The following is a 60,948-nucleotide window of genomic DNA, read 5'->3' as shown; positions in this document are numbered from 1 at the left end:
TGTTGAAAGAAACAAGAGTCACTTCTAAGTTTTCACCAATCACTAGTGCACAGGCTAAAATAAAAACTAATTAATTCAGTTTCTTAAATTTAGTCTTGAAATGCTCCTCTAGAAAAAATCCTTCTAAGAACATGTTGCAAGAATTTTAAGTTATTCTAGCAATATAAATTATTTGAGTAATTTAATTAAAATATAACATTATTAAATACCATTTTTTGTAAGACAAAAAAATTATACCTGAACCATCATAATCTGAGAAAACATGATAGAAAGTATCTAATACTAAGATCCAGATATAATCATCCTAGGCTCTTGTCTTGGACACGTAGACATAATGATAATCCAAACATTTCAAAACCAATTGTCGCTAAACGCGTGTACTTTCAGAATCCGAGGACTTTCACTTACCTTTACCACGTTTGAAAGGTCAAACCCATCCTCAGCCCTTCATTTCCCTCAACACAGATCCAACGGCTTCCAGGTCATACATAACATCCAATACAAACTCTCCACGTGCGTCATTCTCCATCAGAACCGCCATAGACACAACATGTTAACCTGGAATCCCCGGTCACACGGTGCGTAGGTTTCCGTTCTGTTTGTCTCACCCTGATTTTGTTGGAACAATAGTAATATAGCAACATCGATTTAGGTTTTCTTCCTTCTTTCATCGATTCAAGACAACAACAGTGTTTTGTTTTTTTAGGTGGCTCGCTCTTTTGGTTTTGTTGTGGACGTGAAGGCTTCCTTCAACAGCAATTTTCGGTGCCTTATTTCCAATTTCTAATGTGCAAAATTTAGCATCATTTAATGATTCTACCACCTACTCTCTTTTTTGTGCTTTCTTAGTCTACCTGATCCCAATTATTATTTATTTATTGAAACTCACATCTGTGTTTGTTCCAAGACTTCATCTTTTACATCATCATAATTGTAATCATTGGACTTTTGGATTTATTGGATCCAATCATTCCTTGGTACTTCTTTGGGTACCTTCTATTTTCAATACCAGCAATCAGTGGCCGTGGCAGATTTACAATTCACATACCTTCAGGATCCTATCATTTCACTGTTGATTTGTTCAGACCGTATATTTGCTGGGACCCTAATAAATCTTCAGTTTCGTAATCTCCTGGGAAATACGCAACCACACATAATTTTGAAGTTGCCATTTTAGTAATTGTTGGGTTTTGTATGTATGATTTGGGAGTGGTTATGCCTGTGGGAATGGATATTCCTCCTCCTTTTAGTGTGATAGAGGACAAAGACAGTGCATTTACAATGGAAGATGATAAATCGGGAGATTTGGATAATCTAAAACCAATAGTCAAGGGTAAGCCTCCCAGGCATGTTTCGAGTTTGAGGCACAGCGTTAGCTCCACCAGATTGATGGCAGTAGCAGATTTGGTAAGTTTGACATTTTCATCTGATTTGGCTTTGTGGGTAGATTGGATTTTTCTTGCTATCTTTTGCCCCATGTTTTGTAATTTTGGCATAAAAATATTCTTAATGTCACTGTTTTTTGCTCTTTTGTTGCTAACTGCTATTTTCAGTTAGGCTTTTATCTTCTTTCTCTGTTTGCCTTAAGATTGTGAAGTTTTATGTTATGCTTTGCTCAAACTTTATGATCCATCTTGCAAAACTAAAATGAACTTACATGCTGTAAAGGTTTGTTATTCTTTCCAAATTTTTCTGGAACCTCACTTTGTTTTTAACATCAATATAATTTACTTCTCCATTTCGTAATTTGGAAAGTGTTGATTACTGATTTTTCTGTTTCTCTCCACTTTTTTAAGAGTTTGGATGTGGGGGTTACTGGAAAGTCATCTTCTGAAGAAAAGACGGAATTTCTACCAATATTTCGGTCAGGAAGTTGTGCTGAAAGAGGACCCAAACAGTATATGGAAGACGAACACGTATGCATTGATGATCTTATTCAGCATATAGGTCCCGCCTCAACTATTCCTTTACCTGGAGCTTTTTATGGGGTTCGTATGTTTTGTTTGTTTTACCTGGCTTTATAATTTACACACATGCTATTGTGATAAAGCCTGATTTTTTTGGTTAACACACTGCTTTACATGTTACTTTGATGCATTTGTTCTTCTTTATCCTCTAAGTTTATGTTTCATCAGAAAGTTGTGTTTTACAATCCAACCTTTCTCATACTGCAATATTATTATTGATGAGATGAAATATGGCTGATGTTCGATTTCCGTTACGTTTGACTAAGCTGGTAACTGGGACAAATGAATTATGTAGACCATAGGAGATTATTCTTTTCTTTACTAGCAGATACTGTTTTGTTCCATTCATTTTGTTGCTCACATGGTATGATCTAGACACTATATTGTTTTCATGTTAAGTTCAGCAATTGATTAACTTCTACTAATTGTTCAGGTGTTTGATGGCCATGGAGGTACAGACGCAGCTTTGTTCATAAGAAATAACATCCTCAAATTCATAGTTGAGGACTCCCATTTTCCAACTTGCGTGGGGCACGCAATTACAAGTGCGTTTCTGAAAGCAGATTATGCATTTGCAGATTCAAGTTCTCTTGATATCTCCTCTGGGACCACTGCTTTAACTGCTCTTGTATCCGGAAGGTAATCAATTTCGATTATGATCATATTAATTATTTAATATCAATGATTCTGTATCAGTTCACTGATGATGGCAAGCATTAGTTGCCTTCCTAGCATATCGGTTTTTAGATTCTACTGTAAATTTTATATGTGGAAGTCGGTTCATCATCACCCTAGCAGTAACCGATAACATTATAGTGGGACTTATTTAATCAACTTTTCTGGAAAATATTCCGGTATCTTACTCCTTTAAAGTTAACAATTCACTTTCAAGTATAAAGTAAGTAAATCAAAATAGTGGTTGATGAAGACATTTAACACTCAATTATTACGAACAAATACCTGGTAAATCATAAATGTATTAGAGCTTAGAATATAAAAAATTGATATCCTCATCAATGACTGAAGTTATTTACCTTATCCTTATATCCTGAATATAAAGGAATCAGATAAAAAATTCTGAAGATTGATTCTCTCGTCAATGACTGAAGTTACTTAATACTCACATAACCATTATAAAGGAACCGAATCTAAAATTCTTAGTAACTATAGAAGTGATTTGTTGTTTTGCTCTTTGGACATGGGAGGCAAAAGTTAGGGTAAGAAACTTACGAGTTTTCAACATGCATGTTATTGCCCCATGTGGAGACTGCATTGCAATGCAAATGCAGTTTTATTGGCAATCTTTCTCAAGTTGTGAAATTTCATCGTGGACAGGACCATGATAGTTGCCAATGCCGGGGACTGCAGAGCTGTACTGGGGAGGCGAGGTAGAGCAATTGAGATGTCAAAAGACCAGAAACCAGATTGCACTTCGGAAAGGCTAAGGATTGAGAAACTTGGTGGAGTGGTGTACGATGGATACCTGAATGGGCAGTTATCTGTTTCCCGTGCCTTGGGAGACTGGCACATGAAGGGTCCAAAGGGTTCTGCCTGCCCCTTGAGTTCTGAGCCAGAGCTGCAGGAAATCATCCTCACTGAGGATGACGAGTTCTTGATCATGGGCTGTGATGGCCTATGGGATGTAATGAGTAACCAATGTGCTGTGACCATGGCAAGGAAAGAACTAATGATACATAATGATCCTCAAAGGTGTTCAAGAGAGCTGGTCAGAGAGGCTCTAAAGCGTAACTCGTGTGATAATTTGACTGTTATAGTGATATGTTTCTCCCCAGATCCTCCTCCTAGGATAGAGACACCTCCTTCTCGGGTCAGGAGGAGTATATCAGCAGAAGGCCTCAATTTACTTAAGGGTGTGTTGGATTGTTAGTGTTGTTTCCTTATGGTTGTTTAGGTTTAGAAAGCATGGACATTGTTGTGTGTATAAAAAACTGCTATTGATCTTTGTTATGGAGGTTGCTGGAGGATCTTGGCTCTCCAGTGCTGCCCCATACATTTCGAGCTTATTTTTATCTGTTCACCTTCCTAACTCCCGTTAGATCTGTCTTGTTGTACATATGAGATTATGAGATCAGAAGTTTCTTCAGTTTCGGGGATTATATTCATCAGTTCCGATTACTTTGCTCTCAAGAGTGGTATAATTCGAGTGATATGAAATGCGAGATAGGTGGATTTTATTTTTTCTTTATTCTTCCCTGACATTATAAAGAATAAAGGGAGCGGTAAGGTCGGTGAAAGGTTTAACCAGTAAGCAGTGTGAGCCGGTAATAGGTATACTCCGACAACACACATCATGATCAGAGCACCATACTAACTGCTGAATCTTAGAGAATAGGCTAAAAATTTGCAGATTAATGGTCTAATGTGTTGATCTCGGATACGGATCAAACATTTTTCACTAATGTCTTGGTCAAAGTTACATGGCCGTCTCCAATTTTGATTAAAGATGTGAACTTATTATGATGACTTTTTTGGTTGTAACATAACATCATTTCTTATAAAAAAAGAACTGACTTCTTACATAAGAACTGAATTACTGTTTCAACAAGAAGAAATAAATATGTGACGTGAAGTGCAACTAATTTTAAGAGATAAGGGTCAGAGTTCTTAAATTTTATATCGTAGTGTCGGGTCCACTAAAAATAAGATAAAAGAAACTCAGTCGATTTGTCAGTTATGTATCTATTATTTAATAGTAGACGTAATATCTATCTGAATTACTTGGTATTACCAAATATCTATAAAATACAGAAAGCAAAATAAGATTTTTAGAGCGCAGAGCAGCACCCTTAAATTAATAATTAGAGTTCGGTCCACCATATTGCTGAAAGAGTCTTCCACTGTAACGAGAACAAAGACAATTCCAACAGTAACAAATTATCCCATCCATTCTGTCAATTTGTAACTGCCCCAAAAGCTGGTATTTTCAGCCACCGTAGTTCCATGGTTTTAGAGCTCTTCATCGATCTCATCGTCATCGACCTCTGCCGCATGTGATACACTGTATGAATAGAGCCATTTCTAGTCATCTTCATATGGTGTGTGTTTGATGTGAATGGATTTTGAGACTTCAGAAAATAAAATAAAAAATCCAAAGCAAGATTTAAAGCTAATAATGACAATATCAAAAGCATTATTTTATTATAATCTGAACCACTCAAAGTTAGTTGTGGGTGACCTTCAAAGTGCGAAACTATCCTACATGGGTCAAACGTCACTACCACCAATCGTCAAAGATGCATTCTAATTTGTTCCTAGAAACACTATTACTACGAAGATATGGCAGAAGGGAGGCCACCTCACTAATGCTAAAAGTTAGAATGTTCATAATCAATAAACAAATATATTATTGAACACCCAAATCCATTACAAAATATGAATTCAACAAATGTATGTCTGGGCTTATCAAGCAAACCAATGAGTAAAGATAAATCCCCAAAACTATCTTTGAAGTTACCTCGTTTGACTGCAATGTTTGCTTAAATCTTGACAAAGAACTTTGCTCACACCTCCTACTTTAACGGATCCTTTTTTGATCAATTCAGCCAACTGCAAGATAGGCATCATTTGGACAAAAAAAAAATCAGCATTGCCATATAACGCAGATGAATACATATGCGCCAAATGCTGAAAAAACAGAACATGAAAATTCACCTCATCCTCTGTGTCTTCAAGTAATCTGGTCATGGTGCAGAGATGGTTTGTGCACAAATGTAATACAAAAGTTTTTAACATCACTTGTTGCAAAGATAAAGGCAAAGCTTTGATCCATAAATGTCCCTGTTAAAAAGTAAAAGTATACAGATTGTTGCTTCTTACCTTCCACAATAAGAAGATATATCTTTTGAATATGCCCGAGCCTCTTGCTTATCTGCCAAGAGAAGAATTTAGGAAAAAGTATTGTTCAGAAAACTACCATGAAAAATGAAAAAATCTCTAGTTTTTTATTTGCTGCATTAAAAAGAAGAAGCAAATAACTAAATTGCCAACACTGGAATAGCCGTCACAATGCAACAACTGCAATAGTTCACTGGTTAGTTTGATACAGTTAGATGTGAACAATACCCATCATATAGAACATGTGATAAGTACCCAAAATCTTGGGAAGTCTCCCTAAAAGATAGCCATCAATGGAGAATGAAGCCACTTAAGAAATGATAAGTACCCCAAGCACTTGGAAACCCACTCTCAAAAGCTACTATTAAGGGAGCGAACAAAACACTCAAATACCTCGACTAGATATGGGACTCAGGCACCCCATAATGATACCAATAGGCAGATTATAGGCAGGCTTTTCTGGATTACCAAAAACTAGCTCAGATACCAACTGATAACACCCTAAAAGAACTAACGAACAAGAGGGAAAAAAAACACTTTAATATTCCACCATGCTACTTAATTCAATATGTCACTTGAACACCCCATAATATCCAAGTTAAGTTCCTATCAAGTACTCTACCAAACATCCATACTACTTGATGTGGTACTTGGGCACTCCATAATACCCAAGCCCTCATAAACACGCTACACATTGAAATAAGGATTTCAAAACAAGACATAAGTATGTATCCTAAGTGACATGTTGATAGATTATCATGCAAACATCTCAAACAAACGTAATACTGAATACTAGAATAATCCTATTAAATTGCAGTGTTCTTCTTTCCAGTAGTTCAAGAATAGCATTCAAAATGCTAATAAAATATATATTCTTGTCTTGTTTGTGTGAAGGTTTAGAATAACTTAAATTTAACAGCCCTATACATTTTGCCCCAACAAGTAAAGTAATCGTTAATCTCTTGTAATTTTTAATTGTTCAATATTTCACAGCACTGTTGGGTACATAAAGCCCCAAGTTCTAGAAAAGACAGTCACAAAATTAAAATCAAGGATGGGTGTTCTCTAAACTACAGTCCCCAGTCATTGTTTGCCATGAAAACTTGAATACTTCATCTGGAAATATATGTGCAGTAAAACAGAGTGAGAAATTCCATGTAGTGGAGTATGCTAGATCAACGGTGGATGAAATAGATTACATACTTGTGAGGTTATCCCAGCTATTCACTTTGATCCATTCATGGGTACTTGAATCTTTCTGCAAAATAGATGGAAATAGAAAGTCAATAACACACATTTTAGAGTATCTAAATATGAGCATAAGCAAAGGGAGAAAGGGAGTAGTAGTTGATTCGACAAAAAAGTATGATGCATTTATAAGTAAATTTCAATTCAGAAATGTAGACACTAACACAGCAGAAAAGCTACCGATTTAGAAACTGGAACAGTTAAGAACAAGTATATAACTAAGCACCTTGAGTGTATAATCTTCCATCTTTTCGCAAAGGCCATCAAGAAGTTCAACAACTCTTAGCTCGCTAACTCTGTATATTGTATAAAACAGTTTCAAAGTTATGCAGCCATAAGATGTTAGTAAAAGACTAGAGCAAAAACATTTATATTCGAGAGATCAACATACAGAGATGTAAATACAACTGTTTGAAGAAATCAGATGACCAAATGTTTCAGTGTCAGATGTCAGATTGAATTCTGAAAAATGAAAAGGTAGAAGATTCAGCTGCCAACAACTCTCTACCACACTATTAATTTTAACAATTCCCCAGGCTATGTTTGAATATACAACTGAAATGGAATCATGAAAGTGCACTTCAAAGAATATAATACCTTCCCAAGTCATTATCGTTAATTACAAAATTAACTTCGAGAAATATGATGTAATCAAATACATACATAAACTCTAAAATCGTTTACAATTTCAACCAATGATTTTTCAATAATCAATAATGAAAGCGCACTCCATCACCTAAACTACATTTTCCTCACTCAAGGAGCCAAACCCAAAAAGAAGATTCATCTCACACCCTCCAATTGAAAGGAACGGAACCTTGTATCTTCCCATCCCATTGCACTCCCTTTCCTCATTTTGCATCAATCCAAACATATTCCCATAATTAATAAAGGCGTCGAAATTGAAGAGGATTTAAGCACATATTTAGATATACGTACGTGTAATCGATTAGCTTTCCTTGACGCTGACCTTTGGAGTCCAAGCGATGGCGCATATCCAAGTGATTCCGTGGCCTCTCCTGCGGAAACCCAATGTCTCGATATTCGATCATGTAACCAAAAAATAAAGAACCATATAATTGAAAAAAAAAAATAACAAATAAAGACGTTACGCTGGAAAGCCCAATCTCCAGCTCCTCCTGCAAGGTGCAAACCATCGTCAGACCTAAATACCAAATGATTTACCACAGCATATCAAATGAAGAATGAGATCAAATCCACGATACGTGATTCGATAACATCATCTAATAAAAGTGATACAGAAGATAGGATTGAATGGATCTATATTATGTATGCAATGTTGAGTTTGATTGGGGAGAAAATGAGGACGGCATAGCATAGATACCGCGACGGCTTTGCAGGCGGCGCATTTGTCATGAACGGCATGAGAAGTTCTTGTTAAGATTCCGAGGAGTATGAAGAAACAGAGATGCAACATTGACATTGACATTGACCCTGCCATCTTCTTCTCTCAACCTCACTTCTTCCTTCTCCAGTTAAATATAAATTTTGTATGAAGATATTCAAAACCATGTCGATCTAATAAACAAATTTTAATATTTTCATCAAAAACAGTATTGTTTAAATCTTGATTAAATCTTTTAGTTTATACATTAAATAATAAACAACTTTCACAAAAAAATAAAATCAAAGTTACTCATTAAATATTAATACCTAATTATTTATTAAATAAGTAAAATTTTAATTAAAATCATTTCTAAGGTAATTAACACCTTTCTTAAGTTAAATAATAACTTTTTTTTTTAATTTCTCAAGCTACATCTTCAATTTTAATTGTGTTAAATTTTCCTTGAACTTTCTGATTTAACATAATTATTCGTGGCAAATGGAGATAATAATATAATAATATTCATCATACATTAAAGAATTTAGAACATATATTGAAACTGTCAAAATAAGAAAATAACGCAGCATAAACTAAAAGCACAAGATTTAGAACGTTAATTATACTGGATTTTAGATACTAATCTTATTGAATTCATAACAACTGACACATGAAAAATTTAAACAACTTTAAAACTGAACATAACTTCTAGGACGATTCAAAACTACAAGTAAACCATTACAACAACTCAAGTAGTTTGCAACAAATAATCTAACATTCATCAAACAAAATGAACTACGAATTGGAATATAGACCAGAGGACAAGACTGCAAGACACATAATTCAAGCTCAAGGATGAGTAGCTGGAAATGCTTTAGGAAATTCAGGAATCTTAAGTAACTCGGGAATTTTGGATAATTCTGGAATCTTAGATAACTCAGAAATTTTGGGTAATTCTGAAACCTTTGGTAACTCAGAAAGTTTGGTTATTTCAGGAATCTTAAATAACTCAGAAATTTTGGATAAATCTGGAACCTTAGATAACTCAGGAACTTTGGATAATTCTGAAACCTTTGGTAACTCAGTAAGTTTGGTTATTTCAGGAATCTTAAATAACTCAGAAATTTTGGATAAATCTGAAACTTTAGGTAACTCAGGAACTTTGGATAATTCTGAAACTTTTGGTAACTCAAGAGCTTTGAGTAATTCTGGAACTTTTGGTAACTCAGGAAGTTTGGTTATTTCAGGAAGTTTAGGTAACTCAGGAATTTTGGGTATTTCTAAAACCTTAGGTAACTGAGGAACATTGGGAAGTTGTGGCATTTCTGGCTTAGATAATGTTGGTTCTAGAAGATTGCGGGCTCCGACAACCGTTGTGTGGCTATTTGCAGACAATAATGTTAGAACAAGAACTGAAAAAACCACTGTTGACAAACCGAAAGTAGTCATGGTTGAAGACATGAACTTTGCAAGTGTTTAGGGATGTTTTTTGAGCGTATGCTGCAGATGTTGCATGTGGGAGTTTTATACCAAAACCGTGTCAGGTGTAAGAACTGTTAGCTCAACTTCTTAGTTACCCATAACATCCCATATACCAAACTTTAACCAGAACTGTCGTGGGTTAACTAATCTATCTGCATTCACAAAAGTCAATGTTCTCCATGAGAAAACTATCACAAAGGATTATCAATTTTTAGAGTGAAGAATTCTCAACATTTCTCAGTGTACGAAGCATGGTTTTGTCTAATATTGTTGTGCTCGTCTCTAACCAACAACAATTAACACATATATATACATACATAATCTGATGTTATCAGTGATTTGTGTAGTTGTTGTAGGGTATGATATACATACAATAGAAGTCTGTTGAATTTAGTTTCTGTATCCTTTTGTTTGGGAATTTATTGCCAGCAGTGGCATATTTTTTTTTCTGATATACTATTATCATACACTACTTCACATTTTCTTACATATCTTAATTGAGTAAAAGTTTTGTCATGTGTAAATTAATTGCACAGAATATGACATTTGACCTGAACTCTAGAACTACTACATACTATTACATTAAATGCTGAATAGTATACATGTTTTCTCCTATACACTGTAAAAAATATAGCAATCTGCACGTATAGTTTTACTATATATGCATGTTATAATATCATTTCTATCCCGAATTAGGAAGACAAAAAGGATGATGTAAATGAAAAATAGATAAATTAACAGATCTTTATGTGTAGTCTTCTGTGCTAAAAAAATGATTTTTTTAGTAATTAAAAGAAAAGCTCGAGTGAAACAAATTCGAAGAAAAGTCTGTTTGTTAAAATAAATAAATTAGTAAGCTCTTAAAAATTTAAAGAGTTTTTCTTTTTTTTCTATAAAAATAAATGCAAAAAGTAGCTCTGAGAAAGAAAGAAAAAAGACTTACTAAAGTAACTTTTAACAATAAATTTCACGTCTTCTTCACTCTTATCCCAAAATAATTGGTGTAAGACAAAACAAATGGTTTCAAAATAATTTTGAACTTAAAAAATTGCTAAATAATTTTAATTTTTAACTTTAAACGACTATAATTTACTTTTCATTATTGTCTTTATACTTCATTTCATGTAGTATTTGTATTAAATTAATTAAATAATATCTGAAGTTATATATTAATTAATCATCATTTTCTAAAGTAACACCGAAAGTTCTTGGGTTATACTAATATATTTTCAATTTAGCATTGTTACCTTTATGAATAATTTTTTTTATAACAGGTATTTATCACTTTTCTCCTCTCATTGATTAGAAACTTGAAATGAGAAAAAGAAGAAGCTTGAAATGAATTTTTATTTGAAATTAAGAAATTGGACACATGCATTTTAAATTGATCTAATATTATTATAATTTTCTTTAATAATACAACTTTATTGATTTAACGAATGATGTTTTGATTTGTCTAACATAATAGTAGTCCTATGTTTATATTGATATCACAACTTATAAAAGTGTTCAATTTCACAAATTACTATATAATATCAAAATGAATTAAATATGTTTTTTAGTTCTTTAATTTTTACTTAAAATTAAAATTATTGAAACTAATCCATCTTTAAAACTTTAGATTAATTTAATCTGTTATCTTTATAATTATATAAATATAATATTTTTAATCAAATTTTATTAAATTTATTTGAGATTTTACCTACATGTTTCAACTAACATGAAAAAAAAAATACATAAAAAAGTATAAATAACTCAAATAATATCAAAAAATATATTTAAAATATTAAATAAATTTAATAAAATTTAATTCAAAAAATTAAATTCACATATTTTTTAAATTAAGAGACTGAATTAGATCAAAATTAAAAAAAAAGTTAATTAATTTTTATTCAAAATTAAGAATTATAAATATATTTAACTCTATTAAGATTAACAGTTGTATCTTGACGAGATTAAATTTAGATTCAAAATATTGATCATACGAGAATTTTGAGTTTGGTAAAAACGTAATTAAATTTGTTTCAAAAACATTCTACAATTTGATATAAATGTTCCTGATTCATCATCTTTTTCAAAACAACCCATACCCATGTTTTTTTGTAATTTAGGGTTTGGCCTTTTTCTTCTTCAAAATTTACCAATACTTACTTTAATTCTGACCTAGAAGAGAGAGAAAGCCAGAACGTTGCAGAGAGTGAAGTGAAGGGTAACCGTTGAAGTTGAAACGTGGCTTCATTAAATCACACACATGGGGAATTGAATGCTGAGTATAGAGTTATTATTATTACATGACATTTTTTTTATTAGATGTATCATTACAAAACATGTTAGCAGCGTATGAGTGCGGAAAAAAGCAAAAAGAAAAAGAAAAGAAAAGAAAAAGTTAGGAAAAAAAGATTAGCAAATAAAAAATAATAATATAAATATTAAAAAGGAGAAATCGACGGGTCGCTTTTCTTCAGTGTTGCAGCGGCTTTACTAAATTCTCGTCCCAACCAATCAAGCCAGAACATTGTTGTTTACTGTCCAAATTTTTTGTTTGTATTTATTTAATTATTATTGTTATTATTATTATTTTTTTGTTTGATTTTTGGATGTGAGGCATAAAATGGAAAAGGTAAAGTTGGGGTAGGTATAAGAGAAGCATTTCCAATGGAGTAAGAAATTGGTGATTCATTTCATTTCTTTCCCAATTGCATTGCAATGTAAGTCTTCTTTCTTTTCCTTTTCCTTTTTCTCTTTCCGTCTTTGGAATTCTGTGAGGTTTCCGTTATGTGTTAGATTCGTCAAACCACAAAGTTATCTGTCTCTATGAAATCAATGTCTTTGCTTCTGCGAAATATATGCTACAACTCACTGTTCACACTCATCACAGGGATTTACTGTAATCACTCTCTCACAACCTTCTTCCGACATCACATACCGTTACTTTCCTATTAAACTGCCAATTTTAATCATACTTGTACGTTTTCCTTCAGGATCTGGACTCATTGATTGGCTTTGCCAGGTAAAAATCCCTTTTTTATTTTTATTTTCAGGATCACTTTCGTTTTCCCTTTTGTTTTAATTATAAAATTCTGGGGTTTAGATGTGAAGAGTTAACCGAGACATTAATGCCTAGTGGCTTTGCAAGGAGTGTGTGTATGTGTCTTCTATTCCTTGACAATGCTTAAATCTGTATTTTTTTCTTTCTTTTGATTTGATGAATCGTAGAAGGGGGGCTTGCGTGCTGCTCTATACGCAAATTTGCCAGATAGCGATGGGTGTTGTATATTTTTTTGTGAAGAATTAGTGAGCATAATGTTTTCTGGAAGATTGGGGGCAGACGAATCTTATTGTCAAGATTTACAGAATTTGAGTGTGTCAAAGCGACTTGTTAGGAGTTTCAGTCATAGGTTGAAGAAGAAGAATAACAGGAGTACCGGGGAAGAAGATGATGATGTGAATGGAGTTTCTTTAAGATGCTTAAATCTTTATGGACGAGGTGGGGGCTGCAAGGTAGGTGCTGACACCAGTGATGATTTTGGTGATTCAAACAGTAGAAGGAGATCTAGTGCCAGTGACGAGGGAAAGGGATATAAGCCAATTTGTGGCCCTGAAGAAACTGCTGTAGATTGCTTTTCATATGGGGTGAAGGACAGGTTTTGGAGGAGACACAACCGAAAGAATTCAGAGCTTGAAGAATTTTTGACAAACAATAGAATGCATATCTTTCTTCCTGATGATATTCTTGAAATGTGTTTGGTTAGGCTCCCATTGACAAGTCTCATGAATGCCCGACTTGTGTGCAAAAAATGGAGGTCCTTGACCACCACTCCTAGATTTCTCCAAATGAGAAGGGAGGGTTCCTATCAGAGTCCATGGTTATTTCTGTTTGGTGCTGTTAAAGATGGCTTTTGTTCTGGTGAGATACATGCACTGGACGTGTCTCTGAATCAGTGGCACAGGATTGATGCTCATTTTCTCCGAGGAAGGTTTTTGTTCTCTGTTACTGGTATACATGATGATATCTTCATTGTTGGAGGGTGTTCTAGCCTCACTAACTTTGGGAAAGTGGATAGAAGCTCTTACAGGACACACAAAGGGGTTCTTGTTTTTAGTCCATTGACAAAATCTTGGCGTAAAATGCCGTACATGAAATATGCTAGATCAAATCCTATATTAGGAGTCTCTGAGGTCAGTTTGGATTTTCCAACTTGCCAAAGTCATCAAAGCCGGCAGGATAGACGCTTTCCAAGATCAAGGATTGGTGGCATTTCAGATGTTTATGAAGATCCTCACAAGCTTTCACTGAGACGTCACTGCAGATCTTCCATTAATGAGACTGAAGCTTTGTCTTTGCCCAGTCGAAAGGCATACAAATTCGTTAGACAAAAAAGTGACCATTCAAGCTCAAAGGGCAGTAAAAGGTTCTTGTTGATAGCTGTAGGAGGTTTGGGATCCTGGGATGAGCCTCTGGACTCTGGAGAAATCTATGATTCTGTGTCAAATAAATGGACTGAAATCCCAAGATTGCCTTTTGATTTTGGGGTTGCTCGTTCTGGAATTGTTTGTGGCAGGATGTTTTATGTTTATTCTGAAACAGACAAGCTTGCAGCATATGACATAGAACGAGGCTTCTGGATTGGAATTCAAACCACTCCAATCCCGCCTCGTGTACACGAATACTACCCCATACTTGTATCTTCTAGTGGCCGCCTTTTCATGTTTTCCGTGTCCTGGTGTGAAGGGGATGGTCAAATTGGGCAACGAAACAAGGCTGTTAGAAAACTATGGGAGTTGGATCTCACGTATCTTACCTGGACTGAAGCCTCAGTTCATCCTGATGCCCCAATGGACTGGAGTGCTGTTTTTCTGTCGGATAAAAACCTCATTTTTGGGGTAGAGATGTTCAAAATATTTGGTCGGGTGTTAGGTTTTTTCACTGTTTGTGATGTGTCTGATATCACAAAATGGAACCATATTTCAGGGAACCATGTTACTCATGAGCTCGATGGTTCTTCCTGCTTGACCAAATCTGTGGCAGTGCTACACCTTTGAAATCCTTTGTGCATGTATGATGCTAAACAACAGAATCTTAGATCTTCCCTCCCTGTTTTGAGATGCAGCATGACCGGTAAGTCCTACTCTATATTTGCTGCATATAATTGTATATGAGCAAATCTTCCGAGCTCCGTGATTCTCTGTTTCTGTGCTTCTCATGTACCTTTTATTTAATTCATTTCTCACCAATCATAAAAGTTGAATTCCACACTGACTTTGCTCTTGTATTATTTCTCCCATCCATCGTGTTTCTGGAGTTATGGGTTTGTGTTATAACTAGTTGCACCAATGAGTCTCGTTATGACTTTGTCATATCTCTATACTCATGCAATCCAAGTTAGATGTCTTAATTTTGAAGAAGACATAATCCCGGGGCCAGGGAATTGGCTTAATGATGGAATCGAGTATATAATGTGTGATATTAGGTGCATTGTTGCAGCCTTAAATCTGTCTATGCTAATGTTTGCCGGAAAAGTTGTCGGAGATTTTCTTGTGAATCTCTGCATCGTCTACTTCTATTACTGAAATTCTCATGAAAACACATGAAAACACATGAAAGAAAGTAGTATTCTCGTATATCAGCAAATAGTTCCAAAATCTTGACAATATAAAAACCTGTTTCTGTGTTCTAACAAATCCCCCCTAATACATTTTTCTCATGAATATTTTCGGTTTGAGTGCTTAAGTTGAGCTCTTTACCCTGGTTATTATTTAAAAAGGCAAAGTTCAATTTTTTACTACTTGGTCGTAAAGGATCTGAAATGGCCAATGGGATCTGAGATGTTTGAATCACTGTTATGCGTGTGGACAACGACTAGACAAGTTCGAAATATTAATGCAGGAGCATAATAGAATACAAGCGAAAAAATCATTTTGGCAATGTGTTTATTTTATATACACATTCTTTTCAACATCTATAATAAAATAAAACCTTTTTGGGGGTCAATTTTAATAATTGCATAAAAGAAGACATTTTGGAAAAAATATCTGCTTCATGTGATATTTAAAAGGTAATTTAGCTATGTTTCCGATCATAAACTAATTATAACCACGGATAAATGTATAATATTTTCCCGAAATTGTGGTAATTGCACTTAAATTCTATTAATTTTCATAAGTTCACAACATTTAGGAGTTTCAATTGAGTTTTTATTAAAATTATTTTAGTATACAAAACTTTTATATTTTTTAATTAAAGTTATTGTGGTTAAAGTTTGTTATTAATTGAAGTGAGGAAGCTGTTACTTATGTCTCAGGATATAAAAAGAAATTGGTTAAGTTCTAAATATCTTATACGTGTTTTTATCATTTTTTAATTTTTTACCTAACGTCTTATAGACCAAATCAAATGACGATAAATAATAATAATTATTAGTTATAATTATTGAAAATTAAAAAATAATAGACTCTTAAATAAATAGTGAGACTTGTCTTTCTTTAAAATAGTGAGCATTTAAAATATATGATATACGTGTATGTTTTAAAGAAACAATTCAACACAATAATAGAAAACCACTCGGGACAATTATTTCTTATAAATAATATAGTTCAAATGTCCATAATTCTAACAAATTTATATTTCCTTGAAATAATCACGCACTGATGTCTATTTTATTTTCGATTCAGCCGTAATTTTAATTTTTCTTACGACGATCAGAAAGACATACCTTTCGGGTAACTCTACATTTCATTCTTGTATGTTTTATTGAATGTGACAGTTTATATCTGATATCTGATAGTTTTGAAAAACATTCAGTAAACGAAAAAGATAAATATTTACTTTATTAAAAAAATTACTTGCGATATTATCAAAATCATGATTCATATGCACAAAAGACAACATTGATGTAACAAAAAATGATACTTAAAATGGAAAAGATAAAAATGTTAGTTCAGAGATGGAGAAAAAAAGGAGCAACAAATGAAGAGCTCGTAAAAGAATGGGCAACGTAGGTGTATACAGGAATCCCCAACTGTAGTTGGATAAATGCATATAGTAAAAGGATAACCATAGATACAATCCAAAACTGCTAGGCACAATACAAATTACATACAAATTTTTGTGATGACGATGAAGAGAACAGTGCAAAATGAATTCATCCTAGGTTCTGAAAGATTCCTGAGAAGTTTGGTATCTTATCAACATGTTTGAGAGCACGCTCAGCGGTCTGTCTAGTTCGATAATCACCATGTTGGAATGCATCCACAAGTGCAGTGCTCAGATTCTGGTCTGCAGAAACCTCACAGGCTATATCATCCGTTCTCAACAGTCTCTCCACTGCCCAAACTGCTCTCCTTCTCAATGTCTCTGTTCTCTTCTCAAGTAGCACATCAAGTATAGGCTTCACTCCCTCTGCTTCAACCAAAATTGCCACCCCTTGTTCTATGTCTACTCCATCATCTATCAAAGTCGATAATGCAGCCAGTGCTGCCTCAACCACATTCACATTTGTGTGGTCCAGTAGCCCTACTAACTTGGGCACTGCCTGCCCTACATACAGGCAAAACGTGTCCTTCAAAGAGCATATTCCTCTGTGGAGCCTACACAATCCACTTATCACTGGCGGCTTGCTGAAGCATGAAAACACCGAAGCACAATAGCTGGGCGGCGGCACCTCCGGTAATTTGGTTAAGTTTTTTGACTCTATGGATAGATTCTCCAGAGCTGTGGCAGATACCATCTGCACGTTGTCCAGTCCATTCGACTGAAGCAGGTCAATGAAAAGTGCAGCAAGGTTGTAGTCACGGCAGAGTGCAATGGCATCAGGTTCTTCAGCCAAGACATAAGTAACCCTTGCAACAATCTTCACAAGCCCTTCAAGAAATGGTGTGATGAAGCGATTGCCTCTGATCTCTCGCTGTCTGATGGCAATCACCCTGGATATGACCATCACAAAGGCACCTTCATCTAGTAGCTGTCTTGTGAGGCCCAAGTCCCTTTCGGGTAGATCGGCTAAAAGGCCGACTGCCGCTGCCTGCTCTTCACTGATCCCTGTATTTTCTGATATGACTTTTATTAGACTTCCAAGCTGTCCAACTGAGCCACGTAGTGCATCAGTTAGTTCCTGACCCATATGAGGAGACAAATTCTGAAGAAGTTTTATGGAAGCCAGACGCAGATCTTTCTGTGGTGCTTCAATGAACTGAACTAGACTGATTGTGGCACCAGAGCTTTTGATAGCAGACACAACACTCAGAACTGTAGTTGGAGAAGTAGTAAGTCCAACAAGAACTTGTAGTAGTTTGCACTCTATGGCTGGACCAGTGTTACTTATAAGATGGAGTAGATTACGAACTATATCCTCTGAGACCAGAGTTTGGTGATCAGGTCCAAATGAAATGGAATAGAAGTCTTCTCCAGAGTTTACAACACTGGCAAGAATCGTAGCAGAGATCTCTTTCAATCGTGTGGGAAGAAGGTTAGGACCCACTGCAAAAAGGTCATTGACAAGAGGAGCAAGTATTCCGGCCTCTATTAATATCTTTGCACTTGGGTCACATGATGATATCTGATTTAGTGCCTTCAGTGCAGCTTCTCTTGATTGCATATTACCACTTTTCATTATATTGATCAGAGATGAACCCACAGTTCTAGCAACAAGAACTTTAACATCATTGTTTAAAACCAGCTCCCCAAGGAATCCCGCCATGGCGAGTTTGGTTTCTGGTGGACCTGCAAACATTTTAATGAAAACAACTTGATACCCGCATGGAATATGAAGTTCTACAAGCAAGGGACCAATCTTGATGCCAAATATTTAGGGTTTTTAATGTAAATAATTGATCAAATCTAACAGAACACGCTCACATTACCACCACAATGCAAATTTAATTTACCTTGGGCCACATTCTCTAATATTTCCATGAAATGATATCTTAATCTTTTTCGCAACGCAAAGATATTATTGAAATTGATCAAAGTACCCTCAATCACAGAAATACACAAGAAGAATAAAAAAATTACAAAAAAATGCACCATTCTGATATTAATCCAAACAAAGGAAAGGAATGTTTTCCTGCATACATCTAATTGTTCATCAAGATACCACCAAAAACAGACGGCAAGCTTCCTCAAAAATATACAATCTATTTACCAAACCATAACATTATTACCTTAATTGTTGGTAATCAGTATAGTTTCTGGTGTTTGGAGTGGACAGTATTTTCCAGATGACATTGCTCTATTATTTAAGAGGTGAAAGTGAAACTGTTCATTTAGAGGCCCAAAAAAAAAAATATAAGACGATGTATCACTTTCAACAAAAGTTCTGAACCGAAAATATTCTCACGGAAGCTGTTTTCCTCAAAGAAGATATTCCGAATCAGCCATAGAAGAAAAATAAAAAGTACATAAAATCATAAGTGATATCAGTATTTGTTTGAAGTGTCTGAAAATTTTTCAAAATAAACAACACTTGTGCAGCTTGTTGAATTGCAAGTCAAATGATAAAACATGCTGGTTTTTCAATCATGAAAAGTTAGCTGGATCAAATCATAAGATTCGAAGACACAATGAAAAGCAGGTAAAATTATCGTATAAATGTTGTAAGTGTTCAATGCAATGTTTTAAATCCAGGATAGCAGCTAACTCCAAAAGCGCTATAGTAAGATATTGTATATATAGTAAGATAATGTATAGTCACTACTTTAAACATTTTGTATAGTTCTGTATAGCGCACACATAAATTCTAAAAAAAAAATCAAAATTAATAGCATTCATAATTAAAAATAGCAAGTCTTAGGTTTATTAAATAAAACATGTAAGTAAAGAGTCAAATACAAGTTTCTCAGATAGGAATTATCAATCATCATCTTCTAAATCCAAGTCTCTATCATTTTCACAATTATTTCATAGATTTCAATATTGGAAATTAAAACCCCAAGAAAAAGCCCTACGTCTCTATTTAGGATTTTTGGATTCATCACGTAGCTCCGCTATAACAGCCGCTATTTGGTTCGCTACGGCTGACTCAGGCACAATGAAACAACCAAACACATTCATGGCCCCTATTTCAGAAGACTAAAAACATAACAATGGAAAACCAAATTCATGCATGCATAGAACAGGTGAGTGATGCGGTGAAACCTTATTTCAGAAGAGACTTCACCGAACATCCGATACTACTCAATATGAGACTTAGACACCCGATAATACCTAAGTCCCTATCACAATCTATGGCAAGTCAGACTGTTTTCAAAAGCTCCAAATGTTCATTTCATGAGATTCTTGAAATATACATACAAGAAATATAATTTTTGCATTTGCCCTCCAAATAATTCCAAAACATCAGATGAAAGAAAACCCATGCACATCATTTTTACAAGAAAATGTGTAATACGCTAGTCTAGCGAATTATGCTCTTTCGAAAATTAACATGAAATGGTGAGCAACTTAGCCACACAACATGCGTATGGTAGTACAGAATAATAGTACCTTCAAGAAGTTGGCTAAGAAGAGGCTGCAATCTACCACATTCAGCCATCTGTCGAACATTAGCCTCATACCTCTCCAGATTCGACAATGTTTCCTCAGCCTTCCCAACAGTGAGAAGATCTTCTGAATTGCTGCTTGTCATCCCTACTAATATTAGAATGGCTCCGTTGATTGAACCAATCTTCCCACAGAGGGTAGCAGACTTCGAGAGTTCGTAAAGCAAGGAGACAGCCTCCTCTCTTTCTTTAGAAAGCTCGTTGGAAAGGAATTTCACTATAGTACGCACAGTATCCCCTTCAGCCAACAATTCCTTTGGAGCAAATAGAATATGTCAACATGGATTTGCCAACAGTACATTTATGATACCAAAAACAAGTAATGACATGAAATGAAATGAAATGATAACCATCAAACTATGACAAACCTTGTTCTCATCATCTTCTTCTACCACGACTCTAAGGGTTTCCAGAGCTCTACATCGAACCTTACGGCTTCCACTCTTCAGCATGTCAACAATCATTGGTATAAGCCCTGCATTGCGGACAGTGTGTTTGTTTGATCGACTTCTTCGGCAGATGTACTGCACATACTTTAAGGCCTGAAGAGTTTCATTTTCTGGACTCGCCATATTCAACGACCTGCGAGCTATGTCCAGCTGTGCAGCTTCATTCCTGGTAGTCCACTCTTCAATGGTGTTACGCAAAGCCATGCTTGGATTCAGTTCTGCGCTTCTTAACTCCTGAAGAGTCAAAGGGCAAACCAGTCTCCTTCCACTCTCCCTACACTCCTTGAACCATTTTTCAATTGCTTCACGTTCAAAAGTCTGTCCATTTTCTAAAGTAACAGGATCACGCATCACTTGCTTCGTCAATGGACATACAAAAGCATCATACAGAGGCTCAATGTGCAACCTCTCAAAATGAAAACTATCATCTGACTGGCTGCCAGGGTCATTACTTCCATCCCAGCTCGCAGCCATGGTAGATCCACTGATCTGTTGTCACAAACAACACAAGGTTAAGGTAACGCCAACAAGCTTGCAATATATGCAAGATCAAACAAATTTGATGTAAATGTGTGGCATTCATATAGAATTATACTTTACTACCCTGAATGATTTGACTGTAAGGCAACTCTGTTAATAATGATAATAATGATAATTTGTAATTGATTGACACTAAGTGACTATGCATGAAAATTGAAGAAGTGTGTATATTTTATAACATGTTCAACCAATGGAAGAAAAGCACGAGCTACTCGAACAGAAACAGAAACTAATAATTGTGTCGGAGGTTAATTACAATAATGCCCCAATACCAACAACCAAGAAACATAACAAACAGATCTCCCAGAATTGCGTATTCCCATGATTTAAAACAGGGTGATGGAAATTACTTCAATCTAACCTTCCTTTAAACAGAAACTGATGGTGTTTTAAGTAATCATCATCACTCAATCAAAAACAGAAACTCTTGACAGAGTAGAGAGTAAGTGCCGTTGGGCGACAACGAACGACCACAGACAAACAAAACGAACGGATAGTAACGATTTCAAAAACACATCGCAAATCGCAAACGACGGCAATCTAATAAACAGCAAGAAGGGCACCCGTGTTCAAGCTGAGAGAAGCAGCAACCCAGAAGAAAAAAAACCTACTTTTAGTATTTAATTTGAGAATTAAAGAGAAACCCTTGAAAGAGAGTTGACGGGTAAGCGTAATTGGAGTTGGGGCATGGCTAAAGAGTTGGAATTGCAGGAGCAGAAGAGGGGCAGAGGTTGAGGGAGTAGAAGAAGAGAAACACCAAAAATAAGAAAGCAGAAATTGAAAAAACTTGGGAAAAGAAAACATAAAGATATAAAAGAAAAGGAAAAAAAAAATATGTTCTTAGAAAAAATAGAAGATGGGGAGAGAGAAGTTTGACTGGATTGTTACAGTGAGGATGTGAGACAAATGGAAAGAGAGAAGATGGAGCTATCATCCACCTGGGCCACCCAACAATACAGCTTGGCTCATATAATCTCCTAATAAAATAATAACGGACAAATTTAGGTATAGTGTTCTAAATTTAAATTATTATTATTTTTGCAGAAAAGTTCTATATTAAAAGTCCATATTTATGGTTGAATCTCAAGTTTCAAATTTAATTTGTATTAATTCTAAGAGGAGACCTAATTTTGTCTTAATTTTTAATAATAAGTGTTTTAAAGTGTTCTTATAAACATAAAAAAAAATTAAAATAGAAAACCCGATAATTATATCACTGCTCTGAATTTCTAAGGTTTTTCTTTCCTGTTTGTACATAATTTCTTTTCGTTATAGTTTTTCTTAATCTCTTTTCTGTTATCCGCGTTTCTTTTTCAGTGACACATGATTTTTATTAATTTATTTAGCTTTTCAATATGTTCTATTTATCAATTGGATATGAACAATGTGTTTTTCAATAGTTATTTACAAATAAATATTTCTAAAGAGCAATCTTTTGGTTTTTGTTTGGAAAAGTCTTTTATTTTGTCTTCATAAATTATTAATAATTTAGTATTAGACATAAATATTTTTTATAAAATTTATAAGTTTTTATGAAAAATTGAGAATTGATTATATTTATAACAAATTTAATAATAATGTTAAATATATTAAAATAACATAATTAATATTTTCATAATTAATTAAATATAAATATAAATAAATTTAATTTTATTAAAAATATTTTATTTTATTTAAATTTAAAAAGAAATAAAATTATTTAATTTTTAAAAAAGTTAAAACAAAATACAACAAAAATAATAAATGAGAAACCAAATTAAAACTAATGCAATTATACGATATTTAACAGTAATACTAGTTACATTGTTATTGTTAAATGACATAAAAGTTTGACACATAATAATTTAAAAAATTTGAAAGAAATTAAAAAATAAAAAAATATTTAAAATTCACGACACATGATACTTTTAAACCGTATGAAACTAAGTGACGATATGTCTTACGTCAGAATAGAAACGTGATTAAGTTGCATTGCACGAAAGAAGAACAACATCGACATTTTTAAAACGGTGGGAACTGAATAGAGAAAGAAATAAAAATAAGCAGTGAAACGGTGGAAAAACAACACCAACATTTTTGAAAAGGTGGAAGAACATAATAGAGAAAGAAAAATCAGCAGCAGCAACAACACAGAACGTGAAATATCGCTTTCTTTTTTCACCACTCACGGGGAACCTGAGTATTCAGCATGATGCATTCGTAATCGAGAAACCTTTTTTTTTTTCAAAATAATATTTTTCCAAATTATATACTATTTATAATATTCACACAAATAGAATTATTTATTATTATTCATAATTAAAATTTGATTTAATGAATTTTAAACTTTAATTTAACACAACATTACTACAGAAAATAGATTACAATATTTATCCAAACAAATATACTTATTTAATTTTAAAAGGTTTATTATACTTATATATATATATATATATATATATATATATATATATATATATATATATATATATATCTATATATATACTTATTTAATAAGTTGCTTAGTTATTTCTCAAATCATTAATTTAATTTTTATTTTTTTATCAAATAATTTAATAGTTTTTTAACAAAAATATCAATATTAAGGCAATTTATTTAAGTTATTACAAAATAAATTTTAAATATTACAGATGTTATAAAATATTAGTTATTTTTTATTATTATATTTTAATTTTTTAATTTGTTTATAATTTGTTTTTTTAATTACAAAAATTGAAAAAGTAAGTCGGATGTGTTATAATGATGGTCACAATTATACTTCAAACTAAATTTTGATAGTGAACACAAAACAGTTTTTTGAATAAATCTTGTAAATAATGTGATTTGAAAAAAATATATATTCGAACTACTTTGAATTTTTTTTTACCAAATTCTAATATAAAAGTAAACACAATTATTTAAATAAATATTGTGAATAAATATACCATATAGAAAGATTTTTCTGGAACCGTTCTATTTTGAAAAAAAAAAGTCTATGCAATTTAAACTCTATATTGTGATGATAATGAAAAATAAACATGGGAACAAACGTTATTTTCTAAAAGTGGAGGTATTATCACGTTAATCTTAAAAACATAAAAAATGTAAAATTAGTTTATGAATTTAACTATTTACCGTTATTTTAAAATATACATTAATAGTGTTATTTTAGTCACGTATATTTTAGTATTCAAATAGTTGAATTTGAATAACTATTTAAATTTTCACATAATTTTATTTCAACAAGGACTTAATGTAACCAGACTTCACAATTTTGAAGAATAGAGTAATAGTTTACTCTCCAACATACACTTCAGAAGAAACTTTTAGTTCATTTGTTATTTTTTTATGGATGGATTATTTTGTTGTTTGATTTTTCTGGTTTATGCTTAGAACGGAATCCATGACTACTATTTTAGTTCCGACATGCAGTAAAAATATAATGAGCAATGTGCTTTGGTGTTTGAGTTATTCTGTCTGTGATAATAGTTAACTGAGAAGCATTGGAAAATGGCATTGGAATGCAGCAGATACGTAAATGCATGTAATGAGACAAAGAAACAAAAACTTTGCATGCAATTGCCATTAAACTCAATAGTACATCCATCATGATACACAACCAGACATTTAATTTTATCTATCTATCTTTCACACTCGTCCGCGCATTACAAAAAGAAAAAAGGAAAGAAAAAAAGCAGAGGAAAAACTCTCTTCAAACAGATAGATTGATCACACAATATAATGTTACCGTCCAGCTTTTCTTCTTCTAGCTATACACACAAAAAATAGGCTATCATGAACAATCAAGGAAATGGAAACAAAGAAAACCCGGGAGGGAAGAGTTGGATGCAAGCTAGAATGCACTCCAGTTATCTGAACCCTTTTTCGGAGAATGGTTTTCTGAAGAGACCTTAAAAGGGCCAGAGGAGCCAAAAGGATCAGAGTCATCGAATGATAATGCACCACTGGGACTGAAGCCTTTGGTACTCATGGCATCAAACGCATCGAGCTTCTCGCGATAGCCAAAATCCTTGCTACCACTTGTGGAGTCAAACCTCGTGAATTGATCATTACTGTTGCCAAAATCTTTGCTGCTACTTATGGAATCAAACCTTGTGAATTTATCATTACCAAAGCCAAAATCCTCACTGCTACTTATGGAATCAAACCTTGTGAATTTATCGTTACCAAAGCCAAAATCCTTACTGCTATTTATGGAATCAAATCTCGTAAGCCTCTCTGGCTGTGGAGAATATCCACTTTCGTGCCTGAAGGAATCAAACCTTGACATGTCAAAGAAATTATCCCCCGCCTCACTGTACCGGGGAGAATTTTCGAACTTGGAAACTGGAGTTGCTGGCACTGAATCATCAAAAATAAATGGGCTTTTTGTCTGGAACGTGCTATCCGTATGTGTAGATCCTGTTCTGATTGGGTTTATACCAAAATCATCAGATTTGAAGAAATCTCCACCCTGCTCGAAGTCAGAGTCCTACAAAACAGAACGTAAAAAATTTAGTACGTAGTAGCTTTATATCAAAGCAACTTGATCTTTCAAAAATCACGTCCCTTCTGTTCTTTGGTAAAAGTGCAAAGAAATCAATTCCAAAAATTATAATGAAAAAAGACCTCCATTGCCTGTCTCACATCAATTCAGTATAAAAACAATCCCAAGAATTTCCCCGAGAACAATTATTAGTCAATAACAGCGACTAATTACGTTAATATCCTGAACATCACAAAATTTATATAGAAAGGGTTACCTTGGTCTTGAAACCCCACACCGAGTCCTCATCATCATTGTTGTCAAATGCCCAGGTCGATTCGTCAAAACTTCTGTTGCCATAGATTATAACGTCATAATTACTAGATAGATGCCTCACACTCAAAGCCATGCATTCAGAAACAAAAAAAAAATGGGAATTGACAAATCAACCCCTCCCCCTGAAACACACCCTGGAGACAAAAATAAAACAAAATACCTATGTGTTTCTGCATCTGCTTCAGAACCTTTTCCAAAGTCAGCATTCGAGAATACATGAGAAGGACTCTCCAAGGTACTCCTCCCAGCTAGATTATCGTGGGGGCTTCTAGCCAGGTCTTCTTCACTATGTGCGTAATCCTCAACTGTATAATCACCGTTAGCAGAGTTTTCTTGCTTCCCGTTTGCTTTCATAGGTGAACCGTGAATAGAGTTATCATCAGAGAAATTTTGTTCTCCGTCAATAAATACGGGTTTTGGTTTTGAAGATGCATTTTTGGTGGCAAAAGTAAGATCATTGGCAAATCCTAGAAGTAAACAACGCAATTAATGAAACAAGCTAATTCATCCAAAAAAAAAGGAAATAGTTATGTAAGGATAAAATAAAAAAAGATTATGGCTACCTTCATCCTCAAATTTATCCCAGTCTTCATCCCAAAGTGCAGCTCCCTCTGGAATTCCAGGTTGCCAACCTTATAGTTCATTAGGTTCATACACACACACCAACACAACCACATTAAAGTGAGAATCAGAGAGAAATGCATCCACTTGTAACAAATATAAGTAATTTATCAGTCAGTTGATATGCAATGCCCTTGCTTTTGAAAGAGGGTCCTTGGAAAAATACAGTCTTACAGATCACAAAAAGAGGCTTCCACAGAAGCATTAATATAAAGAATCACATAAACTAATCACACCTATTGAGTAAAAATAAATCATAAAATTGTTGTTGCACAATGATTATTTGAGAATTGACAAAGAACATAAATAATTGATCGAGAAAGAAGACATGATGAGACAAAATGAGATACTAATTACCAGCAGGAAGCTGAACCATTGTAATTGACTTCATATCTATCCCATGTTTCTTGCACCGATCAGCTAGAGCCTTAAATAACTCCTCAAGATCTGACTGTATGCGTTCAGCACGGACCTGTGGATTTTGCTAAACATCAGTAACAGCACAAAACAGGTTCCCCAGAACTCCCCATCTTTATTCCAAAAATAAAATTCACCTGAAGAATGCCATCTGCACTGCCTCCTTGTTCAATTTTGATGATGGCTTGCTGCAGTTCCACCTTCCTTTCCTAAGTATGAACAGACTAATGGTTAAAGATGCATTGAAAATTGAAATGTTTCAACTTTCAAGACATTCATAATTCACCCAAGACAGGTTTATTGTTGCAATGACAGGAGAAAAAGGTTGTAGACTTGATCATAGTGGATAAGAACTTGTCGTTTATGCTTTAGATTGTAGGACCATAAATAAATTTATCCCCTATAAATATAATACACGTGGAAGACTACATGCTTCCTCAGGTTTCCACTCTCCCTCACATTCACTTTCATTTGACTACTCTACAAGAAGTGGGGAGCTTCACTCTCTTAACATGCAAACAGACGATAGGAAGAAGAGAAACAGTTACAAAATTTAAGTGGCGCAGCCAAAAGTGAACAGGCCTGCTTCCAAACTCAACAAACAAAACAAAGAAGATCCACTAAAAGACCAACAAAGATTACAAGGAACTCTTCAAGATATGAAACCATAAAACAGCATTTACATCACAATTTAAGCTACTAAGACATTTGGTCCTAGACAAGTAGTCATTAGTCTGATCCTTCTCAACTCCATTCTAAATAAAAGTTGAATTTTAGCCCAGTGTAAGGTGTGGTTACATGTTACGCAAGCAGATTTGGGCAAGGGCGAGGCCAATGAAGCCCTTGCTTTAAGCCTCCGAGAAACAACTTTACTTAGTAATAATATTTAAGAAAAAAAAAATAATACGTACTTTATAAATGATACAAGGCTATTAAGAATAACATTACTTTGAACAGAAAAAGGCCTCTCAAAGTGCTGAATTGACAGTAGTTATAATTAAATGCGTGCACATACATAATAAACTTTAGTGGTTAAACCTTTCATTCATGACAATAATTTTCAATTTACTTTCTGAAGTGAATCTATTGTTTGAATTGTACTGTTATGATCTCCAATCTAAGAAAACTTTTTCTTGAAAAGAAAAAATCAGTAAGGTGACAAACTTCATGCTATAAGAATGCACAGAACGCTACAGGATTGGTACAGTTGTCAACTTTATATCTGTTTAGTTTAGTTAATGTAAACTTGTTAAATTATTAATTTTAAAATTGTTTCCTATGTTAAATTTTTAACTTTTGTCTAATATGATTTTGTACATGTAATCATGTTAGTAGTGAAAACTACCATCCCTCATCTATCATAATAACTAATAAAATGATTTTTTATCAAGAAACAAAATCAAAAATAAACTTTTAATAAAATATTGCTATTATTTTGTTGTCAATAAAACATGATTATTTTAGAAAGGCCTCGTACAAAGTTTGCTTTAGGCTTAAAAATAAGTGGAGTCGGGCCTATATGCATGCTTCAAGCCAGGGTAGTGCTTTTAGATATAAAACCCTCTTGAGCTTTAGCCCTAACAACTTAAACTTTAAGTTGTTAGTCCTTCACAATAACATAAGAACAATCAATGCAACAAAAATTGTAGTGCATACTAAGTAAGCAATAACTCTCACCATTTACAAATAGCCTATTTTTGAACCATTTAGATTTTCTAATTACCTGTATATCACGAAATTTAGCTTCTTCAACAGTCAATTTTGATGCTATTTCGGCTACTTGTTTGTATTTCTCTTCGTATTTCTTGCCCAATGATTCTGCCTGTAACAAACCACCACATGGTAGCTAATTCTTTTAACATGAACATTCATCACGTTTTCAGAAGAAAGGATTATACCTCCCGCTTATCCGCAGATGCCCTTTCTGTTATCTCATTTAATCGATTATCACATCTGCTTTTATATAGAACCTGAAGTACAAGTAAAATAGGGGAAATGGGGAGCCAGTAAGTGCTTCATAGTTCTATGATCAGATTCATATCATGCAATAAAAAATATTTAAAAATATCATATTGGATTTTACCCAATAAAATCCTTAACTAGATCCGGTTAAAATATCAACCTTAACTTTATTTACTGAAAATCATCTATTCCTTGCGTGCATAATTCCAATTAGAGTTTCTTGGGTTGAAAGAAAGTGGTTCCTTGCCCTCAAAATTTCCAGTCTTCTTCCTAACCAGAAATCAATTCCTAGGCCTCAACCAAGGTTAGCTAGAACCATAAAACCCTAAAGTTCCGTCACTGGTAGGATGATTTGCATTTGTCATAGCAAACCAAACCCTCCAGCTAAATTGCACAGCTCTGGTACACTTTCTGTGTTTTGTCAATTAGCTTGTATTATGCTTATAAGTTATACTAGCATAAACCAGAGAACTATTTTGCTTAGAAGTTATTTTCTGTAAAATCCGAGCAACACTAAACATGTTCACATAACTTCGCCAATAAATTTATTTTCAAACACAGGTTTACTTGAAAGTGAGCCACAAGCGGTGTGGCCTGGCAAGCCTACAAATAATTTATTTCAACCATGCTAAGCCTTAAGAAAAAATATCAATCTAATATCAAAATATAAAAGAAACAAGACATGAATTACAGACCAGCTCCTGCATTTTGTTCCGGTAAAGCTCCATCTTCTCCTTTGAATCCAAAATAACGTTCTGAGCTTCTCCAGACTACAATGGCAGAAACAAACATTTTTTATTTATAATTTGTAAAAATGTGCAAGAGAACCAAGACCATTTACAACTGAAAAGATCTGGTTGAGGATATTATAAGACCCATAATTCATTTCAATTTTACATGTAAAATTATAATTAACACCAAAAACTAACTTGGTCCACCCACCAAACAATCATCATTAATTCTGAAGGGAGTACCAAACAACTGTGAACCTGTACTTGTGTGTCCTTTCCTTTCTACTGGAACAAGATTTTGGCAGAAACAAGGAAACAGTCGTTTTATAGGAGGCTGCAATTTATACAATTATTTTATGTATTTGGTTGGGAAAGAAAAGCCTCATAATTTCAAAGGTGTCTCTTTACCTTACACTTCTTTGTAGATATATAGTTGAATCCCTGGCTTTAGGATGAGTTTTATAATTTTCAATTTCTATAAAATGGAACTTCAAAACAAACATAAATAAATTAAGATGAAGGAATGATAACGACAAAGGAATAGGAGAACAGAGCATCTTCCTAGATGAAAACAAAAAAAAAAAGCATCAACAGAAAACATTATGGATAACCTTCACTTTCATAAATATATTTTTACATGTGGAGAAAAATTATAAATGGAGAGCAAATACCTGTTTCTCTGCAGTTGTTGCATCTTGAGGCTTTGTGTTCGATGTATTCTGCTCACCACTATCTGTGCGATTCAGAAAGGCATCCTCCAACACAGGTGTTCCTGACTTTTGTTGGTTGGGCTGTGTAGTGAAATCAGCCTGAGCAGAACTTCCATGGACTGGTGGCCTGAAACCAGCAGTTGGTGCCACTGGCCGAGCACCTGGCATCCCTTGTTGCTGCTGCTGAAAACCTTGAGATGGAAAAAAGTAGACAAACTCATCAATAGAAGTCCTATATAAGAGAAAAAGAAAAGAATGTTGGAGATAGAGTAAATAAGAGAAAATACCTTGGCTGATACCCCAGGCTGCATTTCCAGGAGCATTTTTTGGTTGGCCTGTCATAGACATCAACGTCTCATCAAACATGACATTGCTTGGAAGAGACTGTGGAAGAGGACGACCTTCCCTGTACCGTTCCATCAAATAAAGAGCAAAGCAAAACTCCTTCAAAGAAAGCATGCTATCATTGTCTTGATCAGACAAGTCCCACACCTTCTTTAACACCTCTGCACAGTCCACGGATTACGTTATTGCTTTCAGAGAAATGCTAAAAAGGTCATCCCTCTCCAGGAAAGTTTCAAAAATAGTGAAGTTAAGAAACAGTCTAAAAAACATAGTAAAGAAACAAATCTAGTAAGATCATCTTATCATTGTACATTGCTTAGTAGCATTTGAGAATTGAATAAATAGGACAGTTAGCATGCTTAGCAAAGAAACTGACTGTCTGATCAAGTAAGGAAGTTAGTTAGGACAGTTATTTTAGTTAGTAGGAAGATATTTGAGTGGTAAATAAATAAATAGGAGGATGATATTCAACTTTTACTAACAAATTTCCAACAAAGCCAACAAGGTTGGATTTCAAGAGGGTAGTAATATCAGGCGTGAGTTTGGATAGTTATTGCAGTTAGTAAAAGGGTTAAGTCAATTAGATACCATTTGAGAGATAAATAAGTAGGAGGCAGACGTAAAGGAACAGATATTTTATCTTGTATTATATCATTTGAGAATTCAGTTACTCTTATTCTTTGTTTGGATGTGGAATGAAATAGAGAGGAAAGAAATACAAAGTAATAATAGAAATACAGAAGAAGTAAAATAGAAAAGTTATGTCATTTGGACGGATAGAAACAGGAAGAGAGAATTTCTTTCCCTTTGTTTGGATGAATGGTAAAGAGAATGAAAAAAAATAAACAAATTATGAGAAAAATATTTCAAAATAGTTAAAAAGTATGAAGTTTTAATACAATTTTTTTTATAAAATAAAACAAATTACTATTATTTTAATATTATATTATAATTTTTAAATAGTAAAGCAAAAAAGATAGATCATTTCCCCTTCCATTTCATACCACTTTAGGAGGAAGATACTTTTTGTTGGTTCATATGAAAATAGATTCCCTCCTTCCTACTTGTCTTTTCAAACAAACTGCGTAGACATAGTATTTTTATTATATTTCTCTCCTTCATACTTCCTTCCGCCCCATTTCCACCAGAACAAAATAGAATTACTGAAACGAGAAATCGTCTGTCAAAAGTAACCCCTTAAAAGAAAGATCTCTCTCTTAATTTCTGTTATTTTGCAGTCAAGAAAGTCATGTTTTCTTTTCTATCTTCCATTTAAAAATCCAAGTTCCTCACAGTATAATAATGTGAGCCAAGCCAATATGTTCTACTTAACATAGCAGATCATGAATTAGCTGACAAATAAGTAATTCATGTAGGATGAATGAGATTTGGCAATGGTTGATTCTATTGGTTCATACCTAATGTATATATAAATGCGGAGTTTATCTCAGGTCTAGTCATTTTCCCTTAAAAAATAAACAAACATAACACCAGGAAGGAAAAAAACAACGGGGAATTTGGCTTTAATAGAGTTCTTATGGTTCATAGCCTAGTAAATTTCAAAATGTTGAGTTGATCTATTTCTCAGGTCTAAATCAAATTACTGTCATCTATCATGGAATCCAACTGAAACTCAAGCTATCAATATTTTGTTGTTATTCTCCGAGGAATTTGAATTTTTGTGATTCTGAGGTCAAACATGAGGATTTGGAATTGATAAGGATTCTTGGTTCCATAACCAAATACATTTATAAATTTGTAGTTGATGATCTTAGGTCTAATAACTATAACCCACTATATATCTCTTCTCAAATTATCAATATCTATGTCCCCCTTCTTTCTTAAAAAAACTATCCATTATCATACAAAATAATTCATAGTATGAATGACTTGGATTAAAATGGGTGGGGGACTGCAAACCTGCAATCATTTAAACTCATGCAAATCCATGTGATGTTATTACAAAGAGATATGTGTAAGCATATATATGAGAGAAAAAATTACAAGTGACAAAATGTGAGATGATATTTGGGAGGAGAGTATAACAACAGCAAAATGTTGCATTTGATGTCAGATAAGTCAAGTGGCTTATTGAATAAAGTAGATTAAGAGAAGTTTTACTCTGTATTCAAAACAGGGATTGATACTTCATGTTCTATGGGGATTCTCAAATAATAAAATCTGTTTCCTCTCAACTTGTGCGAATTCTCAAAGGTTTTTGATGGAAAAAGGATACTACAACTTTAAGGCATGTAGTTAATGCAATTGTCCAGTATGGTCAGTGAAGACCACTGATGTTTCCAAGGACGTCCTCTTTGCCCTTACATTTACAATGAGATTGTATTATTTTTATGCTAACACCTCCAATCTTTCTAACAATAAATACTGTTATTAACCCAAAAATAATAACAATAATAAAAGAAGACAATAGTGTTGAAGAGCTCCTCTATTTTAATGGTGTACCATACGTTAGTGGTGTTTTCTATGTTTCCATGGGATACTAGTTTTCTTGGTAAGTTTGTTCAAGAAAGAATGCTTATCCTACTTTCTTTATTCCTTTATAGTGAAATTGTTCATTTAGTTCGTTGGATTCAAAACAAGAACATTTCCTCGCTATGCGGGTTCAGCAACATGGACCAAACAATGACATTATATTTTGTCAAAACCCAATTTAAATCTAGGTATTTTTCAGTGCATTATTTTACAATTTCCTTGTTCTTCCTCTACTTCTACTTACTTTGCTATCCTCCATCTAATGAACTCTTCTTACTGAGACTTCTATGAATCTTATCATCGCATGGCCAAATCATCTTAGGCAAGAGATAAACTCTTGTAGCAATTTATCACCCACCATTCAACACCATAAAGCATTGTCAGTCGTAAGTTTGCTCAGTAAAAACCAATAAAAATTCCAGTATCAGGGCACAGTAGGTTGTTCCTTGTCGACCAAAAAAGCCAGTAAGGCACACCCTTCCCATCCCAAAAAAATCTGAATTCAAGAAGCTAAAACTATAATTTTAAGGTGGTTCTTGTTATGTTTCTCACAAGCCAACACATCAATGTACCAACTTCCATGAAGATTACATCAAAAAGGGTCAGTCAGAACGAAACAGGCATACCTATTGGTAATCTCCAGCTTAAGAAAAGACTGCGAGCCTGCTCCCCAGTGATCCTCCCATCCCTGTCAGTGTCAACTTCCAAAAACACCTTTGTATATTTCTGCACATCAGTAGGTTTCATTTTTGGCCAAGAAAGCTGCACATTGTCAGATTTTGCATTTCCAACCCCACCTGTCATCCCAGATGGTGTATGTGGAGAAGAAGAAGCTTGTGGTTTAATTTGCTGGTTTGGTGCAGACTGTGGCCGCTGAAACTGACTATTTGCAGGCAGCATCGATGAGAATGCACCCTGCAATGAATCAAGTGAATTTTGCTTATTTGCAGGCTGGGGACCAGTGGAAACAGGAACAATGGCTGATGAGACATTGGTAACAGAATAACTGTGTCCAGCAGGTTCTTGCTTCGGTGTTGATGAGGCGGCAGAGAAAAATTCATTGCCCGAAACTGGACTGGAAGAGAACCCATTTCCAGAAACACTCAATGCTTTAGTGTGAACAGTTGTTGACTGGGGCATTGGTGAGACTGGAGATAACTGTGGCATTGGAGAGACTGGAGATGAATGGGGCATTGGTGAGACTGGAGATTGTGACGTATGTAAGGCAGCCGACGGGTTCATTCCTGAAGGTCTGGTGGCCACCATACCAGGCCTGGCTTTATTCCAATCATTTGATAGCCCAGGATTTGAGAAATTGTGACCCCCCGTGTTAACTCCTCTAGAAATATCTGGGCCTGCAACACCCTGCTGCGGATGCGGAGCGCCGGAAACAGGCATGGATTGATGAGGTCGGATGGCAGGATTCTGCTGCGAAGGATAATATTGCGGGTTTGCACCAGGACCTGCTAACCCTTGTCCTCTATAGGTAAAACCTTGAGCTGAATTGGGTGCAGTAACACCCATCTGCCCAACAGACCCAGCATGGGGCCTCGCATTCGGGACAGGTTGAGGTACAGAAGCAAGATTAATCTGCGGAGCAGGGATTTTAGCAGCAGCAGGACCATATAAAGCTGCCTTCACAATGTCAGACGTTAAATCTCGCTTACTCTGAGCCACAGTAACTAACCTCAGAGCATTAAAAAACTCTGCGCGTCCAAGGAAGCCAGTTTTGGCCTGATCAGCATACGCCCATACCTGCAACTCGCACCGAGAACACGAAACATTACACAAGAATAATCTAGATCGGTAAACATTTTCAAGGAAAAGCGAAATGAAGAATGGACGAAAGCCTAAATAAACTATTCTAAGCGCACAATAACCAAAGCATAACCATCGATGCTGAAAATCCAATTCCTCCAAGGGAAAAGACATACCGAAACAAGCAATTTAAGTGTAGTGAATTGAAACGTTCGCTCTGGATTAGAAATTTGAAACAGAATAAAACCTGAGCGAGAACTTGTTTGGGCAAATTGGATCCCATGAAAAAAGAGACGGCTTCAGCTCCACTGATTCTGCCATCTCCGTCTAAATCTGCTCTCCTGAAATACGCTTCGAACTGATCCATGTTAGGAGCCGCCATTGCACTCCCTTCGTCTTCCACCGGAGAGTAGATCGGAGTGGGTTAGGGATTTGTTTCGTGGAATTGAGGAATTGCGGGGGAGAGGGAATTGGATTATAGCGTGTTTGTGCGCGAATTGGCAGATTTGGAAGAAGCAAAGGAAGGCCAAAACGTGAATTGAGAAGTGCTTCTATTTCTATTCCCGGCGAGGTGGCTGAGATGCGGCTTCTTCTCCAACTGCAACGACCGCAGCACTGGCTGTGCCTAAACGGAGAAATACCAATTTCATTTGCATCTATATGTATATCTCTACATATAGTAATTATCCCACCGTTCAGACACTTTAACAAAATAATAATAATAATAATAATAATAATAATAATAATAATAATAATAATAAAACAAAAATATTGATAAAAATAAGTTTCACAAAAATAGCTAATTTTGATTTTAATAAAAACATAGTTCTGTTATTATATCATTTTCTATTAATAGTAATTTTTTAAAATTTATAGATTTACAATAATTATAAATATATTTTGCTGATAATACTTTTTTCATTAAATTTTTCATTCTGCTTATTTTAATTTTTTTCTAGGAAAAAGGGAAAGATGGACCATTTACTTAATACTTTGATTAGTGTTACTATTCATTATTTTAAGCCCTTTTTATTTTCTGTCGTCGTTTTTAAATAAATGAGTGATCATCCATTCTTTCATTATAAGAAACGTGTCATTTTCATTTAATCATTAATTAATGGTAAAACCAATAAAATGTCAATCACCTGGCCTGATAAGTAACATGATTTTTTTTTCTAGTAAAATGATGACATTGTTTTCTAATATTTTTTTTCATTTTTATTTTTTGCGTTGTTTTTTACCATTCTACCACTCGCATTAATTATCATTCTTTCAATGTTTAATTTATTGGAATTTTCAAACATTTTTTCTTTTGCTTTGTCATGTATAAAAGGTGTACAAACAATTATCTTTAGGTCATTTAAAAAGTTTACTAATAAAGACATGTGTATGATACGATATTTTGTTCTTTAAGTATGAAGTTAATAATTTCATGTGAATAGAAAAAATATGTTTACAAAAAGTTGACATGGTTATTTTATTTTATTTTCTAATGACCATAGTCATTAATCCATGTCAAACTTGAAGTAACAAATAAACATGCGCCGAAATAAATGTCAATAACTTAAGAAAGAGGTTATGCAATTATAACCTGAATTTAAGATATTAATGACAATTTAAATGGTTCTAGTTTAGTTGTTTTAGTGTAATATGCATGAGTTGTAGTAAAAAAATCTATTTATTCAATTTTGTATGGATAAAAACAATGTTAATGATTTCAGAAAATAATGATATATTATTTTGATAATCCCTTTGTATTAATGTATTATATTTTTGTCAAAATAAATATTAATGTTTTTATTGTTATTATGTGAAAATTTCTTATTTTATTTATGCTAAGAAAAATTATATCGTTTTTACTCTTGATAATCATTTATTAACATGGAAATAAATAAATACAACATATAAAAAACACTCTCAATCATTTGATCATGGATCTAAGTACACATTCTCCAGAACAATAATTTAACTACAACTCAACAAAAATCAAATACTAACTCAAAATATCTTAGACTTGATATGAGAAATAATATGGAATTAAGATCAATGATGTTGTCACCAATGTCCACTTCTTTACTTGTAGAAATAGTGTGAGATTTTCACAAGATGTGTTGGAAGTTTCACATCGACTAAAGGTAAGATCAATTCATATTTCATAAGTGGGTGTAAACCTCACCCTACAAGTCAATTTTGTGGGGTTGAGTTAAGCTTAAAACTCACTTTCTAATAAGATGCATTTTTTTCGTCATGCTCAATAATTTATAATGAAAATTAGTAGTTATTTTAAAAACATTCTTCTTGTCAATTATATTATAATATAATGTAAAATTTATACATTTTCTTCAAATATCCTCGTATAGATATATTTGTATGAACAAATTTAAAACCTTCATCTTCTCATCTCACCAATATTCCAACTATGCCACCAACTCTCATGAAACTGGCATAGGAATACAATTTATGATAATGGTGTTTCTAATTACGATATTAAGATAGTAATTATATGTTTATGTGAGTGTGAGTTTGTTTACATAGTCTCCATGGATATCTAGTAAGTGAAAGTGAAGTTTTTCTAAACGTTTTTATAACAATTTGTGAAGGTTGAATGTTACTCATTCGTTGTTTACTAAAACTAAAATAATTATAGACAGTTTTAAAATATAAAAGAGAATATAAATATTTTTAGTAAACACAAATGACTGGATTAATTTATTTTATAGGTCCTTTGAATAATGATACACCAAGAAGATTTAGTATGAATACGTTATAAGCAAACTCGTAGGAGAAACTATGAATTCACATTCAACCTAAAAACAATCAATTAAGGAGTCTTCTGTCTTGTATATTACTTAACTTTTTCGATTTTACAAAACTCACAGTTACATTTTCAAATATTTATACTATAATGATTTTTTCTTACATTATAATATAATGCACATTTATAACTGCTTCCTTTACACCTTTATAGAATTCAAAATAGTCTCTGGTACTAAAGTGTCAAACTCTACAATAATACCATATTTGCTTAACAAATTGGATAATGATACTTTGACAACATTTTTTTGACAATATTTTAACATTATCTATATGTCATTCTGTGATTAGTCCATGTTAGTGTTTATGATTATTATTATTGACTGTGGAGTAATTTTGGACCAATTACAAAATGACATGTAAATAATATTAAAATATTATCAAAAAATATTGTTAAAATATCATTATTCTAACAAATTACTCGATAAAATAAAACCTTCAATAAACAACTAATTATTATTTGAAAGCATGTTTATTAGGTTTATTGATGAAAAGATTCATTAAAAGAATACAATATCACATAATAGATTAATGAGTTTGTATTACTTTACTTTTTCATTTCTAAACGTAAAATTTAGACTTAGTTGAAACTCCAACGAGTAATACAAAGAAAAATGAAGAAATGATGACATTGTAAAGATACATTAAATAAACAGTTATAAAGAACTTACTAAATTCTGATTTGATGAAGAAGAAATAATTAACTCTTCTTGCCAGTTGTCAGTATAAGTAAATTATACTAATATTTAAAATAACACCAAATAACTAATGTTATATATGAAGTATCTTCAACCCATGCCTTCCACAGATTCTGTCAAAGAAAATAAGAGCCGTAACAGCCTGCAACATCTATTTTACTCATCAATTGCTCAAATCCTGCATAAACAAATCGATGATGTTCTTAATTTTTGTATGAATGTTTATTGAAAAGTTATCCCAATAATTGAAAGATTAATTAATAATACCTAAGTCAGGACTGTGGATGTACATGTCCTTGATCCTATGAGGTGATGAATTCTCAAAGGGTTGAACAACCTGAACGCTCTCGGCGCGTATCTTTTTCTCTCTCGGAGAATCGATTTCTGTCTCGGTTTCTGGTTCCGCAACATTTGGTGCGGGAGCGAGTTGCTTCCTCTTTGAACGAGCCCTTCTGTTCTGGAACCAGTTATACACATTTGTCTCTGATATTTGACCATGTTGGCCCAGTTCAATCGTTATATCCTTGATCTTCTGCTTGCTTGGAGTGCCGTTTCCCTCATCAAAAATTCGCTCCAGAATTTGAAGTTGCAGAGGCGTTGGAGTCCAACGCTGCCTCGCAGTTATCTTGTGTCCAGAACACGCCATCAACGGATCACAGTACAAATTACCCAGCCTCAGTCCTGACCCAAAACATCACAACAGATAAAACACTCACCTTGTTTCTTTATCCACTGTCAAATTGCAGATCTTAAGTTTACTAACACAGTGTAACAATTTTATGAACTTAAGTCCCACATCAAATAAAAATATATAACCTGTAACCATGATTTTCTATATAAAATAAGTGTTTGTTCGCTCAGTTTTTCGATCATTATCTGAGGAGGGTGAAGCGATAACATGCACAGTTTTCAGTTGTGAAAGTTAGATTCAGAAAAGAAGAGAAGAAAAACCTGCGAGGTCCTGTTGGGTGGTTATTGCTTTGTGCATCTCAACAAGCTGTTCGCAGATGGTGGCGTAGACAGATATCTGTTGCCTTAGCAGTTCCATTTGTTCGTCGGTCATCACTTTAACGTAGAGGCTTCCGATAGCGATCGAGGCCTCTTGATGATGCTCTGCCTCCATTTCTTTCTCCTTTTTCTTTGCAGAAACAAGAAAATGACTCAGTTTTGTTTCGGATTGGATTGCATTTTGCGGAGACAGGGAGCATCCTCAGACATCAAGTCAAACCTTAAAGTAGCGTGGTTTACTGCGCGATTTAGCCTAATACCGCAAATCTCGCAGGTTAGTCTCCTTTCCTTTTTTTTTTTTTTTAACTTTTAGCTTACTTTTTTTCGTTAAAAAACATTTTACCTGAAAATGTCTTATGAATATCATTTCACTTAAGATCAATTTTAGGAGAATAAGCTCTTTATAGGATTTTATCACCTATACTATTTTTATCACCAGAATTTCCTTGTCCCACGCATACGCTTCCAGCATTTCTCAATTAAAACGTATAGGCCAATATAAAAATTAGGTTTGATCATATAGATACTAATGACCGAACAGATACTAATGACCGAACTAAATTGGATCAGATTGGACCAAACCAAATTAAATCAGATCGGACTAAATTGAACTAGACCGAACCGAACTGAACAAAATTGAACCGGACCGGACTAGACCGAACCAAACTGAATCGGACCAAATTAGACTGGACCAAACTGAACCGGACCAAACCGAACCGGACCGAGTCAAATGGGACCGGATCACCAAATTGGCTCGGACCGAACCGAAACGGACTGGACAAGACTGGAATGAACCGAATAGAACCGGATCGAACCAAATGGAGCTGAACTGGACCGAACGAAACCGAATCAAACCAGACCAGAACGGATCAGATCAAACCGAACCGAACCAAACCGAGTCAAGTCCAACCAAACCAAATCAAGCTTAGCCGAATCGAGTCCAACCAAGCAAACCTGAGCCAACCGAACGAGTTGAACGAGCCTAACCGAGTCAAGCCAAAGAAGTCAATCATAACCAAAATAAATAGAATTGAACTGAATCAAGCCTAGCCTAGTAGAGCGTAATCAAACCGAACAAACTTAACAAAACAATAATCAAATCGAATCGAATTGAATCCACCTGAATCCAACTGAATAATTCAAACCGAACTTAATAAAGTCGAGATGAACCTACCGAAACCGAATCAAATTAAATCGAACCGACAATCTAACTTCGGGGAAGAAAAACAGGAGCTGATTGAACAACCCCATTATCCGCTTGTATTGGAAGCTGAACTTGGGCTATGATATATATACCATTAGTAATCCCAGAAATCAAATGTGAATGCCATAGTTCACTCAATGTCACTAACTGAAAACCAGACACGTCCACAGCACAATGCTTGAGCACACACGAATGAACCAAATCCTCAAATGTGTCCTAGGAATCACAGGACCCGGAAATTTATCACACCTCACTTGTATGCCGTCTGATCTATCCTCCATTTCACAGCCACTTCATCGAACCTTAAAACCTTCACTCAGTTTCTAACATTGACACACAAACCAAATCAGCATAACACAAATAGACAAAGAGGACGAATCTTTTGGAGAAACTGAAACCGACCCATAACTGAATTTGAAGCAGATTCTCGTACACGAGACTCAAAACACGATTTTTGTTCTTCAAGAATCAATGAAAAAAAATTAACAGGATTAAGAGGGGGGAAAGTTTTACAGAGAAGGATTGAGATAGCACGTCGAGACAAATATCCAAGAACAAGGGAGTGAAAGTAAAGGATCAAATCTCAACAAAAAACAAAGGTCTTGCAATGAGTTTTTTTATTCCCTTTTCCGGGAAAATTGTGTTTTTTCCCTCTATCTCTCCCTCGTTTTTCCCTGCCTTTTCTATCCCAACCACGATTTCGCCAATCTCCATGGAAGTTTCTCTCTCTTTTCCACAGAAAAAAAATGTTAGCTTTCTCTCTCCGATTCTGATTTTCTTGCTTTACAGGAAGTTTAAAGGAAAGAAGGGGTATAACCCAAAATCAGAAGAAAATTGTACACAAGAGATGAATGGATAAGGATAAACTAATCAAAATTAAAGAGTTTCAAATGATTCTATTATAATTCTAACAATTTCTTGGCTTACCTTTTAACCTAAACCCTAAAAAAAATGACCAATTTAATATTTTCAATACCTCACGAATTATTAAACCTAAAATGTATTATTAAGCATTGTTTTACCATAATTACAACGGTCTCTAACCATTAGTCAATGAAACAGGGCCCATTTTCATTTCTGCTTAAGCCCATTAATACTGCCACAAGGCCCAAGAATGTTTGTAACAATGGACTAAGTGCTCTGAGTCACAAGCAGGAACAACTGCCCCCGAAGACACACAGATACGTCCACAGTTCTAATTTTAACTTATTCTAGAGAAACATCTGCCTTCATGCTTTGTTGACATTTTAAAAAATAATAACTTTTTATATATTTACAATTTCCAACCTTTTATTTTTAAAAAATCATATATATATAATACTCTTTTAAGGATATTATCATTTTTTTAAGTCATTACTTTCATATATTTTTTAAAACATTAGTGCAGTGCCTCTCGTCTTTTACTTTTTAACATTTTACATATATATTTTATTTTATTATTCTTAATTGTTGCTTTACTCCGTATATCTTTTTCCTTTTTTAATGTTTTTATGTTAACAAAAATATATATGTTTTTCTTCCAGGATTTGGTTACCCAGTTTTTTTCTCTATACGAGCAATATTTTCTTAAGGGTTTTATTCACTTGAATGAAATTGGAGAAGAGTGATTGAGAAAATTTGAGAGGATTTGAAGGTAAATTATTGTGTTGTTTATTTGAGTGAATTTAAAGATGAATGAAAATGAATTTAGAAGTAAATTTTTTTAATCTGTCATGTCATCAAATCGTATACTAATTCTCACAAACTTTATTTCCAAATCCACTCGCACTTATTTCCAAATTCATTCAAATAAACAACAACAAAATTTATCTCTAAATTCTTTCAAATCTCCTCAATCACTCTCCTCGAATTTACTATGTGCTGGATGTTATGATTCAAGTTATTCAAGAATTTTGACTTAAAGCTTTCTTTTATGGATTTCAACTTCCATTCCTTCTTTCATTTTAGTTATCGTATCATTTTATATTTTTTTTACTTCTTCTATCATACAATTCATTTGTTATTAAATTGGTTTTTCTTGATTAAAGAGAAGAATAACTATTTGAAAACACAATACTAAAACAAAAATATATAATAATAAAAATTATACATATTCAACCCAACAAATTAGATATTATTCTAAAACAAAGAAACATACAAAAGAACAAAAAAATTAGATATTCGACTCAACAAATTAAGTGATCTTTTTTATTTTACCCATCAAGAACTTTTATTAAAGATTTGAAAAACTAATATCTTATCACTGTCCAAAGTGCATAATAATTAAGTAGTGCCTGAAAGAAGGGTAGCCATGGGTGTAGTTATTGGACATAGAAAGAGTGGAAAGAGTGGATTCTCTTTTTAATAATAAGAGAAGATAATGTTATGATTGCTATTTATAATAATTCAGTATATTCATCACTTCCCAACACTGCTAAATGCATCAATACTTTTTTTTTCTTGCACGAGTCTTTTGTCTTTACCAACTTCTTAACCAAAATACAAATTCAATGTTTTAAAAAAGTTATTTATATAATTGACCAACAAAATAACACCAACACTCACTAATGCCCAATATAATTTGATATTTAACTTTGATTTAATCTAATCAAATAACTAAACCTATTATTATCACAAAATTTAAGGTTAATATATTTTTAATTCTTAAATTTTTATATAAAATTAGAATTTATTCATATATTACATTTTAATAAAATTTGACTCTCAAATTTTAAAAATAAATAAATAAATATAATTTTTATAGTGTTGAATTTTGTTTAAAATGATATTTGAATTATTTATTACATTATCAGTTTAAAATATTATTTAACACGAAAAAAAAATTAACGCACTTAAATTAAAAAAATTATATTATTTATTTTTAAAGTTTGAGACATAAGAGTTTTAATTTTAAATTTAAATTTAGAAAGTAAAACTTTAACATTTAATCATAATTGCTAACTTTTTTTTAATCATCTTAAAATAATTAAGGTCTGTGTGGTAAAATTAATCATAATAGGTTAGCTTTTGATTAATAAGTTTCTTCATTATAAATTTTGAGCTGATGAGTAAGTTCATTGAAGTAAAAATATTTTGAAAACTAGCTAATAAAGTAGTTATTAGCATAAAATACATAGAAACAACTTATTATATTTTTTAATATAGAAATAAATTTTGCTTTTCAAAATGAAAATAACTTAGCATGTATTTAAAATTATAATATTTTTTAAAATAATTAATTTTTCATTAACATTTTATTATTTCTATTTACTTTTGAAAATTCTGTATTTTTATTTGAATATGTATTTTTTATTTAATCGAATGAGTATTAACTAAATTTATTTTTTATTGATTTTTAAAATTTTAAATTATTTATTTAAAATGTTTGTGTAATGTTTTTCAATAGTTAAAAATATTGTTACATTTAATTTGTAATACTTTTTCGAATTCAAATTGTTTAAAAAGTCAAAAAATAAATTAACAAATACTAAAAATAGTGTAATAAGTATTTGTGTCTGTAACATTCAAATGGATAATAATAAGAAACAAAACATAAGTTAAGGATAACAAAAAAAAATTAAATATGAAAAATAGTAATAAAAAATAAATAAATTACAAGAAATAATTTATAACTTATAAATTAGGAAAATAACTATTACATCGAATATTTTTAGAATAATGTCAACATTTATATGAGAGGAATGAAAGAATAAACGTAGTTTTTAGTTGGAGAATTGTGGTGATTATTAGCTTAGAATATGTGGCTCTTCCACCATTTTTTTATCACGCCATACCAAATTTTCCTTTTCTTCATTATTTCTTGCACTCAAATTTTTTAATATATTTATTTTGCCTTTAAAAAAAACTACAGGCTGAGGAACACTAAGAAAATAATGATACTTTAATAATATTTTTTTATAATATTTTAACATCATCTAGATATTATTTTGTGATTGATCTATATTAATGTTTATGATTATTATTATTATTAATTATGGAGTAATTTTGAACCAATTCTTATCAAAATATCATTATCATTTATTCTATAACAAATATATAATTATATATGAATAATTAACTTTAAAAATTACTTTAAGAAAATATTAAAGATGGAAGTGGACATGGCTCGTGGCTTAAGGTACACAATCAAACCAATGAAAGATCAATACAATAATTACACTAATCATTATAATGGTGTATAATTAAATGGTATTATAATTTTTATATTCTTAGTATTTTATATGAAGGGCTCTAACATTTTATCAATGGTATAAATTCTTCTTTGTTATCCATTAAAAAAATATTTGAAAAACATTACACAAACATTTTTCTTCAATTACACTAACTTTATAATCGTTCAAGACTAAAATAATATAACTATAAGAAGCAAACACGGAACTAGTCAGACTCAATCTTTATCTATCCATTTAAATAAATGAATATTATACGACAATTTTTTTTTTTAAACATTTGAATTTTTTTAGCATAAGAAGGAAGTCCAAAAATCTAACATATATAATGTAAAATTGAACAATACTATAATGCTTTTAATATCAAAAGACAGAGGTGTGTTCTTCTCTCAAAAAATAACATCTTTCAATATAATTAAAGAAAAAATCATAAATATAAGTATATATTCCTCTAGTAATATTAAGTAGTAAGTGTTTCATTTTACAACAATTAACAAATCCCATTAAACCTACTAATCTAGTGCTAATTTCAAAGATTAAAAAAAGTTTTTTTTTTCAATTGGAGAAACCTTAAACTATAAACAAAGAGGGTAAATTGGGCTGGAAAAGCAACATCTCCTCTCATCCCTTTCAATGGAGTCATTAATCCCTACCATCCAATTTAAAAAACTTAGATTAACAATCTTAAGAAAAAAGAACATTCAAATCCTTAATTAAGATATGCTAAATAAATGGAGTATATCATGAAAGCTTTCACTTTCCACCCAAATCTTATGACCTATCATCACATACCAATATCACAAAAGAAAAAGATATGGTAGAAAAAGGAACTTCTCCACTCTTGTTTCCAGCTTTTTTAATTCTCTCTTACCCCCACCAAGCCATTCCTATTATATATATTTATTTCTTATTTTTTTCCAGTAATTCAACAATTTTTTTAAAGAAATATGTTCAGAAATAGCTCATGTGGGTTACATAAACATAATTTTGAGTTTAAATATGGGAAAACACATAAAGAATTGGTCTTCTCAACTCACATAAGGCCATGTTTCATGAATGATGTTTGTGGGTTAAGGAGACAAATACAATGCACAATTACAAATACAATTGATCTAAAAAGAGAGAGAGAGAGAGAAAGTGATAGAGGTTTCTTTTCTCTACAAATACAATGCACAACAAAACCATTCAAAGTATGTGAGTGAAAATAAAAATAAAAAATAGAAAGCTAAATTGAAAAATGAGCATCATTTAAAAAGGGAAGGAGATTGTGTTTCATAGGAGTGGACATCAACAGGGAGAACAGTAGAGATGACTAAAACCAATGATTATATTATATACTAAAATCACTTTCAATTATTCTTGACAAGATACCCATCAGCAAAATTTTTAATTTTTTCATCAAATATCATTACAATTAACTCTAAAATGATAAGAAAAAAAATCCTCAATTGAAAGAGTGATGATAACTTGTAACATGCAAATTTAATGTTTATTTATCTTTTTATGTATAGGCCTCTAATGATAACTTGTAACATGCAAATTTAATGTTTATTTATCTTTTTATGTATAGGCCTCTAGTACTATTATTCATTATTATGCTTTGTTTACTTGAATGAATTTTAGAGGATTTGAAATTAAATTTTTTGTTGTTTATTTGAGTGGATTTTGGAGGTAAGTGAGAGTAAATTTGGAAGTAAAGTTTGTGTGAGAATTAGTGTAAAATTTGATTGATGTGACAGATTAAAAAAATTTACTTCCAAATTCACTCTCACTTACCTTAAAAATTCACTCAAATAAACAACAAAAAATTTACCTTCAAATTCTCTCAAATTCATTCAATCACTCTCCCCCAAATCCATTCAAGTGAATAAAGGTTAAATGAACTTAGCATAAACTCATTATCTTCGTTTAACCTAAATTATGAAAATATATATTTTATTTCAATCAAAAGCCATCTCAAAAAGTTAAAAGAAAAAGTGATTATTATCAAAAAAGAGAAAAAAAAATTCGATAAACATAAATGTGTTTAACCATTTTCCAATTTTTAATATACCCATTAATATTTAAATTTATTATGGAACATTGTGCATGGGGAGTATATATATATAATTAATACTATACGACAAAAAAATAACTTAAATCCTGTGCAAAACAATTAATACTAGAGAAAGAAGAAATATTTTTCCAACAAAAAGAAAGAAAAGGTATAATAGTTCAAATAAATGCAAATTGAGTAACTCAAGGCAAAATAAGTAGTGGTTAAAGTGCACATAAATTCATTTGAAGTTTCTTTGACTTTCAGAAAAAAAGTTAAAGACAATTGTTTCATAAGGTGTTGATGTTTTCTTTTCAGCTACTATAAGAATGAAGAGCAAGAGTCCATACATTCCATCACAGATTCTGAACTGCCAAGGAGGGAAAAGGAGAATGAACAACACAATGGTGGAAGAGAAGGAAGATGTGATCAATGGAAAAGAAGTTATACCCCTTCTCACCCCATTCAAGATGGGAAAATTCAATCTTTCTCACAGGTAAATTAGCATGATTATCACTGTATAGAGGGATGGTTTATAATATAAGAAACTTGCTGAATTACTCTCCTCAAGTTGTAATGTTTCTATGTATTTGAAGTTTTGATTTGTGTGTTCCATGGTGTAGAATTGTTCTGGCACCATTAACAAGAACAAGATCTTACAACTTCGTGGCTCAGCCTCATGCTGCTCTCTATTATTCTCAAAGAACAACAAAAGGTGGACTTTTGATTGGAGAAGCCTCAGGGGTGTCAGAAACTGCACAAGGGTAATCTAATCTTCCCTCTGTTCATTTTTTGTGTATTTTTCTCCAAGGGAATAGATGATTACAAAGAATATCATAAACTAGACACCTTGTCAAAGTGCATTTTGCAAAAGAGAAGAAAAAGTACATTAAAATCTAGGTCAGGTATATTAAAATCTAGGTCAGATATATGAAAATCTAGATCCACAAAAAAATATGATCAATAGGTCAGATATATGAAAATCTACGTCCAAAAAAAAATATGATCAATTTATAATATATAAGGAGAGATAAATATAAGTAGAGATAAATTTTATCTTTTAATCTGGAATTAAAATATATTTCTTAACCCAAAAAAAAGCTTTGACAGTGAATATTTGATTATTTCATTTGTTCTATCATTTTTCCTTTTTAAAGGTACCCAAATACACCAGGCATTTGGACAAGAGAACAAGTGGAAGCATGGAAACCAATTGTGAGAGCTGTTCACGAGAAAGGGGGTATATTCTTTTGCCAACTTTGGCATGCTGGAAGAGTCTCCAACTATGGTATTTCTATTTGTATTTATTTACTTATGCCTATGCAAAACGCTAGACATTTACATCACAATGCTATACAGTATATTCATTTTCAGTTTTCATTAACAATTTTCATGCTTGACACTAATGATGGAAGGACACTTAACTTTTTCTTTTTTTTTTTATGAATTAGGAGAAGAGAAATGATATTTTGATTTTTGATATAGATAACTTGTTTACATTCATTTGATATTTTGATATTTCTTCACAGTCTTGTGGATTTCACTAATAATTTTATTCAGCCAATCATATTGCATCATTTTACAAATTACTGACATAGTATATAGTATATATTGTGTTATCGTCTTCAAAAGATTACTCGAGAAGAAAATGATGTCATAAACACTGATAGTATATAGTGATCAGCGTATCAGCCAAATGGACAACCTCCAATTTCAAGCACAAACAAGGCAATTGAAGGTAGCAACACCAAATATCCCTCTCCACATCGTCTCAGAACAGATGAAATACCTATGATTGCCAATGACTTCAGAATGGCAGCCAAAAATGCTATAGAAGCTGGTACCAACCTTTGCTTAACACTTTCTTCTTCTTCTTCTTCTTCTAGCTTTTCATTCAAACTATTTGCATGCATGCGACATACTAAATACTACTGAACAAGACAATGAGTCAAAACTGTTAAATTTATTCAGGCTTTGATGGTGTGGAGATACATGGAGCCAATGGATACTTACTCGACCAGTTCCTAAAAGACCATGTGAACGACAGAGACGATGAATTTGGAGGTAGTTTAGAAAATCGTTGTCGATTTCCACTGATGGTCGTGGAGGCAATAATTAACGAGGTTGGATCAGACAGAGTTGGTGTTAGACTCTCTCCTTTTGCTAACTACTGTGATTGCAAAGACTCTGATCCTCAAGCACTTGGCATTTACATGGCTCAATCCTTAAGAAAATTGGACATTCTTTACTGTCATGTCATCGAACCCAGGATGGTTACAATGTTTGAGAAGTGTGAGACCAATGTGTCATTGTCCGATATTAGAAAGGCTTTTGGTGGAACCTTTATTGTGGCTGGCGGTTACAATAGGAGTGGTGGAAACAAAGTGGTTTCCGACGGTGGTGCCGATTTGGTGGCTTATGGACGCTTGTTTTTGGCTAATCCAGATCTGCCCAAGAGATTTGAGCTTGATGCTGAATTGAACAAGCCTGATAGAAGCACTTTTTACACCAGTGATCCTGTTGTTGGATATACAGATTATCCTTTTCTTCAACATGATCACTGAAACAGCCTATGAAATTTTAGTTATATGTGTCTATTCAATAAAGAGCTGCTGTGTTACAACAATTTAGTTATATGTTGTAACACATTTAAGGTGAAAAGAAGAAATAATAAGCATATGTTTATGTTAATATAACTTGTTATAATGTTTTAAGTAATATTTAAGGAATGTGATTAAGAAGTATGAATGATTAAGCAGTGAGGTATATAAGAAAAGGCATTTCTTGTATTTGATAGGAATTAAAGAAGTTGGGTCTTTTTCAATAGTTTTGAACTCTTGTTGTCCAGTAGTGAAATGATGAAACAATTCATTATTCAGAAAATCTTCCTAGACTTGTTTAACTAAGTTATTTTTAAGTTAAAAACATAGTTTTTTTAATGAAAAATATTGGGCAAAATTTTCTTTCATTTGGTCATGTTTCAAGGTACTATCTTGCCCAGTAAAAATGGCATTTAGTTTATCTAAAACTATTTAATGATGAAAAGAATACCGACTTATATTTATAATAATTTATAATTTTAGATATCGGAATCATTTTTTATGATATTAAACTTGTTGCATATTGTTGGTAGTAAAACTTTTACATTAAAAAATCACTGCAATAGTTAGAAAATCATTTTGAGATAATGGGAAATAGAGAATTGTACAATAAATAACTCCCAAAACTAATGCATGTATAAACAAATATGAAAATGAATCAAATAATAAAAATAACAATGTTGTGTTCACAAGCTTTGAAAATCCAATTTCAAAATGTTGAGTATAAGTTTAAAGAATTAAGAGTAATGATTTTTACCCATTTTTACATTCATTTGACATAGACTATAAGGATAAAGTGGTAAAAAAAGTATAAATTTTTTATTGTTTCAAGAAAAAGAGAATAAAAAGTAAGTAAAGATAGTATAAAATAAATGTAAAATATTTAGATGTATTAAAGAATTTTTACTCAAGAATTAAACATGCTATTATAGAAGTTAATGAAATATACAATGCACTCTTTGAGACTGTGGTATTACTTGTTAACAAAAGTTGAAATAATATACTTGAGAAAAATAAAATAATTAAGTTAACCAAAAGAAATAAAATTTAAAAATTTATTTTATAAAATTAAAACATTAAATAAACCTAAACAATACTCTTAAACAATATAAACTAGATAATTACTGAAATTCAAAAATAATTCAAATAATTTTGCATCCAATATATAGAAAAATTCAATACCAAATAAAATTGGAAAGTTGGTTGAATTTGTAAAAACTAGATGTAATTTAATATAAAATCTAAATCATACCAATGGTCATTTTTAACAAAAAAGAATTATATAATCAATTTTTCCCAGAGAACTTAAAATTTTTATAATAAATTATTATTATTAATTAAAAAATCTGTTTTAAACTACTTTAACATAATTATTTATTTATAATTCCAATTTTTTTTCAGATTTATGAGGAAAATATAGTTTTATTAATATAGATTGAATTGTTCATTTGGTATCTAATTTTAGTAAACATAAATTTCTAACTATATACAAAGAGATCCATAATATTTGCTGTGCATAATTTAAACTGTAAAAAAAAAATCTCATAATCTTCTTTACACTATTATTCATTAACATAACAAAACACTATATATTTATTTTGTAACACCACCAATAAATAAAATAATAGTACTTTTATTTTCAATTCAAAATCTAAGACTCATATCAAAACAATTATTACACCAGACACATATAAAAGCATACTTATTAAATTATAATATAATTTCAAACTTCAAAGTAATAAACAAATGAAAATAAATAAATAAATAATGTAACAATATAAAACACTATAAAACACAAGGGATATTTTAATCATTTTGATATAACTAAATTTAAAAAATAAAATAAAAAAACTTTCCAAAAGAAATCCTTACAAATTCCTTTTTGTACAAATTCTTACATGAATTGATTGATATACAGAGAATTTTACTTTACTTCTGAATATTAGCAAAATAATACAACCTAATTTAACTTCGGTATAATATACACGTAAAAGTACATTCTTAGTAAAAGTACTTTCTTAGTAAGACCACATACAATATCCTTAATGTTTAAAGTTTCAGGAGTCATATTGTTCAATGTTTCAAGAGTCATATTGTGATGACTTTATTGCATTTTTAGTCATATAATTTATTTATTACTATAAACACCGAGCTATTATCAAAATTTTAATATCCAAGAGTCATTTTACCTTAATCAAATTTAATAAAATTGTATTTTTACATGACACAATACAAAACCATCTAGACAAATCATTTGGGTTAAAATCACTGAATTGTTACGACATTGCCTAATAACATTAAATTATGCAAACCAAATGTTAAAAAGTAACCTCCAAAATGAAAAATGCTCCAGTAACTGTTTCTCTAGTATCGAAATCATTTAAATTAATGCTTTAAAAACACTAAATTCACTAATAATTTTAAATCTAAAAAAAAATTAAACTAAAGAAATCAAAATTCAATTGAATAAAACATAATTAAATATATATGAAAAAAAAACAAAGAAACAACAATCAGAATATACATCAAGACAAAGGACAACAAATCAAGGTTTTTGCATTCAAAATAGAATCAGTAAGACTGTTATATTATGCATTACATGACTAGACAAAATATTAACACATTAACTCGACTATTTAAAAAAAATATCATTCCACCCATTCACAAAACCGATAATCGGTTGCAAAGAAAATAAAATACTAACTCGAAAAGAAAATCCTAATTTGATTAAAAAAAAGTTAAATACTCAGACAACTACAGTACTTAATACTTTCAAAACAAATTCAACACATCAGAAAATGTCATACATGTAAACTGATTGCATAATAGAAGAACTCCAAAGATTCTAAAACTTCAGTGTAGTCCTATCAAATGCATTTCGAAGAAAAGTTTTAAGATTGTCACACTTTACGTCAAATTAATGCTGATTATAATTCATTGTTGATAGCAAAACACTGTTTTTAACACAGTTCAACCTTCATTTGGGAAAGTCAAAAGTACAGTAACATTCACCCACACAACTGTACATCAGATCGCAACACCCACATCAAATCAAGCATACAATAAAATCGAAAACAAATAAACATACACATCAAAGCAGCATTAACGAAGGTGTGACGCATCATAGCATACGTGTATATATACAGCAGAAATGGGATGATAAGCCAATTATATTCATACAAACTTAACCAGATTTCAACAAGAAAACTAAATCAAGCTAAATGCTCTACAAAAGATAAACACCCCTTAACTAAACAGTTGGATTTAGAAGTACAAATAAAGATCTCCCATCTTTCAACTATTCACGTTTTGGACAGACAAAACAAATTTACGGAGGGAGCAGAGAAATATTTTCTGGAAGCAAGAAACATGTTTGTTTATCAGGAAATGACCAGACCACCTACAAAAGATGATCAAAATCATCAAAACCTACATAAATGGTTATCAGTCCACTTTCTAATCGTCATCCTCCTCCTGCACGAAAAAACGAAAAAACAACACCAAGTAAAGACGAAGCAATTAAATATCATAACCAATAAATAAGAGAAGGAAAAACGAGAAAAACAACACCAAGTAAAGACGAAGCAATTAAATATCATAACCAATAAATAAGAGAAGGAAAAACGAAAAAACAAAACAAGTAAAGACGAAGCAATTAAATACCATAACCAATAAATAAGAGAAAGATGGAAAAGGAATAAAAATAAACCTCGGCACTGCCCTCCTCGTCATCATCCTCATCATTCACCTCAGATACTGACTTCTCGGACTCTTCTTCATCTCCACCAGTAGGACCTTCAGCCTGACATCAACCAACAAAAACAGAAACACATGAGAACAATAAAAAGCACGTCCAATGAACCATGCCACCAACTAAGTATTGCTATAATAAAAAACTTTATCAAATATACATCAACCTGTTTCTTGTTGTAGGCTCTCATGCTTTTCTCATACTCGACCTTTCTTTTCTCAGACTTTGCCACATATGGTGCTTTTTCCTGAACAATCACCCAGCATTTCAATAATATGTTCAAACATATATCAGTTTACAATTTATGATCAATAAACAGTCGTCTACATACAGCGTCAGACATTGACTTCCATTTTGCTCCAGCAGCCTTTCCCACCTGGAATGTTCAATTAAAGTCAGACAGGTGAAACATAACTAGGTCTGTACTGCATAAAGACGAAAATTCAACAATAAAAGTCACTTACAGCAGACACGGCTTTGTTGTCAGGATGTTCCTTGTTAAATTGTTTCCTAAACTCCTCCCTTTAATAACAGAGATATTATAAGAAACCAAACACAGAAGAAACATGCTAAAAGAAAATGAACCAGATAAATATATTAAGCCTTCAAGATACATATCCAGGATATAAGATATTCATCATGCATGATATTTCTACCTTATATTTAACCCAAAAAAAAAACAAATCCATAACAAACAAGTAAAATTATCATATAGACATAGAATTTTCATGTAATGTTTACTAACAATATTCAGCAAGAAGAAAACATTACATGAAAACAAAGAAAGCACTGGGAGGCCTCTTTGGCTTGTTAGGGTCTTTCGCAGCCTTGCCCTTGCCTGCTGGTTTCCTGGCCTTGGCTGGCGCACCCTTCTTATTCACAGCAAGTCTGAAATTCCAAGAAAAATCAATGAAATCTAAAATCAAAATAACTGTAACAGAGATCTCAGATCTGAGATCCAGAAAGTCATGAATTATAACTTTATCGCATATTTTACTGCAGGAAACCACAAATCTTAGGAGATATAAACAACCGAAGATAGGATAAAAAACAAAGGAAACTTACTTGGCATCGCCTCTCTTAGATTCAGTTTTTGACTTGCCTCCTTTCATGACGGATGCTGCAGTAACACCAAGAGGTTAGTTTTATTGGATTGAAGTCACAGAAGATCGATGAAAACGATGAAAAATTGATGAAAAATTGAAAAAAATTGAAGGAATTACGTACGGAGAGAGTGGAATGAGGTTGGGAGTTAGGGTTTGGGTGGAGAGAAGGAGAGAGAGAAAGATAAGGGAATGATATGATATACTATGACATAAGGCTAGGCACATATGCGGAGAGATATTAAGCGCATTCAGAAATTGAAATTCAATTGCAAACGAAATGAAAATCAAAGGGATCAGGGGTTTAGGCGGGAATTTAAATTTATTGCCATGTCATTGATCCGTGCCCTTATTTTGTGTTGGGTGCGTTATTCCTAAGCTTATGCCTCCGTTACCCTTTTGTGTTTTCTGTGTGTTTTCTTCTGCAATCGCCGATCTTCTTCGTTGTTTTTACTTCTATTTTCCGACTCTGATTTGGGCCGGTCCACCCTCTTTCTCAAACCGAATTTTAATCGAGTGTTTCATCCTACACCTCCAACATCTCATCCTGCACCTCCAAAAATTCCATTTTTAACCTTCTGACATATGCACCTCAAACTTTTCAAAAAATTTTATTTTTTAATAAATATATTTTTATTTTCTTCTCTCTCTTATTAAAGACACTTTAATAAATACATTTTTATTTTCTTCTCTTTCTTATTAAAGTTCCTCTGCACCATTTTAATAATAATCTAATTTAATTTAAAATTTAAATATTATTTAATATAATTTTATATTTTAATAATTATTAAAATATGATTTATATCATAATAATAGTTATATTAAATATATAAAAATCAAATAACTAAAATAAAAGTAATAATGATAAAAATAAAAAATAAAATAATAATAACAATAATATAAAATTTGCTTTAATATATTCAAATATATTAAATTATATTAAAATATTACAATAAATTAACAGTTATTAAATTTTGAATAAAAACAAAATTTTTGAAAACTTATTTATTGGATACCGTAAATATGTTAATAGTTTTTTTTTTAAATTTACTAAATATTTAATTTAATTAAAAATAATAATATTATTTATCATATTTTCTAATTTAATATTATTAAAATATTATTTATATTTTATAATAATTTTATTAAAAAAGTAAAATAAAATAACTAAAATAAAGTTAATAATAATGAAAATAAAAATAGTATTGAAAATCACATAAAAGATATTTAAATATATTATATTATATTAAAATGTTAATTTAATTAAATAATTATTAAAGTTTAAATAGAAAATAAATTTAAAATTTGTTAATCGGATATAGAAATCCGATAACGTGTGAATCGGATATGGGTATCCGATTAAGAAGTTTTCAAAATTTTGTTTTTTATTTAATTTTAATAATTATTTAATTTAATTTAATAATTTAATATAATTTAACATATTTAAATATATTAAATGTGATTTTAAATATTATTATTATTATTTATTTTTATTATTATTTTTAGTAATTTTAATAAAACTATTATAAAAATATATATTATATTTTAAATAAAAAACTATCCAATAAATAAGTTTTTAAAATTTTTTATTTAAAATTTAATACCTCTTTAATTTATTATAATATTTTAATATAATTTGATATATTTGAATATATTAAAGCAAATATTATATTATTGTTATTATTATTTTATTTTTTATTTTTATCATTATTACTTTTATTTTAGTTATTTGATTTTTATATATTTAATATAACTATTATTATGATATAAATCATATTTTAATAATTATTAAAATATAAAATTATATTAAATAATATTTAAATTTTAAATTAAATTAGATTATTATTAAAATGGTGCAGAGGAACTTTAATAAGAAAGAGAAAAAAATAAAAATGTATTTATTAAAGTGTCTTTAATAAGAGAGAGAAGAAAATAAAAATATATTTATTAAAAAATAAAATTTTTTGAAAAGTTGGAGATGCATATGTCAGAAGGTTAAAAATGGAATTTTTGGAGGTGCAGGATGAGATGTTGGAGGTGTAGGATGAAACACTCATTTTAATCTTAGTGTTTTCTCCTAAGCCCACTCTTCTTTTATCCACAAAACAACAAAATTTCAGTTTCTTCCTGTAATTGATAAATTATATTTAAAAAAAAACTAAAATTATATTTTAATAAAAAACTAAAAAGAAATTTAAGAAAAATAAATGTGGATGATAGTTAAATTAAATTATTAAATTGCATATCCTATTTGATAAATTTAATAATTATTTATTAATCTTTTTTTATTTCAAACGAGTATAAAATATAAAATAATTAGGTTAAATTATTCATTTTTCTCTTTTTTAACTTAAATGTTTAATTTTTCATTAAAATATATTTTTTCCTTTATCTTTTATTTATGGATCAAATGAATATGATAGTAAAATCTTTTATTACCAAATTTATGTGAATGAACATTTTGAAGGTATTTTATTTTTATGGTACAATGTTGCACTTTAAAATTATTTTTATATGGTAATTTAATTCTTTTAGTAATATATTTTAATTACATGGGAAAATTGTGAATAATCAGTCTAAAAAATAAAGGAATAACTTTACATGTATTAGTTTATTTATTTTTAACTATTGCATGAAATTTTGAATCTTAATTACATTGTCTGTTATAATAGTTAATAATAGAGTGAGAAATAGTTTAAGTTGATCTTTTTGGTACCAAGCTACTAATTTAATGTGCACAAAATTTAAGAGCTAATTTTAAAATGTATTTTAAATATAACAAAAAAATGAAAATTTAATTGTTCAAAAACAAGTATAATAAAAATAAAATAGTAAGAAACACATATGAGTGGAAGTGAGATTATTTGTGGTTGTGAAAAAACTAATACACAATTTCATTGAGTTAGAATCTCTTTTTAGGATGAAAGAACTTATTTGTATATAATTTTGTACAAATTTTGAGATTTTAAAAAGTATAAACACATTGTTAGCTAATATATAACTCAATGTGATAATTAAGGTTATATATAGATTGAGATCATAACACTAAAAAGTTTAGTAGTAATATTATTTTTCAAGGTCTCAAAGTTATGACAAAAAATCCTATCATTTATGAGTATAATTTTGAATAATACTTATAAATATTATGAGATCTTGAGATTCCATATGCTTGAATGATTTTATCCTCTACACTGTGATATAAAATACTGAAAAATGCATCTTATAAACAAAAAAAGAAACTAAAAACTTGAAAAATGATTTAGAAAGAAGAAAGACAATTTGATCAGTGTGGATAATTTTTTTTTATTGAGATTTGACAAAACCAAATATTTTTACTAAAGAATATATTATCTTTTATTATATATATATATATATATATATATATATATATATATATATATAGGTTCAAATTAGATTAATATTAAATTTATTGTATAGTCCAAATAATAATAGAAGAATCCAGATAATAAGAGAAGATTATATCTCGGTATTTTGTTATTCCAATATAGTAAAAAATATTAAGTTAGATGAGGAACTTTCCAAAGTTATATATATTATTATTTTTTTTTCATTATAAATAAATGATTCATTTATTTCATTTTTTATTTAATTAAATATTCAAAATACAAATACACACTTGATTCAAAGTAGACCAAAAATAAAAAAATAACACATATGCACACACATCATAACAATAGATGTTGGAACAAATGATGTATACATGTAGACATGTTCTTACTGATAATTAGACTTCTTTAGTTTAATACTTTAAATAGCTTTACATAAACAATGTATAATTAATAACTTTGTGACTCATTAAGTCCAACACTAAGTCACTAATAAATATATAAAATAAAAATTTAATGTAAAACACAAGAGGAAATATGAGTTGAAGTAAGACTATTTGGGGTTGTGACAAAACTAATACACAATTTTAATGAGTTAGAATCTTTTTTTAAGAGGAAAGAACTTTGTATGTAATTTTGTATAAATTTTGATATTTTGAGAAGTATAAACACATTACTAGCTAATATATAACCCAACGTGATGATTAAAGTTATATAGATTGAGATCATAACACTAAATGGTTCAGTAGTAATATTATTTTTCAAAACTCTCAAAAAGTTATGACAAATAAATCCTATCATTTATGAGTATCATTTTGAATAATACTTATAAATATTATGAAATATTGAGATTTCATATACCTGAATGATTTTATCCTTTACACATAACAGTAAAATACTGAAAAATGCATCTTATAAATAAAAAAATAAAAACTCTAAATATGATTTAGAAGGAAGAAAAACTATTTGATTTGTGTGAATAATTTTTTTTATTGAGATTTCATGTTAAAAGACAAATACTTTTACTAAAGAATAGATTATCTTTTATTATATATATATATATATATATATATATATATATATATATTTGTTATATTTAGATTAATATTAAGTTCACATAATTTTACAAGTTATCTTGCATATTTACGATAATAACAGAACCCTCCTTACTCACATAAATAGAAACGTAATTCAAAATATTTTTTTATAGTTATTTATTGAGGTATTAACGTAATTTTATCATGTTATCAAACATAATTGAATACAAAGTTATTTAATCACTTGATAAAATTATGGATATTTTTATAAATACTAAAGTCGTCGCAACAAAGCAATAATACGATGGTTGAAAGGAATTAGCCAAACAAAAAAACATCTCAAATGGTTTAAAAAAAAAAACACTCATGTATATGGTGACAATGCAAAACAAATTGGGGTGACTCGCAATGAAAAGAGCGGGTCATGTTGGGGTTTGAGTTCATTGACTCGCATAACCTGCAGCTTATATGACTCTGCGACGGGGTAGGGCGGACTGGTCCGCTAACCCATAAACAATTCAAAACTCTATTTTTTTTTCTTCCAAAATGCACTTCATTCACTCATTTTATGTCATGTATTTCTTATTACTATCATTACTTTTTTTCACGTTTTCTCTCTCTCTCATGAAGCACAACATGAAGTGTCTCATTTATGATCTTTTATCGTCTTGCAGCAACGCACTCATATAATGGTTTCAATAACTTCATAAATGGATATTAAATTTGATGAAAATGTAATAACATATAGTTTAAACCTTTGTATAGATGGCGCCGCCGCCGGCAGCAGCGGATGTAGTGGCAGAGGCACCAGAAACTTTTTCCTCAAAAAAGAACCTTAAGCTCTGATACCATGTTGAATATAGTGAAAATTATATATGAGATTAATCTCCCTTATGTTAAATACACACATAGGGTTCTTTATTTATAATAGAAGAAATATGGGCTAAGCCCAAAATACAAATAAAAAATAATAACAAATTAACTAAAAGATAAAAGATATAATATATCTAACAAGTTTAATTGGTAATTTAAGATAATTAATTGAGTGTTATTGTTAAAAATAATCCGATCTATTATTGCTCACAAACATTTGAATAATAATATTGTTTATCAAATCTTAAAATATCTTAGTTTTAAATCTAAAAAATTCATTTTAGTACATTAAATAACATATGATGGTTGAGATCAACCATAACATTATTTTAAGTCGATGGATTGTAAGGGACGATAAACTACAAGTGATTTATTTAAGTCATCCACATAAAATAACAAGTATTATTTGTAATGGATAGAAAAAATATTGTCATCATCACATGTATAATAAAAATGTTTTTCTGGACTTAACTGCAATTAAACATCAATACTTATTTTCACATTATTGAGTAAATAGTTTTTGGTTATGAAAAATAGCACTTGGAAAAGTAGTTTTTGTGCTTGTGTTTAAGGTTGTGGAAATGTTTCTAAAGTTGGTGGAGTAAGGTTTGGCATGAATGGTGTATTTTTTCTCAAAAAGTTTTGCTAAAGACACACCCTTAAGAAAAATGTTAAGAGTCCAAGCATAATGGAATATAAAATAGACTCGCCGAGTTGTAGAAAATATTAAGTGTTATTTTCTATTCCACACCACATATTACAAAACCGACCTAGAAAACTTACTCATAATTACAAATTTATCACCACATCTTCGTCATTTTGTAATCAATTTAATCTGAAGTCACAAATACACAATGAATCATATCAATTTAAAACCATCCAATAGTTTTTTTACATCTGGTCAAATTAACGTAATATATATATATATATATATATATATATATATATATATATATATATATATATATATATATATATAAGAGGAGATAGTGTTTTTTTAATAACACACCTATAAATAAATAATATATATTTTTAATTTTAAAATATTT

The 60,948-nt window shown here is 31.4% G+C and overlaps 9 protein-coding genes across 15 annotated transcripts; 3 read left to right on the top strand and 6 right to left on the bottom strand.

The window, feature by feature from the left end:
* The first annotated feature begins 450 nt into the window (after positions 1-450).
* Positions 451-4,071, top strand: LOC124832876 (putative protein phosphatase 2C 27). Of its 2 annotated transcripts, XM_088107437.1 has the most exons (5): positions 451-578; positions 707-1,407; positions 1,797-1,988; positions 2,401-2,606; positions 3,303-4,071. In XM_088107437.1, the coding sequence occupies exons 2-5, from the start codon at positions 1,195-1,197 to the stop codon at positions 3,853-3,855; spliced, it is 1,164 nt and encodes a 387-aa protein (XP_087963563.1). In that variant the 5' UTR covers positions 451-578; positions 707-1,194; the 3' UTR covers positions 3,856-4,071. The 2 variants fall into 2 exon arrangements, with proteins under 2 accessions (XP_087963563.1, XP_087963562.1); XM_088107436.1 differs by lacking the exon at positions 451-578 and having other exon boundaries at positions 587-1,407.
* A 580-nt stretch (positions 4,072-4,651) lies between these two features.
* On the bottom strand, positions 4,652-8,608 carry LOC124844475 (TLR4 regulator/MIR-interacting MSAP protein). Its single transcript, XM_047321417.2, has 9 exons — positions 8,416-8,608; positions 8,183-8,209; positions 8,010-8,089; positions 7,297-7,366; positions 7,026-7,080; positions 5,805-5,856; positions 5,640-5,664; positions 5,443-5,534; positions 4,652-4,986 (listed from the first exon to the last, which is right to left on the bottom strand). The coding sequence occupies exons 1-9, from the start codon at positions 8,530-8,532 to the stop codon at positions 4,935-4,937; spliced, it is 570 nt and encodes a 189-aa protein (XP_047177373.1). The 5' UTR covers positions 8,533-8,608; the 3' UTR covers positions 4,652-4,934.
* Positions 8,609-9,022: 414 nt separating this feature from the next.
* LOC124844478 (uncharacterized) lies at positions 9,023-10,014 on the bottom strand. Its single transcript, XM_047321426.2, has one exon. The coding sequence runs from the start codon at positions 9,874-9,876 to the stop codon at positions 9,265-9,267; it is 612 nt and encodes a 203-aa protein (XP_047177382.2). The 5' UTR covers positions 9,877-10,014; the 3' UTR covers positions 9,023-9,264.
* A 2,208-nt stretch (positions 10,015-12,222) lies between these two features.
* Positions 12,223-15,168, top strand: LOC124844477 (F-box/kelch-repeat protein At5g42350-like). Of its 3 annotated transcripts, XM_088107434.1 has the most exons (4): positions 12,223-12,605; positions 12,682-12,784; positions 12,879-12,907; positions 13,114-15,168. In XM_088107434.1, the coding sequence occupies exon 4, from the start codon at positions 13,201-13,203 to the stop codon at positions 14,938-14,940; it is 1,740 nt and encodes a 579-aa protein (XP_087963560.1). In that variant the 5' UTR covers positions 12,223-12,605; positions 12,682-12,784; positions 12,879-12,907; positions 13,114-13,200; the 3' UTR covers positions 14,941-15,168. The 3 variants fall into 3 exon arrangements, with proteins under 3 accessions (XP_087963560.1, XP_047177378.2, XP_047177379.2); XM_047321422.2 differs by lacking the exon at positions 12,682-12,784; XM_047321423.2 differs by having other exon boundaries at positions 12,776-12,907.
* Positions 15,169-16,856: 1,688 nt separating this feature from the next.
* On the bottom strand, positions 16,857-22,334 carry LOC124844476 (U-box domain-containing protein 44-like). Of its 4 annotated transcripts, none has more exons than XM_047321421.2 (4): positions 21,773-22,334; positions 20,802-21,371; positions 20,378-20,687; positions 16,857-18,616 (listed from the first exon to the last, which is right to left on the bottom strand). In XM_047321421.2, exons 2-4 carry the CDS (start codon positions 21,354-21,356, stop codon positions 17,040-17,042), a joined length of 2,442 nt encoding a protein of 813 aa, XP_047177377.1. In that variant the 5' UTR covers positions 21,357-21,371; positions 21,773-22,334; the 3' UTR covers positions 16,857-17,039. The 4 variants fall into 4 exon arrangements, with proteins under 4 accessions (XP_047177377.1, XP_047177376.1, XP_047177374.1 ...); XM_047321420.2 differs by having other exon boundaries at positions 21,784-22,334; XM_047321418.2 differs by having other exon boundaries at positions 21,986-22,334.
* Positions 22,335-24,960: 2,626 nt separating this feature from the next.
* Positions 24,961-35,903, bottom strand: LOC124844472 (Calcium-binding EF hand family protein). The gene is made up of 13 exons (XM_088107431.1): positions 35,508-35,903; positions 34,129-35,257; positions 30,952-31,170; positions 30,626-30,855; positions 29,919-29,993; positions 29,160-29,231; positions 28,985-29,083; positions 27,399-27,470; positions 27,202-27,316; positions 26,787-26,855; positions 26,384-26,690; positions 26,165-26,237; positions 24,961-25,893 (listed from the first exon to the last, which is right to left on the bottom strand). The coding sequence occupies exons 1-13, from the start codon at positions 35,640-35,642 to the stop codon at positions 25,255-25,257; spliced, it is 3,234 nt and encodes a 1,077-aa protein (XP_087963557.1). The 5' UTR covers positions 35,643-35,903; the 3' UTR covers positions 24,961-25,254.
* Positions 35,904-38,674: 2,771 nt separating this feature from the next.
* LOC148204279 (WUSCHEL-related homeobox 8-like) lies at positions 38,675-41,804 on the bottom strand. Its single transcript, XM_088107430.1, has 3 exons — positions 39,724-41,804; positions 39,040-39,453; positions 38,675-38,950 (listed from the first exon to the last, which is right to left on the bottom strand). Exons 1-3 carry the CDS (start codon positions 39,893-39,895, stop codon positions 38,889-38,891), a joined length of 648 nt encoding a protein of 215 aa, XP_087963556.1. The 5' UTR covers positions 39,896-41,804; the 3' UTR covers positions 38,675-38,888.
* Positions 41,805-46,865: 5,061 nt separating this feature from the next.
* LOC124823702 (putative 12-oxophytodienoate reductase 11) lies at positions 46,866-49,884 on the top strand. The gene is made up of 5 exons (XM_047295978.2): positions 46,866-47,684; positions 47,812-47,952; positions 48,346-48,476; positions 48,873-49,028; positions 49,160-49,884. The coding sequence occupies exons 1-5, from the start codon at positions 47,518-47,520 to the stop codon at positions 49,750-49,752; spliced, it is 1,188 nt and encodes a 395-aa protein (XP_047151934.2). The 5' UTR covers positions 46,866-47,517; the 3' UTR covers positions 49,753-49,884.
* A 3,045-nt stretch (positions 49,885-52,929) lies between these two features.
* Positions 52,930-54,921, bottom strand: LOC124830331 (HMG1/2-like protein). Its single transcript, XM_047304009.2, has 8 exons — positions 54,767-54,921; positions 54,605-54,659; positions 54,311-54,427; positions 54,004-54,061; positions 53,871-53,915; positions 53,706-53,786; positions 53,498-53,590; positions 52,930-53,262 (listed from the first exon to the last, which is right to left on the bottom strand). Exons 2-8 carry the CDS (start codon positions 54,649-54,651, stop codon positions 53,245-53,247), a joined length of 459 nt encoding a protein of 152 aa, XP_047159965.1. The 5' UTR covers positions 54,652-54,659; positions 54,767-54,921; the 3' UTR covers positions 52,930-53,244.
* Positions 54,922-60,948: the final 6,027 nt, after the last annotated feature.

This window comes from Vigna umbellata, chromosome 2 (genome assembly GCF_029865625.1).
Source record: "Vigna umbellata cultivar VRB3 chromosome 2, Vumbellata_1.0, whole genome shotgun sequence".
NCBI lineage: Eukaryota > Viridiplantae > Streptophyta > Magnoliopsida > Fabales > Fabaceae > Vigna > Vigna umbellata.
This window is presented reverse-complemented; position numbering and strand designations above follow the sequence as displayed.

Excerpts from the sequence above, each read along its gene's own strand:
- LOC124823702 (XM_047295978.2), top strand. The coding sequence starts at position 47,518 with ATGAAGAGCAAGAGTCCATACATTCCATCACAGATTCTGAACTGCCAA. Across the intron at positions 47,685-47,811 it reads AAATTCAATCTTTCTCACAG|AATTGTTCTGGCACCATTAA; the intron begins GTAAATTAGCAT and ends TCCATGGTGTAG. Across the intron at positions 49,029-49,159 it reads CAAAAATGCTATAGAAGCTG|GCTTTGATGGTGTGGAGATA; the intron begins GTACCAACCTTT and ends AAATTTATTCAG.
- LOC124844475 (XM_047321417.2), bottom strand. The coding sequence starts at position 8,532 with ATGGCAGGGTCAATGTCAATGTCAATGTTGCATCTCTGTTTCTTCATA. Across the intron at positions 7,367-8,009 it reads GGAAAGCTAATCGATTACAC|AGTTAGCGAGCTAAGAGTTG; the intron begins GTACGTATATCT and ends TACAATATACAG. Across the intron at positions 5,665-5,804 it reads ATATCTTCTTATTGTGGAAG|ATTACTTGAAGACACAGAGG; the intron begins GTAAGAAGCAAC and ends CACCATGACCAG.
- LOC124832876 (XM_088107437.1), top strand. The coding sequence starts at position 1,195 with ATGTATGATTTGGGAGTGGTTATGCCTGTGGGAATGGATATTCCTCCT. Across the intron at positions 1,408-1,796 it reads TGATGGCAGTAGCAGATTTG|AGTTTGGATGTGGGGGTTAC; the intron begins GTAAGTTTGACA and ends CACTTTTTTAAG. Across the intron at positions 2,607-3,302 it reads ACTGCTCTTGTATCCGGAAG|GACCATGATAGTTGCCAATG; the intron begins GTAATCAATTTC and ends CATCGTGGACAG.
- LOC124844477 (XM_047321422.2), top strand. The coding sequence starts at position 13,201 with ATGTTTTCTGGAAGATTGGGGGCAGACGAATCTTATTGTCAAGATTTA.
- LOC124830331 (XM_047304009.2), bottom strand. The coding sequence starts at position 54,651 with ATGAAAGGAGGCAAGTCAAAAACTGAATCTAAGAGAGGCGATGCCAA. Across the intron at positions 54,062-54,310 it reads AGTGCTTTCTTTGTTTTCAT|GGAGGAGTTTAGGAAACAAT; the intron begins GTAATGTTTTCT and ends CTGTTATTAAAG. Across the intron at positions 53,591-53,705 it reads GAGCCTACAACAAGAAACAG|GCTGAAGGTCCTACTGGTGG; the intron begins GTTGATGTATAT and ends GGTTGATGTCAG.
- LOC124844472 (XM_088107431.1), bottom strand. The coding sequence starts at position 35,642 with ATGGCGGCTCCTAACATGGATCAGTTCGAAGCGTATTTCAGGAGAGCA. Across the intron at positions 27,471-28,984 it reads CTAAATTTCGTGATATACAG|GAAAGGAAGGTGGAACTGCA; the intron begins GTAATTAGAAAA and ends GTTCATACTTAG. Across the intron at positions 25,894-26,164 it reads TGTGGGGTTTCAAGACCAAG|GACTCTGACTTCGAGCAGGG; the intron begins GTAACCCTTTCT and ends TCTGTTTTGTAG.
- LOC148204279 (XM_088107430.1), bottom strand. The coding sequence starts at position 39,895 with ATGGAGGCAGAGCATCATCAAGAGGCCTCGATCGCTATCGGAAGCCTC. Across the intron at positions 39,454-39,723 it reads CACCCAACAGGACCTCGCAG|GACTGAGGCTGGGTAATTTG; the intron begins GTTTTTCTTCTC and ends GTTTTGGGTCAG. Across the intron at positions 38,951-39,039 it reads CATCCACAGTCCTGACTTAG|GATTTGAGCAATTGATGAGT; the intron begins GTATTATTAATT and ends TTGTTTATGCAG.
- LOC124844476 (XM_047321421.2), bottom strand. The coding sequence starts at position 21,356 with ATGGCTGCGAGCTGGGATGGAAGTAATGACCCTGGCAGCCAGTCAGAT. Across the intron at positions 20,688-20,801 it reads AAGAAGATGATGAGAACAAG|GAATTGTTGGCTGAAGGGGA; the intron begins GTTTGTCATAGT and ends TTTGCTCCAAAG. Across the intron at positions 18,617-20,377 it reads TCTTAGCCAACTTCTTGAAG|GTCCACCAGAAACCAAACTC; the intron begins GTACTATTATTC and ends AAATGTTTGCAG.
- LOC124844478 (XM_047321426.2), bottom strand. The coding sequence starts at position 9,876 with ATGTCTTCAACCATGACTACTTTCGGTTTGTCAACAGTGGTTTTTTCA.